The sequence below is a fragment of the Vigna unguiculata genome, chromosome 1 (genome assembly GCF_004118075.2).
Source record: "Vigna unguiculata cultivar IT97K-499-35 chromosome 1, ASM411807v1, whole genome shotgun sequence".
Classification (NCBI taxonomy): Eukaryota; Viridiplantae; Streptophyta; class Magnoliopsida; order Fabales; family Fabaceae; genus Vigna; species Vigna unguiculata.
In genome coordinates this window covers 12254745-12326833 of record NC_040279.1, presented here as the reverse complement: position 1 = coordinate 12326833, position 72089 = coordinate 12254745, and the positions used below count along the sequence as shown (strand labels likewise).

The 72089-nt window shown below is 34.5% G+C and overlaps 2 protein-coding genes, 1 long non-coding RNA gene and 1 pseudogene across 7 annotated transcripts; 3 read left to right on the top strand and 1 right to left on the bottom strand.

The window, feature by feature from the left end:
- The first annotated feature begins 2953 nt into the window (after positions 1-2953).
- On the top strand, positions 2954-16176 carry LOC114186856. 3 transcript variants are annotated; one of them, XR_003605163.1, is made up of 3 exons: positions 2954-3953; positions 4071-4288; positions 15105-16176. It is a non-coding gene; the product is annotated as an uncharacterized LOC114186856 (long non-coding RNA). The 3 variants fall into 3 exon arrangements; XR_003605162.1 differs by lacking the exon at positions 15105-16176 and adding an exon at positions 12603-13829; XR_003605161.1 differs by lacking the exon at positions 15105-16176 and having other exon boundaries at positions 2958-3953; positions 4071-5922.
- Positions 16177-28823: 12647 nt separating this feature from the next.
- Positions 28824-32585, top strand: LOC114178674 (annotated as a pseudogene).
- Positions 32586-34884: 2299 nt separating this feature from the next.
- On the top strand, positions 34885-38474 carry LOC114173341. 3 transcript variants are annotated; one of them, XM_028057680.1, is made up of 4 exons: positions 34885-35084; positions 35218-35274; positions 36996-37431; positions 38173-38474. In XM_028057680.1, the coding sequence occupies exon 3, from the start codon at positions 37020-37022 to the stop codon at positions 37404-37406; it is 387 nt and encodes a 128-aa protein (XP_027913481.1). In that variant the 5' UTR covers positions 34885-35084; positions 35218-35274; positions 36996-37019; the 3' UTR covers positions 37407-37431; positions 38173-38474. The 3 variants fall into 3 exon arrangements, with proteins under 3 accessions (XP_027913481.1, XP_027913474.1, XP_027913465.1); XM_028057673.1 differs by having other exon boundaries at positions 38143-38474; XM_028057664.1 differs by lacking the exon at positions 38173-38474 and having other exon boundaries at positions 36996-37688.
- Positions 38475-55654: 17180 nt separating this feature from the next.
- LOC114178268 (auxin-responsive protein SAUR71-like) lies at positions 55655-56848 on the bottom strand. Its single transcript, XM_028064086.1, has one exon. It carries the CDS (start codon positions 56496-56498, stop codon positions 56088-56090), a length of 411 nt encoding a protein of 136 aa, XP_027919887.1. The 5' UTR covers positions 56499-56848; the 3' UTR covers positions 55655-56087.
- Positions 56849-72089: the final 15241 nt, after the last annotated feature.

The window sequence follows — 72089 nt, the reverse complement described above, 5'->3', positions numbered from 1 at the left end:
ATGTATACTCACATGAAATGATGTTGAAAAAGATTTAGTGGCTTCATAGAAATTTTTTAGAAACTTCACAAAATCTTGGGCATGTTTCTAAACACTAGGAGATAGGGGACCTTCATCACCAAAAAAGCCATATAGCTAGTGATGAGTGCATATTTTTGCCCTCATTTAATGTTTAATTTTGGGTATTTAATTGAATTTTTGTGCTTAAAGATTGATTTAATTGGGATTTCCTATAATTGGGTTTATTGAGCATGAGATACAAAAACATGTTAAAAAAAACTTTTTAGTTGCATAAATGTTCTTTGGGTATTTTGAGGTGTGTTAGTGCAGCTGCAGCTAAGTTGTGCTCATGGAGGTGTGGAAATAAATTGATTAAAGCTTCATGACACCTTAAAGATAAATCCAAGAATAAGAAATTATCAAAAGCACAAAAATCCAAGCCAAGCATTGCATGAAGACGGTAAGAAAAACTTGAAAAAGTGAAGAAGTTTGGCTAAACCAAGAAGAGAGGAACAAAAAAATTGGACCTTGCGGTTTTCTTTATCTTTATAATAGAAGATAATTTGGGAAAAATATATCTTTAGATATTTTATTTGATATTTTTAAATAATTATCTTATTTAATTATATCATAAAATATTAAAAGATAATAACGACCAAATCTTTTTAAATATGATAAGATCTTCTTGAATCTTTTTAGTTCCACAACAAACAAATATATCTTAAAGATATTGGATTATTTAGAAGATAATTTAAGGAGATTGCAAAGGGTTGATTTGAAAAATTAATACAAATACTAATTGATGATAATTTATCATATATCTTTAATTAATTAATTAATTTAATTATATTAGATATTGATATTATCAACCAATTATATTTGTCAAATAGTCTATATCTCTCAAAATATTTTTAAATCTTTATCTTTATCTTTATTTTAAAAGATATTTGAGAGATTTTAGCAATAGAAAAGCCTAGTCCAATTCCTATATAAAGAGACTAAGGGAGAAGCAAAAAGGACAAGCTCGGGACTCCGAAGTTTAGGAACCCTTAGGGGGGCCTAATTTCGTTTCCTTTTTCTCTCTATTCTTCTTTTATTTTTATTTTGCATTCCATGAAAGGCTAAACTTCTTGGGTTGATTCCATTGTAATTTCTTAACTGGATTCTGAGGTTAGATCAATTAATTTGTTTGTTCTTTTGATTCTTGTTGAGATTTATTTTCATCTATGTCTTTTGGTTCTTAATTTAGTAAAAGTAATGATTTCTACATTGTAGCAAGTTAGCATGGTGTTAAATCTACATAACATAAAAATCGTATGAGTCCAAGGGTTTTTAAATTTTAATTGAGAAGTTACTTTGATTAATTTTAGAAACTTTCATATGATTGAATGAGTTTTTGCTAATAATTGAGAAGTTACTTTGATTAAAGGTGAAAACTTAGATTAGAATTAATCAAGAAGTTACTTTGGTTAATTAGCTTTTTACTAGATATAAGAGGTAAAAGAATGGAGATGATTAGGATTAGTAATATTTAATTGAGAAGTTACTTTTGTTAAATTTACTAAGACTAATCTACAAAGTTCTTGTTTTTGATCGAGAAGTTACTTTGGTTGAAAGTAAGGACGCCAACAAATTAATTGAGAAGTTACATTGATTAATTTGAAGTCTTAAACAAGAAATCAACAACAATAATCTTTAGGAAACAAATGATGAATCCTATTTTGAAAAAGCAGTGGAATCGACCTATTTTTCTTTACTATAGTTTCTATCTTATTTTATTTTTTTATCGTTATCTCTCATATTTTTATTATTTTATTTGACTAACTCTTTTGTATAGTTTTTATAAGAACTAATTTGCTAACACCTTCCCTACACGTAACCGACTCCTGGATCCAAAATCTAGTTTTTCGCAGACTTGTCTTATTTTTATGCTTTTCCATAGTTTTCTAGAATAACTATGGTGGCGACTCCCAAATCTCTTGTTAAACCCGTTTTCTTTTTTGGTCTGTCGTCCCATCGTGATCCGCAGTGGAGTCGCCATCTGTCGCAATCGAAATCGCGATGAGACGGCAAACCAAAAAGGAAAATGGGTTTTAAAAGAGATTTGGAGTTGCCACCATAGTTATTTCTAGAAAACTATGGAAAACCATGAAAATAAAATAAGTCTGCGAAAAACTAGATTTTGGATACGGGAGTCGATTACGCGTAGGGAAGGTGTTAGCACCCTACAGCGCCCGCCCAAGGACGGTAACTTTAATTAAAAATGCAAAGTCGATGTGGTTTTTAAAATGTTAATTTTCCCCAAAAATAATAAGACAAAAATACTAAAAAGAAACAAAAATATTTTTTTATTTTTTTTTAGGCCCGACAAGGATTGACCTTGATCCTACGTATTCTCATTCAAAATGAGAAATCAGGGTTACGTAGCTCTTTTAAAGAAATTTGAAAACAATTGAGAAAATGATTTAATTTTTTGAAGGTGAACCTGACAAGAACTGGCCTTGCTCTTACGTATCTCACAATGGAGAATCAAGGATCACGTAGTTCTTAAAAAGCTTTTTTGTTTGAAAATGTTGATGTTTTTATATTTTCAAATTTTATATTTTTTTGGTATTTTTGAATTACTTAAAAATATGTGTCACACAACGCGAGCGGTCAGACAGACACTAAAAGGAAAAAAAATCATTTTTGAATTAATTGGGAAAATGTCATGCGACGCAAGCGGCCAGACAGACACAATAAATGAAAGAGAACCTTTTTTTGGGTTTTTTCTATTATTTGGAATTTTTATAATTTTATAAAAAGATGAAATGTAATTAAAAAAAAAGACAAAAGTGGAATATAAAAAAAGGAGGGTGATTGAGTAATGTAGGAGGTGCATGAAGTAAATGAGGTGTGTTTATTAAAGGTGGGGTGCAACAAGAAAAGTATAAAACAAACCCATAACACAAATGAGTAGTGGAGTTAGTATACCTGGTGGTGCAGCAAGTACTAGAGGTGTGTGAAGTGGAACATGGGCTGCACACAAGTCCAAAACAAAAAATGGGGGTATGGTTCTAGCAAATATCAGGAGTGCGCAAAAAAATACACAAACAGTCCAACTCAAATAAATGGAGGTGCAAATATAAACAAAAAGGTGCGCGGAGAAAAAAACGTTCAGACCCAATTTATTTGAAATAAGAAAAAAAAGGGAACCCTAATTTGAACTATAGCCCCTCTTCTCTTCACTTCACCAACAACACCCTTCCTCCCTTCTCTCGAGCCACCAAGATTCCGACAACAAGTGTCGCTGCCGCAAGTCCCACGGCTGGCAAGACACGCCGCCGTCGACACCAGTCCCTACTGGAAGCATCGCCGGCGAGAACCCAACTCCCTGAATTGTCCCCCTTCTCGTTTTTCTCCCGCGCGCGAGGTAGGCCGAATCCCGGAGTCTTGCCGTTGCACACCACGCCGCTCCGACCTCGCGTTTGCCAGCTCAGACCGCCACGGCCTGGACTGCCGCCACGACGCCATTGCCGCTTGCAGAGTTCCCCTTCCTCTTCTTGTGTCGAAGTGGCTCACTTAAACACGAAATCTTGTGGCCGTTGCCACCAAGACCACCATCATTCAAGACTCCGACTCGCTGGCGGCGATGCTACCGACGATTTTTCTTTCCTTTTTGTTTCGATTGAAAGTCTGTGATTGGGGAAGATAAAATGAGAGTTTTTGGTGCTATTTGGGGCTTCTAGTTCTCTTTGATTTTTGTGCAGGTGAAGGATGAAGATGACGGATGAAGATGAAGGTTGAATATGAAGAAGGAAAGGATAATAAGGCTGGAAAGTGGTCTACGTAGTGGCACGGGGCTGATGTTGATGGTGACGATAGAGATTGAGGGTGATGGGGTGGCAGATGAAATTGGTTTGGCTGTTATGTGTGCACATGTGAACAAGAATGGAGGAGAAAGTGTGTTTCAGGTTGGTTTGGTGCTGGTGAGAATTAATGCCATGTTTTCTATGCAAGTAACCTCCATTCTTGTCATTACTTTTTTTTTCATTAATTTAATTGAATTCTTTTCTGCGACACCCTTTTAGGACTTGTTTCAAGTAAAACCAAGAGAAAGACCATGATGACAAAACGCAGTGAAGTTCATGGATGAAATCGCGTCATTAATGAGCAAAGTCCTCATAGCAAGCAAACAAAACAACATCAATTTCACTATTACAATGAATTATGCTTTCTTATGTGGTCCTAGAGCCCACTTCATTTCTCCATAACATTTGCAAAGGCGTTGCCATACCTTGCCTTAGTGGTGAGTTGATTTCATTCAAACTTTAACTGTCCTGAATCAATCAAGGATTCCACTTTACGCTTGAGTCCCCAACAATTTTCGGTTGAATGACCAATAGCCCCTCCATGATAATCACATCTTGCATCTGCGTCATAAGTTTTGGAGTACGGGGGCTTGGCAGGCTTCGTGGGGCAAATAGAGGCCAAACCTCTTTGGAGAAGACTTGGGAGCAATGCTGCATAGGTCATTGGGATAGGAGTGAAACTCACAAGCCTATTGTCTTGATTAACATTTCCCTGTCCAATGGTTCGGTGGGAAGTTGAGTTGGGGTCGGATATCAAATTTTGTCTGGGAAAGGCTCCGGAATGAGGGTAGGTCAAGGGTATTTGAGCAGTGGGACGTGATTGAGATTTTCCATCTCTCCTCTTCCCAGGTTTAGAACTGGACTCGTTCACACTTGCTACCATGGTAGAAGCATGTGCGGTCTTCCCTGTCATCACACCAATTCCAATTCTTTCTCCAATTATGACAAAGCTTGAGGAAACATTACTCACCATACACTCGTAGAAGGGTGATTATAGAGTGCTTATAAACATAGTTGTCATCTCTTTATTAGGCAAAGGTGGCACCACTTGAGCAGCAATCTCTCTCCACCTTGGAGCATACTCTTTGAATGCCTCGAACTCCTTCTTCGCCATATTTTGTAGATGCAACCTATTAGGCATTGTATCATTATTGTATCCATATTGCCTCAAGAACGCATCAGCCAGATCTTTCCATGAACGAATGTGAGTTGGTTCCAAAAGCGTATACCAATTCAGAGCGATGCCAGTTAAGCTTTCCTGGAACAAGTGAATTAGTAGTTTTCATCATGAGCATAGGCAGTCATTTTCCGACAAAACATGGTTATGTGGTTCTTTGGACAAGTGTTCCCTCGATACTTCTCAAACTCTGGCAACTTGAACTTTGGGAGTATCACCATGTCTTGGACTAAGCATAGTCCAACAACATCACTGAATGCAAAATTTCTCTCCCTTTCTATGGCTCTCAACCTCTTCTCAAGCATTTGTAATTTATTCTCTTCGTCCTTAACGTCCCTAGGTGCGACGATAGACTTCACATCATGTTGCTTTGTCTCTACTATGTTCACGATATTTGGATGAGTGGTTTCCCCAAAACATGTGAAAGTAGCAGCTTCAAGCTTATTTTCTTCTTCAACCACATTGTTTTCAACATTTTGAATGCAAACTTTCCTCGAGTCCACTCCAAGGGGTGGAATGTAATTTGAAGGGAGGCTAGATGGAGGAAAATTTTGGTTTTCCTGAACCTTATGTTGTTGTTGTGATGTCGACGTCTCTCCAGGGTTTTGCATGGCATTCAAGGCCTCCAAGATTTGACTCATCTGACTCTTTAATTGTTGGATATCGGTCTTCATCATCTCTTGGGTTTCTCCTTGGTTTTCCATGATTTTGCGATAGGGTCGCATCCTATAGGGTGTCTTGAAAGTTTAGCCTATTTTACTTTTATTTTAGTTGAATTTTATTGAGTGAAATGGATAAAGAAAGAACAAAAAGGAAATGAAAAGAAATAGAAAATATGACATAATGCAACCAATTCTAGTTAGAAATTATAAAGTTGTGAAAACACCATCATAAGCATAATGGACACTAGCACAAAACGGAGTCAACAATGTGATCCATACGATAAAACATCCATAACATTTAAGTGCACAACATTTGAAACACAGGAAGTCATGATTTAACCATCCTGAGCCCTAGCCATCACATTCTTCATTTCTTCCATCAGTTTCTTGGGGACTCTCTAGCATCGCTACTGGAGTTGCCATCTGTCACAACCGGGATCGCGACGGGACGACGAACCAAAAAAGAAAACGGGTTTGAAAAGAGATTTTGGAGTCGCCACCATAGTTATTCTGGAAAACTATGGAAAACCATAAAGATAAGACAAGTCTGCGAAAAACCAGATTTTGGATCTGGGAGTCGGTTACGAGTAGGGAAGGTGTTAGCACCCTATAGCGTCCGCTCGAGGGCGGTACCTTTAATTAAAAATGAAAAATCGATGTAATTTTCAAAATGTTATTTTCCCCCAAAAATAATAAGACAAAAATGCTAAAAAGAAACAAAAATATTTTTTTTATTTTTTGGGCCCGACAAGGATTGACCTTGGTCCTACGTATTCTCATTCAAAATGAGAAATCAAGGTTACGTAGTTCTTTAAGGAAACTATTTGGAGAATGATTTGATTTTTTGGAGGTGAACCTGACAAGGACTGTCCTTGCTCCTACGTATCTCACGGTGGAGAATCAAGGATCACGTAGTTCTTACAAAAGATGTAGCTGTTTGAAAATATTGACATTTTTTGTATTTTTTGAAATTTTATATATTTTGTTTGGCATTTTTGAATTAGTTGAAAATATGTGTTACACGACGTGAACGGTCGGACAAACACCAAAAGGGAAAGAAAACTATTTTTTGGTATTTTTAGAAAATAAGTGTCACACGGTGCAAGCGACCAGAGAGACACAATAAAATGAAAGAGAAGAATTTTTTGATTTTTTTTTCTATATTTGTAATTTTTATAATTTTCAAATATATATATATATATATATATATATATATATATATAATAAATAAATAAATAAATAAAGGATGAAATTATTTGAGAAGGATAAAAGTGGAAAATAAAATATGGTGGTACATGAGTAATTAGTGGGAGGTGCATTGGCTAACGACACTAAGAAGACACAAAGAAAGCTAAGCGGACGCCAAAGTCCACAGACTCAAAGAACCAGGCTCTAATACCATAAATGTAACATACCATTTAAATAATTACTTTAATTAAATGACATGTCACACAAATAATATAAGAGACAAGGTCCTGGAGTATAACACTACTCCTTACAATATCCAAGGCACACCATGATGCCAATACAAAACAAAGCACAAGGGTCAATAGTAATCAAAGTTAACACTAAACGGTAAGATAATACACGGGCCATAACCCTAATAGAAAGCCCAATCAAACAAAATCCAGCCCAAGCAGGCTATGCAGCGGAGTCACAATTTTCTTGTGGACCACGAGGAGTTCTTGCCTTTACTCACATCAATAAATTGATGATCATTGCAAAAAGAGAAAACCACACACACAGAACATACAACAAGCAAAAAGGGTAAGCTAGAGTAGAAAATGATTTATCATACCAATACATACACTTTCATAATCCAACATACATATATCAATCAATCATGTTATGACTTGCAAACAATACACTAAGACTTAAGATACGATTCATCCAGATACATATAATTAGTCGGATTCAGCGGATGCTTGCACTTTGGTGGCCTTTACTGCTCTACCGAGCTAATTGTTACATGTGTTTCATCCCCCACGCACAAGGTTAGCCCTTAAAGTGTTTCAGGCCTCCTACTACTCTCACCACTTGAGTCAGTACGCTTTATGTGAGACTAACTAACTCTTTAGAGCGTCAAGATGCAATCCTTACATTGAATCATTACTAAATTATATAAATGAGGCACCACCATGAACTCCCACTAATAGAGGTCATGGAATTACGTCCTGACCAACTGAGGCACCACCATGAGATCTCACCTAGAGATTCATGGAATTACATCCTAACTAATGAGGCACCACCATGAAACTATTGTGGAATTACGTCCTAACCACACACAATTCATGTTTCACCAACCAAGTATGTACTTATCATGCATACCAATCTCATGCCAACTTTTATAACCAACCTTCATTCATATTCCATACCAAAGTCATACCAAACTCATCATATTCAACCCATGAACTATTTTATACATGCAACTTCGCTCAAGACATGCTTTAACACAATAATCCAACTAAACATGTGACATTCATCCAAGAACAAAGAAGTAATAGAACAAAATGCATCCTCGCCCAGCTCTTTGCTCAGGCATAAAGGTCTCGCTAATGAAGAGGGTTCTCTCGCTCAGGCGAGCTTCGTTTGCCTAGGCGAGAGCTCGAAAAGGGGAATAATGGCTTCCTGCGATTTCTCGCTTAAGCGAGCCCTCCTCGCTTAAGCGAGATTGCATCTCACTCAAAACGGAGACTCGTTGCTTAAGCAACAGCTCGAGCAGGAAACTTGGGCGAGCCTTTGTTAGTCTCGCCTAGGCGAGATGTACTCGCTTGGGCGAGAAAACCAATGCTCACCACTGTTCTCTCGTGCAACAGGCCGACAAACACAACCCAAACGGCTCAATAAGACATTTCATAAGCTCATAACAGCATACAACCCATACAATCATGAAATATCATCAAAGCAAGCATAAAACTGAAGATCAAGCAGAACCCTAACTTCCCTTACTTGGAAAATGTTAACAGACCACTTCGACACCTAAGCGAATGAGCACGACAGCTCCTGAAGCAGACTCGTGAACTAGAAAATGGTAGAACAGATTCAATACGGTTTACCAATGTGAACCCTAGCTAGAATCATGACCATAGGGCCAAAAACAAAGGAGGTGCGATTAGAGAATTAACTTATGTGACTTAGAGAACGAGACTGAGCTAGCTTGAAGATGGTAGAGGTCCAAACCCTAGTAGAGCTTCTGTTTGGGAAAAGGGAGAGGAGTGAGTACTGTTTTTGCAAAGTGAGGACAAAATGAGAGGGTTTGGCTGTCTTAGGGGCTTTGGACACTCTGTGGGCCAGTCCTTAGGCCCATTAGATTGGGGCAACCCTTAAACATTAAGGCAGAGAATATAAGTGGGCGTTATACATGATTGTTCATTTGTCCTTGTGCAATGCTTTTCAAAGCATGTTTGCCTCTATGTCAACACATTTTCTATAACACTCAACATATTAGGCGCAAACAAGTTTGGAAATTACTTCTTGCATCCCATCATTTTCTTCCTATATTTCATCATTTTCGGAATTTATTTTCCCGATAAGTACTTTTGGAAAATTTGTTTAGGAAGTCAAACATCCCCTCCTTTAATGGAAAGCATTTTTCGAAAGTTTTTGATAGGGTGGTAGAAGAAATTTGATGAGGTGGAGAAAACAATTGCCAACAAATTTCTCTCCAAAAATTATTTTGTAGTATTGACAACACTAAAATGATTATAAAAAGTTAAAAGATGATTTGTTAGACAGTACCATCTTTAGGATATGTGAGTCAATACATATATACGAAGATTAGACAATCTCACAGTTCAAAGTGTTATGTGAAAACAACATGTATAACGTGTCTACTTCACTTGTTCTTGTCGTTTGATCTTTTTGTAGAGTCCATTTTTACTTTATACTTGTAGTATGTCTAGCGCTCTTATTTTCATCTAACGTTTTGCTTGGCTTTGCTAATGCTTTACACTTATATTCTTTTCACACTTCTCTTGACTTTTTCCAATGTTTCATGCTTATCTTTGTATAATGCTTCAAATATGTTCATATAAGCTTTAAGTGGTCATCTAGCTCTTTCCGTAGTTTCATTTAGTGCTTTGGTAAACTTCATTTATGTTTTTCCTAATACACATTTTAGAATTTTAGAGTTAGACTGTCATCTATTCATGTGACATCTCATATGTGCCTTAACACTACTTACTTATTATTTTGTAATTAAGTTGAAATAACTTCTTCATATTATTAATATGTATTAATTTTTTGTATTGAAAATTTTTAAAGAATACTCAAATTAAGTTATGATACACAATAACATACTATTGATCAATAATTTTATTGAATTTAGTTGTTAAAATATAATTTATGATAATGTCCATGAGTATCTTTCTCATTCTTTTCAAAATTTTATGGTTTTTCATGACATTCTTCATCAAATCTCTTGTGCATACACCTAAATAAAAATGGGGAGGCTGAGCACAAGAATGATCATCTTGTTAAAATAACTCGCACAATGTTAATCCATAGTGAGTATTTTTGGGATGATGCTATTCTTAGTGCATGTTATCTCACTAATCGCATGTCATATTTGGTCTTAGATAATAAAGTTCCTCATTCTATTTTATTTCCTCATGAACCTCTCCACCCTTTACCACTTAAATTTTTTGGATCTACATGTTTTGTTCATAATTTTAGTCCTGGTTTTGATAAATTATCCCCTAGGTCACACAAATGTGTCTTTTCGAGATTCATTAGATCATAGAAAGGATATAAATGCTTCTCTACCCTTAATTATTATTTTATTTCAATGTTTGTCACCTTCAATGAATCTTCCCTTTACAATAAGTCTCTTTCTTCTCCTCATATGTATCCATATGCTATAGTCATCATCTTTATTATTTGTGATCCTCTTATGTCTAGTGCACCTTTGGATTCTTCACCTCTACAAAATGACTAATTTCTAGTCAGGGGCGAACCATTGTATTGACAAGGGGGAGCCACGACTCCCCTAACGTTTTTTTTTTATATATTTTTTAAATATATACATATATACATATCTATTATTTTATTTATATTAATTTAGTTTAAAAGATTTTTTTATAATTTAAAAATCACGTTTTATATAATTTCTTCTACTTTTTATTTGATTTCTCTCTTTTTCGTGCTTCCATCTCTTTCTCTCCTCTTATTTCTATCTTAATTTTCACCATCAATTTCTTATTATTTCTAAAATCAATTGCACCACAGAAAAATTAAGGAGTTAAGGATCATTTAGACCGAACAATTTCTTCTTTTGAGTAAGTTTATTTTTTACCTTTTTTTAAGCAATATGTTTTTCTCTTGTATGTGACTTTTCTACACTCTAGGCATCTCTATCTATTAGAGATCATAAAATCATGTTTTAATTGTTGATCAAACTCTTCTTTGTATAGATAGAACTATTTAAGACTTTGAAGTTGTGAAAGGTAAGAGCAAGATTAGGAATCTACTCTAAGGTAAGGGAAGCTAATCATTTAGAAGTTATTAGTTTTCTTAAAATATTGAGTCTTAGTTTTAAAATTTAATTTGGGGTAGTCATAATTTTATCTTTTTCTAGAGAGTTGACAAATTTATATTAGAAAAATTATGGTAAAGAGTAAAAGAATTAGTTATTTTTTTCAAGAGGAAGGCTAGTGATGAAGATGAAAAAAATGCATCTATGTCATCAATGGTGGAACTTAAACAAAAATTACTATAGCTACAATTGAAAGATCTACTGCTACAACTAAAAGATCTTTTCTGTAATGAAAATAATCAAGAACGGGTCGAGAAATAAGATGAAGAATGAATTTTTAGCAAGCACTATGATAATCTATATTGAAAGAGATATTGAAACAAGCTTCAGTTCTGATTCAATTATTGAAGATTTTAAATCATTGAAAGAGCATAGAGGAGCATTTGACTAAAGGTAAGTTTTGCCTTTTTGAATATATTATTGTTGATGATAAATTTTATGTTACACTTTTATATATATTATTATCATATTTGTTGAATTTTATATGAGTGCTTGTTTTGAATAGAGAAAATAATTTGAGGAAATGAAAACCTTTTTTAATTAGAAAAAATAATTTATATATAATAAATATAATTTCCCCCTTAAAATTTTTGTTCAAGTTTCGCCACTGTTTCTAGTGCCAACTACTCTATCTCTTTCGACTTCGACAACCGAGTCTAAACTTCCAATTGTCTTTCGTAAAGGTATACACTCTACGCATAATCCATCAACTCATTACACTACATTGAGTTACCACAATTTATTTTCAACTTTTTGTACCTTCCTTTCGTCTATTTCTTCTGTGTCAATTCTAAAATTTGTAGGTGATGCCTTAGCCCATCTTGGTTAGCATTAAACCATGCTTGATGAAATAAGTGTTCTTTATAATAGTTAAACTTGAGAGTTCATCCAATTACTATCTGGTAAATTTGTTGTTGGTTGTATGTGGACATTTTCTATCAAAGTTGATCTTGATGGTACTATTGATCATTTTAAATCTTGTCTTATGGCCAAAGGTTACACACAAATTTTTAGTTTACATTATGGTGATACTTTTTCTCTAGTGGAAGAAATAGTTTTGTTCACTTATTTATAGCCATGGATGCTCTCAACAATTTCCTTTTTACCAACTAGAAGTAAAAAAATGTTTTTCTCAATGGGGATTTGCAGGAAAAAAAAATCATATGCAACAACCTCTAGGTTTTGTTACTCAAGGGGAGTCTTATGGATTGATATGTCATCCACGCAAAAATTTATATGGTTTGAAATAGTCTCTTAAGGCTTGACTTGAAACAATTTGGTATGACTCATAGTGAGATAATCATTCAGTCTTTTACCATCACTCAAGTGTTGGGTATATCAATTTAATAATATGTTGATGACATTGTTCTTACATGCAGTGACCACCACGTCATCTCCCAAATGAAACAACATCTTTGTCATTACTTTGCGATCTAAGATATTGGCAAACTAAGATATTTTTTGGGGATTGAGGTAGCATAATCCAACAATGATATTGTTATATCTTAAAGAAAATATGCATAAGATATTTTGGAGGAAACTGAATTGATGAACTCAAAATCTGTTGACACACCTATGGATACCAATACTAATCTCCTACCTAATCAAAGTGAGCCTTTCTCAAATCATGTGGAGTACAAAAGATTGTTTGGAAAATTGAACTATCTTATTAGTATTTGTCCTAACATCTTCTTTGTAGTTAGTGTGGTGAGCAAGTTTCTCAATTCCCTATGTGTAGATCATTGAATTGGAATCATTCGTATATAAAAGTACATTAAAGGATCTTCTGAAAAAAGTTTGTTATATGGTCATAATAAACATACTAAAGTTGTTGATTATTTAGATGCTAATTAGGTAAGATTTTCATGTAATAGAAACTCAATTTTTTGATATTGTGTCTCCATTGGTGATAGAGTTATCAAAACGAGCCACTCGGCCCGGCCTGACCCATCACGGGTTGGCCACTTAGTGAGCCAATCGAACCCAACTCACTTATTAACGAGCCAAAAAAATTTGAACTCATCTCGGCCCACCATGGGTTGGTGGGCTAAACGGGTTGGCTCACTAGCTCACCTAATTAAAAAAATAAAATTTATTTTCTTTACTCCCAAAAAACCTAAATTATAGTTGTGATTAAAATCTAAATAAACTTTGATACAATCCAAAACAATCAACTGCAAATGCAAACCAAAATCACAAAAATATTAGGTTTGCATTTGTCAACTCAATATGTTGGCAAAAAAAAAGTGCCCAACCCAACCTAAATACAAAAATATTGTGTGGCCCTTTATCTCCGGGTGGGTTGGTGAGCCTACCCGGCTCACCACGGGTTCAACTTAGGTGAGCCGAGTTCTTGATGGGCTAGATCAAAAATTAACTCGTATTGAAATTTGTAAAACAATTTCAACCCAACCTGGCCCACCACGGGTTCGGGCCGGGTTGGCCCACAAGTTTTGACCCACTTTGATAGCTCTAATTTGTGATAACTTGATCTCTTGGAAGAGTATCAAGAAATAAAGTGTTGTGATAAGATCTAATGCATAAAAAAAGTATAGAACTATGATCTCAACCATTTGTGAATTTATTTGGCTTAAACAATTATTTAAAGAATCACAAAATGAAGATGTCATTCAAATTACACTTATATGTGATAATCAAATTGCTCTTCAATTAGCTTTTATCCTATTTTTTCATGAAAAGGACTAAACACATTAAAGTTAATTATCATTTTGATAACGCTGTCATTGATGCGATCAAATTACCACTACTTAACTTTAGCAACTTCAGTATTGCCAAATTAGTAGTGATTAAACTAGTTAGGGTTAAGATAATCCTGAGTCGTCTCACAACGAATACAAAATTGATTTCAAATATTTTAGTTTTATAAAAATCTATCCTAAATGCAATTAAAACTAGAAACTAAAAAAATATGGGGTTTTGATATGCAAAGAATAAATGACACGCAAATAAGAGATTGTAAACACAATAATAGTAAATAGGTCAATTCCACTACTCTTTCAAAATAGGATTCTTCATCGGTTATCAAGAGATTATTGTTAAATTAATTATTGTTGTTGATTTACAAATCAATCAATGTAAAGTCTCAATTCATTTGTTGGCATTCTCACTTTTAATCAAAGTACAGTCTCAATTAAAAGTGAAAATTTTTAGATTATCCATAGTAAATTCAACCAAAGTACAATTTCAATTAAATTTTACTATGCCTAATCACGTCTATTCCTTTATTTCCTCACCAAATAGAAAACTTAATTAATCAAAGTAAAGTCTTGACTAATTTTAGTTAAAGTAATTACCTCTAATCAAAGTATAGTCTCAATTATTGGTAAAAACTTATTTAATCAAATGAAAGTTTCTAAATAAAATCAAAGTAAAGTCTCAATTGAATTTAAAAACCTTTTCACTCATATGATTAGCATGCGTGTAGATTTAAAATCATTATTTTCTATTCAATTAAGAAGCAAAGGACATAGATAAACAAAAACCACAACAATAATCAAAAGAACAAATAAATTAATTCATCTAACCTCAGAATCTAGTTAAGAAATTACAGTGGAATCAACCCCAAAAGCTTAGCCCTCCATGGCCTTGATGGAATACATGATAATATGATGAAGGAAAGAAAATAAAATGAAAGAAAAAATGAGAGATATGGTGGATGACGGTATTTGCCAAAACCAGAGAGTTGCTAAGTGTCCCTCTTCTGCTCCCTTAGGCCTCTTTATATAGGCTTCAATCGGACTTGCACTTTATCTGTTCGGTTGCTAAAATATTTTATCTTTATTTAATTAATTAGCAACTTAATTTCTGTCCAATTTCCAATTCTGCCTCTCTTATTTGACCATTTTTGCAATTTTGACCAGGATTGACTTTTACATTGACCAGTGTTGACCAGTTTTGACTAGTTGACTGTCCTATGAGATGCTAACACGTGGTGCAGAGACTTTCTCTCCAGAATTAGGGTTTTTGCCTCCTTTCTCCTTCCTCCACCATGGATTGCGGTTGGCGATGGTGCTGCCATGGTTGTTGCTTCGAGGTGCAGGTGTTGCGGTTGGAGGCTAATGGTGACGCGGTGGCTGTAGATGCGGTGGTCATGCTCGTAGTGGCGCTGCATCGGGGTGAAGAGGTTGTTGCGACATGAAGATGTAGTTCGAAGGTTCGAACTGCTGGTGCGTGAATGAAATGATGAAGGTGTGTTGTAGATTCATGAGGAGATGGAGAACGATGCAGATTCACAGCGTGTCTGTGGGTACGTGAAGCTCGTGGTTTGAAGGTGCTGGACTGCTGCTACGTGATGGTGGATTCGAACTCAAGGTGGTGCAGAACCTCAGCGCGGTGGAGATTCTGCTACGTTGGTGATGGCCGTGACTAGTTGCAACGCCTGGTGTAGTGTAGTAGTGATGGATGCGTGAACTCCTGCTGCGACGAAGGCGTGCTCACGGTGTTGTGGTGCAAATTCTGGCAACAAGGCTGCATGGAGGTGGTGCGCTAGTTGTTGAAGCTGGCTCGCGGTGTGCGACAAAGATGGTGGTGGAGAGTTTGCGGCAACTGCTGGCAAGGGTGGCGGCTGCCATGGTGATGGAAGGAGATGATGAAAAATTAGGATTAGGGTTTCATTTTGGGAGATGGTGACGTGACAGTGTATGATTGGTTAGTTTAGTGAGTAGAGGATCGTGATACGTGTATCATGTGGTTGGACAGATTTGGAAGGTGAGGATTGCCAAATGGCATAATCTGGTTGAGAGGAGTTTAAGTGGTAGGAGGGGTGCAACATAGTAAAAACTGGGGATGCAGAACAAGTTTTTGTGGTCCATTTGCAGGAGGAGTGTGTAAATAAAAATTGGGGGTGCATTTAACTTCTGAATTGTTCTTTTCTAGAATTTCTTGATTTTGGACTTATTTTGTAACTTTGAATATTTCAAATCCAAACTTTTAATGACCCAAATTAAATTCCAGTTGTATTAACAAACGTTAGAATATCCAATAATATTTTATGCAACTAAAATCAATTTTTACGCCATTTTTACCTTACGTACTCAATAAATCCAATAATCACAATCCTAATTAAATCAATCCTTAAGCACAAAAATTTTATTAAATCTCCAAATTTAAACATTAAATGAGGGCAAAAATTTGAACTCATCACATTTTATTTGATAAAAGATCGTATATGGAGACATCAAGACTGAATTTGTTAGCCCAGGTGATCAATTAGTAGATCTATCAAATTGGCCTTTCTCATAGGACTTGACCTTGGCCCACATGGTTTGGGGCCAAAAAAGCCCACATGGCCAAAAAATTCCTTATTAAAAAATCTAATAGGGCTAAAATATCCATAAAACCCCATGGGTCAAAGCTAGTCCATGGGCCTTCCTTTTTAGCATGAAAAAAATATAATAATAAACTACAAACCTTGAAATAATACATTTATAGTCTAAACTTCCAATCTTAATAAGGCTCCTACTTTTCTTTCCATGTGACACTCACCTTCTATCCAACTTCCTTTCATTTTTCTTGTCTTACCTCTTGTGAATATGTTTGGGGAAGATCCTCAATAACTCCTTATATTAATCTATTTTAAAAAATGAAATGTTTGACTCAAAGAATTAAACACCAAATATATTGAGATAATGGACTAAGTATATAATAGAATCAAAAAAAGTGTCATTGTTAGTGACTTTCAACATCTTCAAGAAGTTTAGACTCATCAATGATTCCTTCATGACCAAAAATATTTTTAACAACTCCATCTATCACATAACCAATTGAAATACAATCAAATCACAAGTCTAGAGTTAATTATTTAATGTAAAGTGATTTTAAAACTAACAACGGACTTACCACTATGATTTTCAGAAAATCCATGTAACCAATTTTGAGTACAAATAAACATTTGCACATGATTAGGAAGAATGAAGCTTCTATATTTAGACAGTACACACCCACCTTTACTAAAAGCTGACTTTGATGCCATTGTAGTAATGGGAATACTAAACACATCTCGAGCCATTATAGACAATATAGGAAATTTTTTCTCTTTAGTCTTCAATATTTGAGCACATCAAAATCTTCACTGTCTTTATCATCATCTGTTGTTGCTTCATCTAAATAAGCATCTATCGCATTCTTGCCAACGATAGATTTTGATTCATTCTGATACATTTTAAAATCATATAATGCATTGCATATTCATTGTCAAAACGAAACTAAACAAAAAATGAAAACAATGAACACTAGGTATAAAATGCTTATGAAAATAATCCTTGATCTCTTCAACCTTTTCCCTTTGGTATTGGATTGAGACATCGAGATGGATTCAATAGGTGATTAGGAAAGAGAAACACTAGGAATAAACAGATTCTTTATGTTGACATGTGAAGCCAATGTGGTATGCTTCTTGAAGATTTGATGAAGATTTAATGAAGCCCTTTTGAACTATCTTGAAGCCATTACCATTGGAATGAAGCCTAAATTGATGAAGGAAAGAAGATTTAATGATATCCATGTTGATCAAGGCTGGAAAGTGTGCTCTCCACATGGTTACATCATTAAGAAAGTGTATTTGAAGTTTGTAATTCATATTGTAGACCTTGTAGCATTAATTAGATGTATTTGGTCTTTGTTATGTTTTTTAATCTGTTGAATGGTTTTTCAACAAGTTAAAATGTCTCTTTTAATCTGTTGAATGGTTTTTTAATAGGTTAAAAGGTTTACTGTAGTAGTCTTAAACTGCAACAAATTTCATCCGTTGATTTATTTTTTAATCGACTGATTTCACTTAAGTCAAGTGAAATCAACCGATTGATTTGAAAATCAACCTGTTGAATTTTGTAATAGTTTGACTATATAAGCTGTGATTTTTGAAAGAGAGCTCTATTGATCATTTTTTAGCGCAAAATTGTTCTTGAAACTTATGGAAACTCTCTCTTTCGTGATCATATAGTTTGTAGTAGTTGAATATTAATCTTGGATCAATTCTTGGAGCCTTTGGCTTGGTTTGAAGCTTGGAGAAAGTGGTTTATGGTAGGCTGGGTTGTGCTACCACTCAGGTTTGATCTTTCTTAGGGTTTGTGTGTGTGACTGGTGGTTTTCAAGGTCTGCAAGAGGGTTCTTGCTGTGTTGGTATGACTCTTGTGTGATTCAAGAGTCTTTTGTGTGGTTTTTGCATATTTTGAAAGTGTAAGGGTGGATACTTTGTAAATCTTTTGAAATAGTCTAAAGTCAAGCTTAGGTTGTCTTGACAAACTGGATGTAGCTTAAGTTTGATTGAACCAGTATAAAAATCTCGTGGTCTCCTTTCTTTATTAACCTTTCTCTCTTGCATATTCATTTTAAAGTTTAAAGAACTTGTGCTTTAATAATCTTTTTCATGTTCTTGCATGTTTTCATGACATCTGCAGCATTGAACATGTTTGCATAATCATTTAGAACCTGTCTTGATCATTCTTGTGCATTGTTCCTGGTTTAAAACTCAAATATGCATTTCTACATTTACCTAGTATTTCAGTCGACTATTTTTCTGTTTCAATCGATTGATTATACTAGAACTGAATTTGTTTAGTAAAATCAATCTGTTAACTTTGTTTTTGATCGACTGAAAGTATATTGTCCAGCACCTTTTGCATCCTAACTTGGTGACCTAATTGATTCAATTGAAGGTGGTTTTTAGCTTTCAAAGATAGCCTAAATTTTTAACTAGCGAATTCAACCCCTCCCCCTTATTGGCATTTCAACCATTTCAAAACTAACACTTTACATATTCCTTAAAAACCTCTTGAACTTCTCTAACACTTTCTTTGTTTTCTCTCCGTACGTTAAAGGATCCAATTTTTTATAACAATACATTATAAAATCAACCTTTACTCGTGGGTCAAGAATAGCTCCAAAAGCTAACTAATATTATACTCCTTCCAATATTTTTGAAACTTATCTTTCATATTCAAAGCCATTTCCTTTAAGGTGACATCTTCATTCAAGAAATTCTCTCCAATAAGATGAATTTTCCAAATTTGCATAAAATACAAGTTTGAAGTGGGATAAGATGAACCAGACATCATGTTTATAATCTCATAAAATGGTTCTAAGAATTGACACATTTTCTCTCCCCTATTCCATTCCTTAGAAGATGGCCAATTTTTATAATTTCTATCAACCACTTTGAGAATTTCAAAAGCTTTCTTATATTTGATTGCACTTTCAAGCGTCAAATAAGTCAAATTCCACCTTGTAGTTACATCTAATCTCAAACAAATGCTCATATTTATGCCAACATCACTAGAACATTCTTTGAATTTTAGAGTTCTTCCATCTAATGATTTAACATACTTAACACTCTCTCTAATATTATGAAGTGCTTTGTCAAACGACCTTTCAACTATCTTGAACTATCAAATTAAGGATGTGAACAAACATTGTACATGGAAAAACTCACCATCACATAATAAATTTCTATGAACACATAGATGGCTTTTTAAAAATGTCTTGCAAGATATTATTAGCATAATCATTGTCTAAGGTAATTGAGATAATTTTCTTATCAATACCCCATTGCTTTAGGCAATCAAATACAACATTGTCTAGTTCAACACCCGTGTGTGGTGGTTTCATTCGACAAAAAGTTAAGAATCTTGTCAATTTCCAGTTTTTATCAACAAAGTGCGCAGTTAGGCAAATATAGCCCTCATAAGTAATTACAGTCCAAACATCAAAGGTTAAACAAATTCTATAAGGAAACCTAGACATGCTTTGCTTAACTTTATCCATCTCTTCCATGTATTCCTTTTCCACATTTAAAACAGTAGTGTTCCTTCATTTCATGTCAACATTAGGATTAATGTATTTTATCCACTCTTTACTTCTTTCATATTCAACAAAGTTATAAGGAAGACCATGTTTAATTATGGCTCTCACAAGTGACTTACGTTGAATCTTTGTGTCCCAAACTTTCTTTCTTGATAAAGATTCAGATCCACATTTAAGTTTTGAATACTTTTACACACATTGACATACTGACTTAAGGGTGAAGTCGCATAATTGTTTTTAGCAATAGGGGTTTTTCCAACGTTGTAGTTATTGTCACAATACTTACAAGCCTCCTTTTCAATACCATCCTTGTCTTTTCCTATTTTTATGAAAAATTTCCAAACATTTGAGACTCATTTTTTATTTATGGTTGCACTTTCAAATGGACCAGGAGTTTCAGATACAAGATCATCAACCAAAATTAAAGAGCTACTCTTAGAATGGCCCATATTTAAAAGTTATTGCACACAACTACATACATAAATGAACAATAATTTTAATAGGTCTTTCTTCTATAGATCATCAATCAAAGCATTATCCATTTGCAATTTAAGGAGCAATCAAGGAGAAAAAAGTCCAGGATACGAGTTTTCTTTTCAAACCACAACAATTCTTTTCTATATATAAACTTAAAAATACTTATTTAAACTCAAAATTGTTAGAGAAAATAAGAACTCTTCAACCTACTATCTAAAACTCGAATAAAAATTGAAACGTGAGATCACACAAGAAATGTAACAAGTAGGTAAGCATTTGAAAGAATAAATAAATTATCTTTACTTTAGTATCTATTAACCAACCAAGGACAAAAGGAATAAATAAATAAATCTACAATAGTAATGTGCATGAAGCAAAACAAAATAATTTACTGCCACGAAAATAAAAGAATAATTATGTGGTAAAAATATGCTTCAAAATTTTCAGCATACCTTAAAATATGCTTGCTCACATGACCTTTTGTCCTCAAATTTTATCACAATGAGTACATATAAGGGGTGGTTAATTACATGAAAACAAAAAGAGACCATTCATTTTCCAATTATAGAGTAGGTTTTTATCTAGAAACTAAGAAACAAATCAATCGTCATCTGACCAAACCTCTACTCATTTTCCCTTAAATTGGATGTTTCAAATTGGATTTTATCAACTTTGGCCTTTAATAGCAAATGGCAGACCTAGAGAAAAGCATAAGGCAAATCATATGAGAAACCTAACATAGTTATAGTATAGGGATTAATGTTCAGGTGGGTCTCAAATTGTACTTGATGTTATCAACTTTCTAACAACTTATAAATTGTGTTAGCAGCTGAATGTTACCTAGTTAAACTATCTCTCTTTGGAACTGTTACTGAACTAGTTTAATTGCTTCTTGACAAAGGAGGTGAATAACCTAGCCATTTTCATCTCACCCTGTTCAATACCAGCTCCTTTCAAAAATGAAGATAACATAAGGCCTCATCCTCATTCATTTTTCTTTTCTAGAAAAGAAAAGAATTAAAAAAGGAAAAAAATTATTGCCCCATTCCTCCCATCTTTCCACAATAATTCCATTTCAATCAATGTATATATGACTTTCCCAATAAGTAAAGAAGGAAATTAACAGAGGAAAATAATGTGTTTCAAGTCCATCATTTACACACTTGTGCATCACTGAAAGTAATGCGTTTATGATACAAGCCACTAAGAACACGCCAAATTACTGGAGTGTACTTCTTGGTGGAGAGAAGCAACACCCTAAAAAACTTTGTCATTGTGCTAAATTGGTCTAGACTATTCAAGTTGATTCGCTTGAAAACCTTGGTAAGTGTTCTTAAATGAAAGCCTTCAAATTCTTAGCAGCCAAATGTCCATTGTACTCCACCAAATAACCTATTTCATTCTCCTTCTAACAAAATACAAAAATCCTAGGAGCTTTTTGTGGATATATGTCAAGCTCTTTACACAATGATACTTCCTTATAACAGTTCATGCTTCCAACCTATCACACAAAATAGATATATAAGCGATGCTAACTTAAAAAAAATCAATAAAATAGGATCATGGCTAAACGTGACTTTAGACACACTTTGATGTCATATCTAAATAAGTTATCTGAAAATTACTACTAACTTAACACGTGTATATAGGGGTGTCAAGCCAACATTGTCAAGTGATTCTAATCATTTTCAAAAGGTCTAAAAATTAATGAGGAACATAAATAACAAAATATTTCTTAAACTATAACCAAACATATTTATGTCTGCAGGTACCAAAAATATATCTAAGCCAATTAGAAGTTAAGTAAGAACCTTCACAACTCCCTATAATGTATTAGCAACTTCTTCTATAGTGGACTCAAAGTATTGGATATTCTATGATGCACTTAAAGGTCTATAGGACAACAAAATCCAAGCAACTTTTCACCTCCACCTAATCATAAAAAGAAGAAAAATTACAAGAACATATACCATTATTCCACTATTGATTTGCAGTCAAAGTTATAGTTCCCCTCAGTCAACACCCCCAAGAAGAAAATTCATCAAACAACAATTGCATATTGTAATAATAAAAGTCTAAATTTGATAAGAAAAAGTAAGAAGAGATTTTGCATACTGATAAAAAGAAACAAGATGGGGTAGAATTTGACGAACCCGTTTAGGCAAGGATCATATGAATTGAGGCAATAGGTTAAGGAGAAAACATCATTAAGGTCAACCTTGCACTTTTTGGAAGCATAGTCACTACTCGGAGATGATGGAGAAAAGAAGAAAAAGGAGTCCTAAACACTCAAAGATGATGGAGGAGGTGAGCCCCTTCATGCCGTCGTGGAAGAGAGAATGACAAAATTTAGACGAGTGAAACGAAAGAGAGAGAACAAATTAATTTAGTTTTAGGGCCAACCCCACCTTAACCCTGTCCCAACCCACTTTACATGGGGTTTAAAAATATAGGGTTTAGTTTCGGAGGGGGTCAAGGCCAACATGTGGGTGAAGGGCTCAAATGACACACGTATTGTAACGTCCTAGCCGAAAATTACTATTTTTAAATAAAAAGTAAATAAAATGATGACAAAACCTCATTTCAAATTCAATTACTTTCCCCAAAACGCGTGAAATTTAAAATCCAAAGCCAAAGCGCCAATAATAAATAAACTACGACGTTCAATAATTACAATTATAATTGTTTCTCAAACCATTACAAAATAGTTCTTATTAAAACTAGTAAACAGACCCATAGTTGATCCCCACTCCATCTCTACGTATCTTCATGCTCACCTGCATCAACCTCTGCTCCCATGTAACAAGTTACATGATCATCACCAAAACACACACAGATAGGGTGAACTCATATAAAACAATTAAACACAACATAATTAAATTAAAGATAAATATCAAAACTCTAACACATGTTATTATTTTCCCCTTTTCTTAGTTCCTTAGCTTTCAACCCATAATTTAGACGTCTATTATTTCTACACCCTTAGATGACTTCACTGATCCATCTTTGCTGCACGAGTGTCTACTCGCCCCTCCGACCACAGGCCACCACCTAATAGTCCACATGCGGGAATAAAATTGCCACAACCTCTCACGCGACACCAAGTGGAGTTCCCCAAAACGAACAGAAGTCCATAGTTGTTCCCAGACTACCAAAACTCTATCAGATGCACTGAAGAGGGCAATCATCCGAAACCTCGCCGTACAAGCCACAATCTCGCACACTCCACTAGACTTCCTAAACCACCAGGCTACAACCTAGAGTGGCCACGTGTTACCCCAATACAAGATACACTTGTAACTGGGCCCCCAGCCAAAGCATCACTTCATGAACATCACCTAAAGTTGTGTAGAAATCCTTCCTCGCGCACCACCTTTGCACCAAAACCGCCTGGAGCGCCTCTCGCGTCGTTAGGCGGAACCTGGTTACAGACCGCCTGGCGGACATCTCACACCGTTAGGCGCCAAGCGCCTCCCAGAAGGCTCACTGCTTTGTCACCGCCTGGCAGACCCAACCCTGCTGCCAGGCGCCTCGCGTAGACAGTGGCCACTACCACTGTTCTGGAACTCTATCGCCTGGCGACTCGCCCCGCGCCGCTAGGTGCTATACCAATAACGCAATGCTACTGATTTTTTGGCACTTTCCTCAGGTCTTAAGAGACCCCAAACATGCAATGAATCATTCACATATCAATCATAGTATTCAAAACATAACACCATGACTAAAACTCAATATATACAAATAACTCATGCCCAAATCAAGTATTATCATGCCCTAACATGCCTTACTTTATTCTCTACTGGAAAAAGCCACAAAATTGTCAATATGGTACACACCATTTGCCACACACAGTTATACAGTTTACAGTACCCTATCCAAATTATAGCAACACACCCAAATCATGCTAATTCGATTTTATCATGCACACATACACTTAATCAATTATTACCTTAAACCTGCCACATAAACTCAATATACTCCAAGTCCTATAATCGTATAGTTTAATATTCATATAACTCATGCCACCACGATTTGATCTGTGTTGCACATATACTTGAATAACAAAACTACCACTACAATAACCAATATATATGAAACACCTAATCCATCTATCTCACACATATTAATCTCAGAATTATTACTAAATGATATACATACTAAATCATAGTCTATCACATACCACAACACGTTTTAAAGACAACCTAAATAATCGCCCCCATAGACAAAGATCATGGTTATTCATTTTCAAACCCAACATGAACCCTAATTTTCCAATTTCCTGCAACACTATTACATTCAACATATACATATTATCTGCAGTCGAACACATCCATAAAATTCATACTCAAGCATAAAGATCATCACGAGTACATCCCAGATAACATAAAAAATCCAAAGCAACCAAAACTGGCATCCCAGTTTGCGTTGACTGGCGGATCATTCTCTGCCACCAGGTGGTTCATGAAGAAAACCTAGAAACCAGCAATCCTTATGCTCTCCAAAACACTTCAGACTATGCCCTTAGAATGCCCTCTGTTTTTCACCTTATGACCAAAGGCTGTTTTCCAGCCCCTCCCTTGGCCAGCTAGGGTAACATTAACAAAAAGAACTTAATTTAGCTCTACCAAGGTTTGAACCCATGACTATTCACTCACAAAGCAATTGCACAACCAATTCAACCAATTCTTGTTTTGTGGTGACCTTTATAAATCTAGAATTTTATACTTTCTTACCACCCCTAAACATATCATAAGAAAAGAATAAAAATTAAATAACATACAAATGACATACATAGGACTTGAACTCAAGTCCTTTCACACATCAAGTACTCTCAACCATTTGAGCTAGTACTTTTCCACATCATAAAGGTTAACATTAATTGCCATAAAGATTTCCTCTACCCATATTTATTAAATAATTATTAATTATTTAAATTTAGTGGGTCTTACACGTATCAATTAGCATATATTTTTATTAAGTCTTTATGAAGATCTAAAATTAATTATATTTGTAACAAACTTGATACATATCATTTATATGGATCAACTTGAGGGTGAATGTTAGACATAGTTAATATATCATTAGATATTATTAGTTACAATATTATGCATTTGTTTTGAATGTAATCTACTTAGGCCTAATTTTTTTTTTATTTCTTAGTTATAAATGCATAATCCTATATTCTTAACAACATTATGGATTCATCCTATGTTTTTTTTTCTTCTAACATAATGTATTGATTTTAAATTATAGGCTTAAATACTTATTTGATCCTCAATTTCGTAGTGTTTATTGTCAATGGTCCTACTTTTTTTCAAATGTTTAAAATGGTCCTCATTTTTGGGATTTGTGTTTAATTTGGTCCTTTTGTGTCACTGCAACACCCCATTTAAATTAACAGCCTTAATTAAAAGAGGCGTCACACAAAATAACATAATAACGCGGTTTAGGAGTGTAAACATTACTCCCTACAGTCGTCCAAAGAAAACAGGAAAGAAACTTGACACACCACGATGCCAATAACAAAGCACAATAAAGTACGACAATATTCTAAAATAAAGCCCAATGGCCAGACAATACATGGGCCATGGCCCTAACAGAAAAACCCAACATAAAAACCAGTCCAAACAGCTATGCAGCGGAATTACGCACTAACATGAACCAATCATGCTCAAACAATCAGGTAACATTTATCATACACATACCTCATGCCACCCTTTTCAACCAATCCTCATTCATATCCAAATATTGAATCCATACCAACTCAGCATTTGTATTTCATATCAATATCATGCCTCTTTGATACCAACCATCTCATTTAAGTTACATGCCAAGTTCATACCAAACCCATCATTCACCATCCATGAATCACATCACTCATACACAACCATTCATCACATTTTTTTACCACAACAATTATATCCAAGCAAGTGCCAACCATCCAAGAACAAGAAACAACCAAACACCACACTGCCCTCGCCCAGCTCCTCGCTCAGGCTGAAGGGTCTCGCTCAGGCGAGCCCCCTTCGCCTAGACGAGGGCTCGAAAAGGGGAACAATAACCTTATGCGGGATCTCGCTTAGGCGAGACCCCTCTCGCCTGAGCGAGACGTTCACTCGCTCAAAACAACGTAGGTCGCCTGAGCGACTACGCGAGTAAGGTAACTTGGGCGAGCCTCTATTGATCTCGCCTAGGTGAGCCATGCTCGCTTGGGCGAGAAAACCAGTGCCCACCACTATTCTCTCGTGCAACAGTCCAACAATACAACCAAACTAACGAAATAAACATCTCATAAGCTTACAGCAGCATGCCATCCAAACAAATATGCAATATCATCAAGCAATCACAAAAAAACCATAGATTTAGCAAAAACCCTAACTTCCCTTACCTAGAAAGGGGCTAATATCGGGCTTCGACTCTTAAACCAACGGGACCAACAACTCCAAGAGCAGATCTAAGAACTGGAACCAGTAGCACAGAACAGGAACGGGTTACTAAAGTGGACCTCTAGCAAAAAAATACAAAAGAACTTTGAAAGGAACCAGTAGGGGTTGAGGTTTAACTTACGTGAAGACGAGTTAAACGTAGAGCTAGCTTGACCAAGAGGCGTGAGTAACCCTAGTAGAGCGTTCTGAAAGGAAGAGAGGCAACATTTTAGGTACTGTTTGCAAGAATGAGGCTAAATGGGAGACCCTAGCAGCTTTAGGGGCCTTAGCACCCTATTGGCCAGCCCTTAGGCCCAACAAATTAAGGCCAACCCTTAAACATTAGGGCATAAAAGAAAATTGGGCCTTACAGTCATGACTTTTAAATGAGTAACGGAGCACCGTACATGTGGCACTGTTTGTATTACGTCTTCTATTTTGTTTATTACGTGTATAGTGAGGTGGAGAAATTAGTTTTGAAATTAGGGATTAAGGATTTGGGGAAACCCTGTAATTAGGAATTTGGGATTGAAACCATGTCTCTCTCGCCCCTTCCTTCTTCTTCCTCACCTTCTTCTTCTTCCTCTTCAATCTTCAACCCTCTTTCTCCCAAAATCAATTCTCATCCTTGAACATCTTAAACTCTCCATGGCAATCATCTCAAAACAGAACCCTTTTCTCTCCCAACAAAAACTTCATTGTAGGCTTCTCTGTCGTGTAAAACCCCAACAACCTCTTCATCTTTTCCATTTGGTATTCCAAAGTCCCTAAAATTGCTAACAATCTTACAGATTGACATGGACACAATAGAGAACAACCTTACTATATATAGGCTTTGATCTATTACGAATTTTTCCATGTCTCTTCATTAGACAATGCTAATTCAATGTTATACCCAAATACATGGATGAAAATTTTCCTTCCATATTAACCAGTGTCTTCATCTTTCCTACAGTCAAATACATCCTCTACATTTTCCGAGGAGCTAGCACCATCACTTGATCGAACATTCAAGTTGTTACCAACATGCAGAAGTAGCAACCATGAAGAGAATTTGTTCCTCTTCTACTCCCAAAATCCCTAATTATAGGGTTTTACCCAAATCCTTAATTATAAAACTCATTTATCCACTTCACTCTGTTCACAAACAGTCCACGTAACTAGAAAATGGTAGATGTAATGCAAACAATGTCACTTGTACAATGCTCCGTTACTAATTTAAATGACATCACATAAAAGAACCAAATTAATAACAAATTGCAAAAATGAGAACTATTTTAAACATTCCAAAATATGAGGATCTACCGTAACAAACTATGTGAAAATGAGGACCAAAGAGATATTTAAGCCTAAATTATAATATGAAAAATATAAAAGAATGTCTATTAAAGAATATCTAATAAAAAGAATGTTTATTAAAAAATATCTAATAAAAAGAATGTCTATTAAAGAATATCTAATAATGTTAAGTTTAATTAGACCTTCCGGTGTCTAGAATATGTAAAGTACTTTTGTCTTAATCAATTTAGTAATATTTTGTTATTCATTTTCATTAGTTCTGTATATAGAGAATATACCAAATCCTATGTTATATATATTTCAATTGTTTTCTTTCATTTTTATTCTAATGTTTTTCATACCAATCCAACCACTAACACGATCTATGAATAAAACAAGAGAAAAAAAAGTGCAAGACTTAAAAACATGACTTAGGGAGATGAATTTCTCTTAATTATAATTTCTCTCTTATTTTAGATTAGTATTTGGTGATTTAGTTTAATTATCAATAAGAAAAACATCATATATATATCCTACTCTAATTTAGTTAGAATTTAAAAGGAGAGAATGGAGGAACGAGGCCAAGTTAATAAAATGCGGAAAATAGAATTAAACCTAAAGAGAGCAGCCTAGGTGGGACAAAGGGGAAGCAACCTAGTGACGAAGGCAGAACACAACGAGGATTGAGTTTTGCCACAACACAATGGCTTTTACTTCTTGTTCCATTGCTTCTCGGTTTCTCCCTCCCAGAAAACACTCCGCAATCCCTTTTCACTTAACAAAATGCACAACTTTGGCATTTCCCACTGTTCTCACTCCACGACACCCACCGTTTTCACTTTCTTCAAACTCCGGAACGTGCTCGGCAACGCCAAACTCAAACAACAACGCTACTTCCAATTCCATCAAAAACCAAGAGAAAGAGAAGGAAGTGGAAGTAGAAGTGGAGGAGGAGCTGCCCTGGATTCAGGAGAAGGCTTTGGACCTCGTCGAGTTCACCGCCTCCGTCACCCAAGCCATTCCCGGGCCCAGAGTGGGTCCCACCTCGTCAAGACTGTCAAAAAGTTTTCTTCTCCCAAAGCAAAACGCCGCAGAATGGTCTCTCATACTCGTTATTCCCTCCAATCCACCGTTTTTTCTGTCTCACCTTTGCGCCTTGTACTAACTTTTTATGTTCCCCTTCATTTCCAGGTCAGTAAAACGCCACCTTGTGCAAGTCGTTGGATGATTTATTTCAGAACGGAAGAGACCAAGTTACGCATGAAGCTATCGTCCAAATTCAGGACAAGGTGTGGTGCATCATTCTTATCTTCTACTGTCACTTTTACTCCTTCAATTTTATCATTTCATACCGGGATTGCATTGGAAACATTAGAGACATTCTGTTTTCTCTCATGTCTTAAACGTGCATGGTTGAGATGTCTCTTTAATGACTGTTTTCTGTTATAGGTTTTGGTTTTTTTGTGCATGCCTTATCATCTGCCCGGAGTCCATTTTTCATTAGTTGGTATTATATTTTAGTTTACAAAATTAATGTGAGCAATGATCCATCTGGTTGACGGTAAATGCTGTTCTTGTAATGTAAAATAATGACAAACTTTTAATTTATCCTGATAATATTGTTTATACTTCACAGACTAACTAATTACATTTTTCCTTGTATGACCCTAGAAAAAATAAATTATTGGTGCTTGTTTCATTCCTAAGCATGATACATTCGAAGGTGAAATTCTTTGGAGTTTTCCAATGTGAAGGATCTTACTATCAGTCTTGGTCAGGAAATATTTCCTTGCCTTCCATTTGCTTGCTGGGGAAAATCTCATGGGAAAAAACAGTTTCTTTTTACTTGCCCTGATAAATTTTGTGTGCTTGTGCATATGTGTCATATGATTTTAAGTAACAGCTGTATATCACATGCAGACAGGTTTTGGTTTGGAAGAAATTTTGCGCAAATATATCTATGCTCTAAATGAGAAACCATTCAATCCTCACATGGTAGCTGATTTAATTCAGCTAAGAAGAGCTTCTATGTTAAGTGATTCACACGTTGCTGAGATTCTGAATGAAATTTCACGACGAATTTTCACGACGAATTGTGCGAGACAAAGGTAATGTATTTTTAACATTGGGCTTCATGTTTAGTTGATCACTCTTGGTGAATGGTTGTATGTTTTGGATAAAATCTAGGAGAAGTAATCAAATTCTCATACTCTGTCAAACAATTTATTTTTCTCTTTGTTATGTATATTCAGAAGGGTTACTATCCCAGTATATGGTGTCAAGTTAAACTTCACACAGTGGTGGCATGTTAATTTGAACCTGTGACCTCCGGCTTCTATAAACCAATCCACACGCACTAGCTTAGTTAATGGATTTCAAAGAGGAGATAACCAATTTGAAAGAGCATCAGTTTTGATAGTTGGAGAGTTTGCTCAATGATAGGGTTTTTTTAATTTCCCACAGTTGTATCTCATTCTTTCTACTGGACGAGATCCTTCTTAGAAAGTCTCAGAGCAGTAATGCAGATCCTCATGCATTCTTTTTCTTTATTCATCCTTACTTAGCTTTACCAGTACCTTGCAGCTTGCCTTAGTATACCAATATTTGTGGTAATTTGTTTTATTTGATTTAGCATCGTATTTTTCTGCATGATCTTTTCTTATATATTTATTCTCTAATTCTTGAAGCTTGAATCAGAGTTCAAATTTGAAAAAGCTGCTCTTATTGTGAAGTTGCAAAACTTTTAGAAAGTGCTGTTTCTAGGATAGCAGCTATTTTGAGCCTAACATGCTTTTAAATAATAGTAACTTGAGAGATAGAAAGATCAGGTATTGACTATGACAGAGTAGAGAACTGATCTTTCCCCATTCAAATTTTTTCATTCAGTCTGAGAAATATATTTCCTTACAAATGTAATTAAATGAATCTGTTTAAATTTCTGGACCCATTATTTCTATTCTGACTGCGATAACATTTGAATTTTTAGGCCCTATTGTGATGGATAAGTCAGGTTATACTGAAAAGGGTTTCAAGAGAAAAATAGCTGTCCAGGCCCTTTTTGGAAAGGTCTTCTATCTGTCCGACGTAAGTGACCGAACTGTCAATTTGATAGAAATTCTGTTTGTCTACTTGTTTATCTAACATAAAATAAGCACTCTTAAATGTCTTTGGTACCATTGGATATGGTTAGTTTTTTTTTGGTTCTAGGATTTCTTAAACAAATATTTGGAAACCATAACACTGAAATTAAGTGTTGTATTTTTACAGGAATTTTTTTTTTGTTTTTTTTTTTAATTTAAAATGTGTTCAGGAAATTCCTTAAAGGTTGCACCTAGTTTAATTATGGTTTCAGGGAGAAATCTGGTATGTAATTATTGGGTATATATTAGCTTAATATTGGGGTAAGTAATTGCTTCCTGCTCTGAAAGTTTGAGATTATATTTTTCAATGTTTTAATGTAAAGAGGCTCGTGACAGGTTCAATCTTGGCACAATGTTAAGTCTGTTGCCTTGTGACTTTGAATACATTTTTTGTCTTTCAATTTCTTAATGAAAAGGCTCACGAGAGTGAGTCTTGGTACAAGGTAGGATTGTTTCCTTATGACCTTGAAGCCATGTGTTAGAGTCTTAGAAATGGCCTCTACACTGGTGGAAGTAAGGCTGCATCTATCATACCCAAGCCCCATATGTGGATAATCTTGTGCATTTAAAAGGCATTTAATGACCATACTTGTAATTATGTCTGTTATGAGTTTAATGTATGACCTGATTAATTTTTTCTCCTACTAATCTGTTTCCAGCTGCCAGAGTTTTGTTCAAGAGATAGCTCCTTGGTTGTAAAGGAAATCTTCGGTGTTACAGAGTATGTTCTATATGCTTGCTTTTATGGTCGTTTCAATCAATATTTAGAATCTTGTTTCTTACCACTCTTTCGCTTGAAGTTTATTGACATACTTGATAACTCTATCAGCATGCTAGAAATCCATTTGAACATTTTTTTATTTTATTTTATGAACAAACTGCCTCTGTCATCAAAATAAGAACATAGGAAGTAATGACAAACCATTGTATATGCTAAGGGAGAATGTTTTGTTTTGTTTTCTCAGTGAAGATGCTGGCAAACTCAGAATCCACACGGTCTCTGAAGCTGGGAGTCTTGATGCACTTGAGAAGATGGTTGATGGTTCAGATTCAGAGGATGCTAGTGATGACGCTTAATCCGAGGCCTCTTAGTGCAATCATATTGCAGTGTTTAGCATTGGAAATGGCTAAAGAATTACTTGATGCTGAAAATTAATTGTACAAAATCAACGGCCTCCATCCAAAAGATAAAACTTCAGAGGAAATGCAGTGATTGTCATTACTTTGGACTCTACTTTTTGTACTTTTCAGTGCAACTGTTTACAAACTTCCAAGATCTATCATATTTGCATGATATTTTTGTTATAACTTTTATAACTCTTATAGGCCAGTCTTTGCGGCATATTGATGTTTTAGACTGGACTCTCAAGGGAAATTGGCTAACAAAATTCTTAGAGATATATTTGGGTATAGATATAGAATCATACATGTTCCTTTAGTATCACACTTTGACACAGCCAATTTCGTGTGCTGATTTCAGTTTCAAATGGTGTGGTTCAGCCCCGCTTTCTTTGATTAGTCACCTCTTCGTTGGACATGGAACTGTCTTATATAGTGTGATATGGCTGAGCTATTTTTCCTTGGATGGTTATCGAAGTTATTCTCAATGGAGTAGAGTCTTTCTTTTAACCTTCTAAACCTTAATGAATGAGTGAGAAATGGCCTTTCGTTTTGAAGGAGAATTTTTTATTTTCTGGGGAGTTGCAAATTATGAAATCCAAAATAGATTTTAGATTTGAAAATAATTTTTGAATTGTACGATCTGATCTGAAAATTATATTTTGTATAAAATAACTTTTGAATAATGAAAGAAAAGAATTCTATGGAACTTATCATTTGACACAAATTTAATCCATAGAATTATACAAATGTTGAAGTTTGCTTCTAAAAAGAAGAAAATGGATATATACTTGCTACAAAACATGGTGGACGTTATGAAAAGAAAAGAATGAAAGAAAGAGATTTGAGTTGACGGAAGAAGTTTTGAAAAAAATCCATTGATATTATCCAAGATAAGCTCAAGAAAGAAGATCACTCTTCTTTCAAAGAACTTCAGAAATACTTTAAAAATCTCACTCAACTCTCATATATTTCGAAGTTCTTTTAAAAGTAAAATTAAATGCTACTTATAGCAATCTTCTTAATCTAGATGAAATGTAAATATATAATATCTTTATTTTTAAATAGTTATATTTTATCTTTATTTCAAACATAAGTATTACAAATTATACTTAAATCCATTTGAACATATGTGGTTTATCTGATAATGTTTGAACATCAAAAACTAAAAGTTCACAAAAAGAAAATAAAAAAGTTCTAAAAATTCTAAAATAGTAAAAAAAGTTTATTAAAATTATTTGGAAAAGGATAATAAAAAATACTTTTATATTAATCCTTTCTTATTTGTATTTTATTAACATTTGATTTATTTTAATTCTGTTTTGTTCTCTTTCCTTTATTTTTTATACTTTTATTATTTACTTTATCTACAATTATTTGTATGTTATTTAATTTATTTTTTGTTACACACTAGTTTTATTTATTGTTTTCTTATTTTTAATTTTTATCTTATTTTAGATTAGTTTATTTTCTATATTTTTTATGATTCAAAGAAGTTCATATAATATAATAATAAAAAATTAATAGAGGTAAATATTTTTCTAATAAAAAGAACTTGAATTAAAAAAAAATCGCTTTTATTTAATTTTTTTTTTGGAATTGTGTGCATAAATTATTAGTTGAGAAAGATATGACATTATTGTCATCATGCTATGAGTGTCTTTTAATACATTTTTATTTACTTTTTTTAAACTACTCTTAATATGTATTTAAATATGTAATAATTTCATTTTGCAATACTTAAAATAAATTTTTCATATAATATTTTTTATTTTATTTTAATAATATATAAATATTATTTTATATCTTCATTATATATATACTAGCGTAACACAGGCGCTATCGCGCCTGTGTGTATATTTTTTAAATATACGTAATATTTTATTAGCAGTGATAATATTATAATGTTATTAAATAAATATATATATATTAAAATTATATTTATTAAAAATAAAGTGAAATATATCAGAACAACAAAGGCATCTGATTTTATAAAAAGTTTATAAAGTAACGGTCAATTTTTAAAAATTTAATAAATTATTATATTTAAAGGGTAAAATCGGTATTTTGAAAAGTGGACACAAAAAGGGGAATCCCCTTTATATATTGTTATAGATGAATCTTAATTTATCTTAATTGTCAAGTCACAAAAAAAAAACATATATTCATCCTATATTTTACTGTTTATAGTTTTATTTTCTAAATTTTTAAGCCAAACATATTTAATTAGTTAACTGCAACATTCAACATTTTAAAATAAAATAAAAAATTATAATTAAAAGTTAAATGAATAAAATTATGAGAAATAATAATAATAATAATAAGCAGAAATTAAGAATTTCACAAACATAATGAAAAAAAGAGAAAGAATATGTACATGAAAACTTGCTTTTCTTTAATCAGGATAATGATTCAGATGTTAATCTCCATGTAGGCTAATAAAGGGAGGAGGGTTTCGTTGTATCAAGAAGTAGGGTTTGTGTTGCAGAGGGTATGAAAGAGACGGGAAGGGAAAGAGAGGCATCAAGGCATCAAAGGTAGCATACACAGTGGAGTAACTTGTGGCCTTCAATCCATACAATCTCGATATTCTTCCATACAGGTTCCTTCTCCCTCTGTTTTCTCTATGTCCAATTCGCTTCTTGTTTCACTTTTTCCTAAATCCAAGCAAGACCAGCATTTCCAGCAATGCACGTCTATGTCAATGCCGAATAACATTTTCTTTCTCTTGCTAGGGTTCATCGCAAATATACAGCCTGGATACCAATCTCCGCCTTCTTCGCCTTTAGCAGGTATTTATCATCTTTTCATCTCAATGAAACTTCTTAATTGATTAATTGTGAGTTGCCAGTGATAGTTTGATTATCGATTGCTGCATATTGGTCAAAGTGTGGTTATTCGTTTCCGTGTTGGTTGTGACTGTTGTTTTGAGACTGACTGCGAGCAATTGGTTGCATTTCTTTTGGCGTATCTATCTGCAATGAACACCTTAAAATGGTTTCTGAGCTCGAGATTGTAATTATCACTGTTGTTTAGCCTAATCCACTTTCTGCCGGCAACATACTTATACTAAAACAGCACATGCTTCAGTTCCCTTTGATGTATTGACCAACTAGTTTTATAAATTAGACATTAGTAGGGTCAATTTTAATTTGTCTGAAAGCATGGAGGGTATATAATCTGGACGCCAAGTAATTAAGTGATGACATCAATTATAAAAGGCACTGATACGTGGTGTTTTCTATACCCAATAATAAACTTGAAATTAATAATTTAGATGTTTTTTGGGTGTTCTAAAGCACTGAAAATTGTATTTTATGATGTTGAGAAAAGTTGGAAAGGAGAAAGAAGTGGCCAAGGAAAAGGTTCAAAAGTGTGATGTAAAAATTAGATTAGATTTTGTCATGTGGACAAATATAATATGATTATACTTATGCATGTCAATAACATAATTTGTTGTTGGGAGAGTTATAACAGTACACTTGTGGCCTTGTTTTTGGGGCTTTGTTTATGAACTTTTGTTGCAAGGTTAGAGGTGATGTGTTAATGGTAAGTACTAGAGAGAAACAAAAGGGAAAGAGTGAATGATCCAAAACATGTTTGGTTGAACTAACATTAAAATAATGACGGAACCAAGCCACACTAAAATGGGGCTCTGCTGAAATAGAGTGAAGAGAGAGGGATTTCATAATTAAGATGCCACACAACCTGGGGTGGACATAACAATAGAATATATACATATATATATATATATATATATATATATATATATATATATATATATATATATATATATATATATATATATATATATATATATATATATATATATATATATATATATATATATATGAAGCTACAATTGAAACAATTGGAACAAAAAATGATACTGGCTATAGAAATATGGAGGGTGAAATGTAGGAGAGAGGAGAGCTGAATCACTTAAGGTCAACATAACAAAAGAGGGCAACAACTCCAGGTGAGTTGTTCGCAGCCAATGGCTGTTCTGTTTTGCCCCTCTGATCCAGTATATGCAATTAACGTTACTAGCTTTAGTTAATTACCGTTAACTGGTGGTGATATCTGGCCAGCTGTACATGACACCATTATCAATGAGATACATGTTAATCCGGGCTCACCCTCCCATAACCATTTTGTTCCACTTAATTGGAAAACAGATTGAGTAATAATTGAAGTATAAACTGTAAAGTCATACAAGTACATATTAACAGAATAGACTACACACAGACCTGGACATCTTAATTTCTTTTTTCTCTATAACTATTGAAAAGAGAAAAGGAAGCGGAAGGGAGAGAAATAACTTATTTCAACTCAATCTAGTATGCTTGATGTTTTATCTCTAGAATTTTTTTTTTCTCTCGTTATACATGTTTATTTTCAGAGAATAAGCTATATGAATGTAGTATGTAATCATTTGGTCTAAAATAGAAAACATGTTTGCCAAGAAGTTGTTTGTAAATTTGCTTGATTGAGTGGCTGTTGTCATGTGTAGAGCAAAAGAGTTTGTTGCTACGTTATGGCGGGCAAGGGTGTTGGTTCGGTGGTAAAGGCAGTTGCAGAATATCAATATCCTTGGCGTGAGAAGTTAGTGAAATACAAGGATGAACTTGCTAAGGGAGTATGGGGATACTGGGACCTGGGGGCATGGAAGCCATTGAGTATCAGTGCTCGACGACGTGCCCGACTGCGAAAGGAAGTGCTCCTTGCTGGGGAAGATTGGCCCTATGATCCTGAAAGAAAGGAGATGAAGACCAGGAGGAAAGGACACAAATGTGATAGGATATCTGCTGAGAAGCGGGAGAACACTGCAAAGTTGATGGAGAAGATGCCCCAGATGTTGCAGGATTACAAGAAGAGAAGGTGGCAGAAGAAGATGAAGGAAGAAGACAAGGGAAAACTTTGATTTTGCTCCTCTCTAATTTGGGAAGGTTTGTTACAAACTATCTTTAAGAGATGGTGCATTATGTTACACCTGTTATGTGTTTCAATTCATAATTGCCCCTTCTAAGAATATGTCTGAGTGATTGTCACGGGAAAATGTTTTGTACCCTGAAGATTAGTTTTTTCTTTCTAATTAAAGTTTAGAATTGATTTCATATCAGTGTAAAATTCAGTCTAACTTGCATTCCGATGGGAGTTATGGAAATTTTGTCATAAGATTCATGGCATTAGATTTTTTTTTTCTTGACCTTGCTTCAAATTTTAAACCATCAAAATGACTAATAGATTGGCTTGAAGAGAAAGTGAAACCTATTTATGTTTGGATTTGGAAGCCCGGTGAGTTTCTATGCTCTGATGAATTGCTAAATGTAACTTTTCCAAGTAACATTTGTTAGAAATAGATATACATGTATCAGACTAGATGGCTTGTTCCATACCATTGTGTTACGAGTGGCGGCAAGTGCTTTCCTTGTGCTGATGCTATTATAGCCATATCTAGAGTTACTCTACCTATCCCTTGACCTAAAGTAGGTAGCGGGTTTGGTTCTGTTTCTTGTTGAATTTTTTTTCATAGATCGAAAGAGGATTTGATAATATCCAATGACTTTTTTTTGGTCCTTTTTAGCAGAATACAGTTAACCATGTTAAAATCAATTATGATAAATAAGACAAGATTTTTGTGATATTTTCTTCTGCAGTATCGGATTTGGTGATTTTTCCTTCTGCAGGATCTCACCATGACACGGGCGTGAAAGAATAATCGCTTTGATCTCTAATTTTGTTTGCAAAGCTGTCTCCGGGAAGGGAAGTTAAGAGATGACATTTTCTAACTCAGTAAGAAAATGATTGCTCAAGAAGTGGAAATAAAGGCTCTTCGATTTCACCATGAAACCCCCGAAGATACATGAAACTACCAAAGATCAATATTGTTACTGAAACCAGCCATTATTCATAATTGGCCATTTCACTTTAACTCATTGATGAAAAATCAAGATTTAAGTGTTTTTATGAAGTATCAATTCACTATCCATTATCATAGACTCAGACTCATCTTATTTGCTGAAATTTAAAGAATATTTTTGATGGATCAAAGCATGTTATGGAGAGTAGAAGTACCCGCAATAAACTAGGAATTATTCCTACATGGAGGGCGAGGAATACCTCCATACTTAACAAACTTGACATAAGTTGGTAATGCATTAAACATATTGCTTTAAAGAAGCTAATTGATTTGCTAAATCATAGAAGCATTGAATATCATATGCAAATATATCTTGGGCTTTTTTCCAAAAGGTATTACAAGTTTTGGAAGTCCTTAGTGTATTTAAAATATTGGCCTCTATCGATTGGCAAAGTAGAGCAAAAAGCTGAAAATCAGTTTTTTTTCTATTGTTGAATTTGATCATGTGGCATTGAGCTCTCGTCTCCTTCCAAATGATCATGAAACCCTTGGTCAAGGAACTAAAGTTCCACAGATGCAGATTAAGAAAAGTAATTTTTTCAATCTAATTTTTGGAAGTTATGGAAGCAGAGCAGTGCTCGAAAAAGATGGTACAATCCTTAAAGACATGATAAGTGGGAGTAGCAAGTGGACTATTTGAAAAGCAATAGAGAAGATAAAAACAAAAATCACCAAGGGTTCAAGAGAGAAAATTATGGTTTTATGAGGAAAAACCCTAAGAGACCCACCAAAAGACTGTGAAACCAAAAATGAAGGACAAATATGGACTCATAGAGCTCTAGTGAGCCAAACGAAGGTGGTCTAGAGGAGATCCAACAACTGGATGGTGGCGTGTGAGACTCACGCACCTAGGGTAGCAACGACGACGAATGACGTGTGGCGGCGTGTGTGACAGAGAACGGAGGCATAACCACGTGGGTCAGATTGCGATCCTCGAGGCAACTCAAACCCAGGTGCTGGATGTCAAAAATCCAACGGACTACGGCGGCAGACGACAAAAGATGGACAAAAGATGGTGGCAAACGACAGAAGACAGCAGCAGATGACAGAAGACGGCGGGAGACAATAATTGACAGAAGAATAATGAGATTTTACAAAGACAGGCAGAGTGGTATCGATCCGCTTTGATACCAACTTGAGATTAAAGTGAAGAAGATTTAGAGTGAGTTTGAGAGAGAGAGTGATTAAACCCCTCTCAAGACTTTCATATTTATAATATCTTATATACCATCATATACAATGAACATAAGATAATTCTAGAAGACATTTCTAGGAACTAGGATCAACACAAAGTACAAAGCACCTAACAATAAACCCTATTAAAGGTTATGAGAATAAAGAAAATAGGGTTTGAGATTAATCTCCCTTGTGTATAAATCACACACAGGATAATCTATTTATAATAGAGAGAGGTACAATTAAAAAGAGTAACTGAAAATAAATAGAGTAAATAGAAGATATTGTTTGATATTGTGATTAACAATATCTTAATAATATCAAACAATATCTAACACTCCCCCTCAAGCTGGAGCATACAAATCGTATGTGCCAAGCTTGTTACAAATATAATCAATTATAGGCCCCCGTAAAGACTTAGTAAAAATATCTGCTAATTGATCACTTGAGTTAACAAACTCAGTCTTGATGTCTCCAGACATGATCTTTTCTCGAATGAAATGACAATCAATCTCAATGTGTTTGGTCCTCTCATGAAAGACATGATTAGAGCTAATATGAAGAGCAGTCTGATTGTCACACATAAGTGTCATTTGAGTAACATCTCCAAATTGTAACTCTCTAAGCAATTGCTTGAGCCAAACAAGTTCACAGGCAGCTGAGGCCATATCTCTATATTCTGCTTCTGCTTTGGATCTTGCTACAACACTTTGTTTCTTTCTTTTCTACAAGATCAAGTTAGCACCAATGGAGACCCAATACCTAAATTTAGATCTTCTATCAGAAGGAGATCCTACCCAATCAACATTTGAATAGCAAACAACTCTTGTATGGTTATTAAAACCATATAATAATCCTTTTCCAAGGGATCTTTTAATATACTTCAAGATACGAATGACTGCATTCCAATGATCTTCACATGGGGAATTAAGAAATTGGCTTACCACACTGACTGCAAAGGAAATGTCAGGACGAGTAACTCCCCTTAAGTAACAAACCCAGGAGGTTGCTCCATATAGATTTCTTCTTGCAAATCACCATTGAGGAAATCATTTTTAACATCCAATTGATAAAGAGACCATTGTTGAAGAGTAGCCATTGCTATAAATAAACGAACAAAAGTCATCTTTGCCACGGGGAAAAAGGTATCTCCATAATCCAACCCAAAAATTTGAGTATAACCTTTGGGCACAAGACGAGCTTTGAGGCGATTAATAGTACCATCAAGTCCAACTTTGATAGCAAACACCCACAATAGATTTCCCAAACGGTAATGGGACTAGTTCCCAAGTTCCACTGTTATGAAGAGCACTTAGTTCATCTGTCATGGCCTGACGCGAACTAGGATGGGCTAAAGCATCACAGACAGTTTTTGGAATGGTCACAGAAGAAAGAGATGAAAGACATGTATAAAAAGGTAATCACAATCGATGATAACTCAAAGCAATATAATGGGGAGAGGGATTACGGGTAGAACGCATACCTTTTCGGAGGGCAATGGGAAGGTCAAACTCAGGTGTTAGAGCCGGAGGAGACAGACTAGTTGGCACTTAAGTGGAGTCACATGGTGGTGATTGGGATCTGTTTCGCCGACTATAGACCTGAAGAGGTGGTGGAGGAGAAGCTGACCATGGAGCAGGAACCGAGGGTGAAGAAGACACAGTAAGAGGGTCACAAACAATAGGAACATTAAAGGTACTAGGAGAGTTGTCAGGATTTGATGGAGTCAGAGGTGAAGATTGACTCTTAAAATAAAAGGAGAACTCAACAAAGATGACATCTGCAAACACAAAATAACGGTTAAGAAAAGGAGAAAAACATTTGTATCCTTTTTGTGATCTTGTAAACCCTAAGAAAACACACTTATGTGATCTAGGAGAAAACTTGTCAAGACCAGGACTAAAATTATTCTAAACCAGACAGTTGAAAGGTGTTAGACGACTAGTGCGCTAGACAACTAGATGCATTAGATGACATTTGAGTTAGACGGGCAATCATCTAATAGGCTGTGGGATACACTTCCATTAGACAATTGGTTGAGGTCGTCCACTAGTACATGGAGGTACTAGACAACCCTAAGTTTATGTAGTTTGAGCTCAATCTAATCATGGAAAAGAGGGTGTATCCTTTCCTACTTTACACTTCGCTTTGAAAGGCCAAGTTAGAGGGAGTGGAAAGTGAAGGTTGAATAGAGTTGTGGCTAGAAGCCAAAATATATAGAGGATATAGTGTTACATATTTATGTGTAGACTGAGAGAGTTGATAAAGCCTGGGTGATGAAGTTTCAGTTTAGGACCAATCACATCAGCAAGTGCACTAGTTCGACTATAGTACCAAGTGTCGTATCCATAGGGATTTGATCAACTTCTTATAAAAAAACTCATGAGATGATTAAGATTTGCGAAAATAGATGTTTTATTGTAAAGTGATTGTGATCCAGAACTCTGAATAAGAATACAAGTGTGATTCAGATATGATAAAGTGTGTTAGGATTACATTTCGCTACTCTATTCTTATGCACAAATACTATTTCATTGGATTATCAACATTCATTTATTATTCCTGGAAGTACACTAATGTAATCCTAGGCCCATGTCTAGGTCACTAAGACCTAAAGATATTCAAACTTAATGTGATGTCTCACTCTTATGAATGAACTCATTGTATTAATGATTAAGACTCTTTACACTAGCTAAGTCATATAGGGACATCTTTTCCTCCTAATAGCCTTAGATGGCTCAATTGGATCTAATGATGAATTAGCTTCCGCCTAAATCAAGTTATATATACAACAAATGATTGATTAGTTCATCACATATGAAATGCAAATTGAATCACCAACACATGAAAGGACAATTGAATAAAACAACAATACTAGTACATAAGTTCAAAATAACTACATCCAATCCCAACACATAAAAGTTTGGCAACTCATAATGATTCTAACAATTGATCCTAGGAGAAGTTGCACCTCCCTCATGTTTCCTCGAACTTAAGATATTACAAGTAAAGTGAGAGTGGGAGACTCTAGAGAGAGAGAGTAGAATTTACAACAAAATTATGGATACAAAACAGGGGGCTTTCCTTAATTTATAGAAAATCGTGGGTTATTTATAACTCCAAACATGATGGCTAAACTAGTGAGTTTTCCTTTCGTGGAGGGTTTCCTTTTAGCTTGAACCCTTTTCACTCTGTTCAATCGGAATGCTTTATTCAATGGTGGGTTTCCTCCATGGTTGAGCTCCAAATTTTGGTGCTTAAGATTGCTTCATGGCGAAGTTTTCTTCATGTGGCCTAGGCATGATATCCTTTGCTTGAGTTGTGGAACAAAAATTCAAATCTTCTTGAAATTGCCTAATAGTTGCTAAAGTTGTGATTCTGTAACTCAAGCCATCATGCTCTTTTCCTTCTAAATTTCCATAAATTCATCAAAAGTACATTAATTTGACACACATGATCATATCTAAACGCTTTTAGTTAATTCTAGATAAAAGGGAGAAAAATCCTAAGATATGCAACATATTTAATCAAGATAATTACTAAAATGCATGTGAATTATATGTAAAATGAGCACTTACCATAGGCCCCTCTTTTTATATCTTTGTTGTCCTCAATAAAGGAAATGAATTTTACAAAATATCAAGTACTGCAATTGGTTGGACTTAGAATTGTGATTTCACCTAAAAGAAATTAAGGGAGATGTAGTCACAGTACAAGAGGATATAACCCTTAAAATTTCAACTCAAGATACTAAGTATTTCAATTGCACAACTTAGATTAACACAGGCTCCCTAGTGTTTAAATCAGATTTCAGTTTGCCTTCCCATTTTGAAGTGTTTCACTCTAAGCAACCTTTTGAAAGCAATTCACATAACTTTGTATTTCATGTTAAATCAATGATTGCACAAAACATGGTGAGGATCATTAAGGACTTTTCATAGCCTGTAATGTGGCTGGGTTGTCAAGGGAAAATTGGTTTTTCAAGGTGATCAATATTCAGAAAAAAGAAATGATGTCATGACATGCATGTATAGTTGGTGATTTAGATATCGAAATTCTTTTTTTTTTTTCAATTCTCACTGGTTGGGTTCTCATCCTATGTCAATGTTTAGTTGTGCAATGTGTATACAAAGCATATGTTTTAATCATGTTAGATTATTCATCCTTCCTTCCTTACGCTCCTAACTTTTAAAAACATGTTTAGACCAAGAGTGTTTCGTCCTACTTCTTTTTCCAACCAATTTAAAAAATGTTCATGTTTTTCCTAAATGATATGTACAAATAACTTAATAGCTACCAAAACTATGCAATCGTCACAAAATATATACTAATAAACTTAACATTAAGATAAACTTAAAATGGTAACTATTTTTGTTCTCATAGCACTTTATTGAACAATTTTAAAAATCACTATTCTGCATAGCTTATTGAATTTTTGATTGACCATTTACATTTCTTTGCACAACTATATTAGACTTAGTTAACCACATTTGATTTTCTATTCATTTGCTATTAGCATTTACATTACTGTCGCAATTTAAATCCCGACGGGATGATGAACCAAAAAGAAATGGGTTTTTAAATAGAGATTTGGAGTCACCACCATAGTTTATTGTGGAAAACTATGAAAAACCATAAAATAAAACATAGTTTGCGCAGGAAAGGTATTAACACCCTACAACGTCCGCTCATAGGCGGTACCGTTAATTAAATTTGCCAAAAGAGATGTGTTTATTTTAAAATATTTACTTTTCCCAAAACTAAGAAATCATTGAACAAATATATTTTTTGAGTGAAAAGGACTCGACAAGGGTTAATCTTGGTCCTACATATTATCATTAAAAATGAGAAATTAAAGTTACGTAGTACTTTGTAAAAAATTTGATTGGAATGTTGATTTGATTTTGTTAATTTTTGAATGTTTTCTTTTATATTTCTACGAGTGTCATGCAATGCATACGACCGAGTGACACCTCAAGGTATCCACTTTAAAGGTATTTCATCCTCAACTCTCGAGTACAAGATGAGGATTGCTTGAAAAAGACACTTTGATGCTAAAGTTAGTCTGAGATATATACTTCGTAAAATGTGCCTTTTATAGTAGTTCCTGGGCCTTACCTAGTTAGGCATGGATTTATTACTCTTAATTACTTGTTAATCATGATTAACAAGTAATTTGGGGTTATGTCCCCTTGAGATGATTGGACTGACTTGGTTACTTAGCGAGTCTGAGTACATGTCATCCTATTGGGCCAACATGTGCCCAGCCAGACCGTGTACTTGGATGATCTTTTTTGACATATAAGCTGGAAAAATGAGCTTCGGTGTCTCTCTTGAGTTTTAATGTCCCAGGAAGGGCAAAGACAATAGTCCTTTGTGCAGGTTAAGGGGCGAGGACAAGTAGTCCATTCATCAAATTAACCGAAAGAACAAACAACCCACTTCATCATATCTCATCACAAACATGTAATTCACACAATAAAATAAAACTAAAAGCCAATCTCATAGATGAAAAACAATACAACTAGCTTCCCTTATCTGGATTTGAGTTTTGTCTCTACCATGTTCCACAAACTCAAACTCTCATAGGATGTTCTATCTAAACAAAGAAAATCTTAGATAAACAAATTAGTGATCATTGATTTGCAGATATTATCTTGAACTCGAAAGAACCACATGCAAACAAGTTTCCCCCACATCCAAGCATATCATCGGACTAACCAAAGAAAAGGTACAAGATGAAATTACTCTAATTAGACTTTGATTAGATATGACGATTATCCTTGACACCGAATCTTAAATGGTTCACTCTGATTTTCAAATGAATGAATGAATTGATTAGAAAGCTAGAAAGAATATAGATAAAGTGATGAATCCAGCCCAAGCCCATTACATGACCAATACTCAATTCAACGCCTAAGCCCATTACATGGCCCATACTCAATTCAAGGCCCAAGCCCATCCAAAGGCCTAATTACTAGGAGTATTATGAGAAAGATACAAGAGGGCATATACCAACAAGATGCCAATAAGCTTAATGGGTTTCACATGCTATTCTCTTGGGCTAAAGAAGATATCAAAATATGATAGGTTTCATGTAAAATCAGTAGCATAGTCTTTTCTTTTGGGCCAAAAGTTAGGCCTTGTTTTACAAAATAATTTGCTAAAGTACATTGATTCTAGCTTTCAACTTGGGCCAATTCAAGCCCACTTTGTAAGCTTGGGCGAAAAGCTTCTTAGAGCATTTTTTTTCTCATTTTGCACATGGTAAAAGCATGGAAGTCATTATTTTCCACTTGGCACTTGATCCATGACTCACGAATCTAGAAGGCATGGCTCTTGCCCAAGCTAAGCGGTTTCATTTAATTTCCACACCCATTTGCATTGCATTTGAGGAAGGTTTCTCTACTATAAATAAGAGTCTCCTAAACTTGTGTAAAGGTTACTCTTAATTTGAATGCTAAATGTCTTGATGTTAAGACCACTCCACACATTTGCCTTATTCAGAGTCATGCTAGCTAGGAATCTCCTTAGATCTCCTCTAGCCTTCTTCCTCCAGGATAACTTCTCCTTCCTAGAACATCATCTCCACCATACCATTTCATTGCTCAAGAGTATTCAACCTGACTCGATTAATTAATTTTCTATTTTTAACTCAAACTTTATATAAATAAAATAATTGAATTTTACACGTATCATACACTCATATGATCTACTCCTACTCTAAATATTGTTTAGGTCATTACAATTGATATAAATAATTACAATGAAACTTAATATATATATATATATATATATATATATATATATATATATATAAATATTTTTATTCACTCCTATTTTAAACGATTGTTAATATTTTTTATTTAAAATTCAAACAAAATAATTAGATATTACTAATTTTGACACTATTTTGTTTAAAAAAGTTAAATTAAATTTATATATGTAACGTCCCATTTTAATAGATAAATCTATTAAAATAAAACTTCGTACATATTATCATATCCAAGGGTACAAGACTTAAAGTATAAGGATTTCGCAGCCATCCAAGTATTCGATAAAGAAAAAACTAAGGCACACCATTGTACCCTTAACGAAATAGAAAGGTTCAACAAATGACAAAAAACATACTCATAAGCAAGGGAATACATTATAATAATAACTCTTCAACGTGGCTTAATGGTGACCAATACTAAACCATGTCCAACTAAGTTGCAGCATCCCCATCGCCACTACGATCACCAAGAGTTCCCACATTTGCTCACATCAATAAATTGATGATCATCGCAAAAGGAGAAAACCACACACGAGACACACAAACAAACAGAAAGGGTAAATTAGAGTAAAAAGGTTTTATCATACAATTGAGCATATGAATTTAAAGGCCGAGAACACATAAATCACTCAACCATATGATAACAACCAACACGACTCTAAGACTCATTTATCCGGATACATATAATCAGTCAGATTCACTGGATGCTTGCACTTGTGGTGACCTCTACTACTCTACAGAGCCATTATCAATGGGTTTCACCCTACCACGCACAAGGTTAGCCTTCAAACATCTTAGGCGATTATTCTGCCAAAGACTAGGACCTCCTGGTACTCTCACCACTTGAGTCAGTATGCTCTATGTGAGACTAATTGACTCCTTAGAGTTTTAGGATGCAATCCTTACTTGAATCCTTACTAAATTATATAATGAGGCACTACCACGAAACCTCCGTGGAATTACGTCCTAACAATGAGGCAACACCATGAGCTCCCACTAAAAAGGGTCATGGAATGACGTCCTGACCATGAGGCACCACCACGAAACCTTCGTGAAATTATGTCCTGACCATGAGGCACCACCATGAGATCTCACCTAAAGATTCATGGAATGACGTCCTAAACCATACCAAAATCATATCTCACTAACCAACATAAAATTATCATGCATACCAATCTCATGCCAATATATAACCAACCATCCAATCATGTTCCATACGAAAGATCATACCAAACTCATCAATTCCGGCCCATGAACTATTTAAATATATGCATAATCACTCATTTCATGATTCAAAGTAAAACATGTTAGTTATCACTTCGCATCACCTTGTTCTTTCCTTTAAGCATCACTCCACTAACTTGAGCACTCTTGAGTTCTGGCCTACTGTCCCACCTTCAACACTCTCAGCCATTTTTAGGGATACTCATACATCTTGCTTCCTTTGCTTGCTTCAACCAAGGAAACAAGGTTCACTACCAAGTTGTTCCATTTCCAAGTTAAAACTTTCAACTGTTTCCGTCACCATATCGTTTTGGCATCCTATCTTCATCTTTGATCCCTTAACTTATAACCATCATTCCACAAAACCTCAGGACCATAACTTTCACTGATTTCAAATTTCTAGTTTGGTTTGTACTAAGCAACTCTACGATACACCATCAAACTAAGATTGCCCGATTTGGCTTCTTCCCAACCTTTTTGAGAAACTTAGTCATCCTAGTCAAATGACTAGACCAATGAAATCTCCTCACATCTTCTCCTTCCAACTCAGACACTTACTTCTCTACCAACTCCTCACTCTTACCTCGTCAAACCAAGATCTCGAATCCCTTCCTCTAGCGAAGAATCTTGTCGCTAAACCTTGATGATACTGTCAACCTGTTTGAAATTTCTTACCTTCATCATGTTTCCACTCTTTAAAACCATAGGCTTGAAGAGCCAATCCTCCCTCATCCAACAATTACCCTTGAACAGTCTATCCTACCACTCTCTCCTCTAAGATCTACCAAACTTACAGATATTCAGGTTATCCTACTAAGTCCATACCACTACATCCCTAACAACCCTTCACCTACTTCTTTTACTTCGCGCTCTAAGCATGAATATCCAATTGGGAATATTGGCATTGGTTCTGCCTCAAACACCGACGCATTAGTGAACACCACCCCTTCCTTGGTGGAAATTCCAGTACCTGTTTCGAAACCATATTTAGAAACTTTTCCATAGCTGAGATCCTTCGTGCCCAATCTTCCCTTGCCTTTGTTAAAATCCTCTAACTCGCGTGATACTATGCCTCCACCCTTCAACTTGTCCCTCTCTTGATATGGAACCACTGACTTGTCTCCTTGAACCGAAGGACATCACTTCATAGGGCATCATATCCGATAGGAATGAGATTTGGGAAAATTACCAATTCATTTTTTATATTATATCCCACCCTTACTGATAACGCTGTCAATTACGCGATCAGATTAATACTACTAAACCATAGCAACTTCAGTATTGCTAAGATAGTAGTTAAGGAAATAGAAAGGGTAAAGTTAACCCTAAGTCGTCTCCCAACAAACACGGAATTGATTTTTAACAAATTAGTTCTTATAAAAACTATACAAAAGAGTTAGTCAAATAAAATAATAAAAATATGAAAGGATTAAGATAAACAAAGAAAGAAGTAGAAAAGATAAAAAGAGATAAAAATAATAGTAAACAAAATAGATCGATTCCATTGCTTTTTCAAAATAGATTCATCATCGGTTATCTAAAGATTATTGCTCAATTAATTATTGTTGTAGATTTGCAAATTAATCAATGTAAAGTCTCAATTAATTTGTTGGTGTTCTCACTTTTAACCAAAGTACAATCTCAATTAAAAGTGAGAACTTTTAGATTATCCACAATAAATTCACCCAAAGTATAGTCTTAATCAAATTTTACTATGCCTAATCATGTCTATTCTTTTATCTCCTCACCAAATAAAAATCTTAATTAATCAAAGTAAAGTCTCAATTAATTTTCGTTAGAGTAAATACCTTTAATCAAAGCAAAGTCTCAATTATTGATAAAAACTCATTTAATCACATGAAAGTTTCTAAATAAAATCAAAGTAAAGTCTCAATTAAATTTACAAACCCTTGGACTCATATGATCAACATGCATATAGATTTAAAATCATTACTTCTTACATGATTCAAAGGTAAAAGACATAGATGAATTAAAACCTCAACAATAATAAAAAGAACAAAGAAATTATTTTATTCTAACATCAGAATCCATAATGAAATTACAATGGAATCAACCCAAGAAGTTTAGCAATCCATAGAATGCAAAAGTAAAATAAAAATAGAAAAAAGAATAGAGAGAAAAAGGAAACGAAATTAGGCCCCCCTAAGGGTTCCAAAACTCTGAAGTCCCGACTTTTTTTTTTCTGCATCTCCCTTGGTCTCTTTATATAGGACTTGGATTGAGCTTTTTGGTTGCTAAAACCTCTCAAATATATTTTAAAATAAAGATAAATATTATTTATCTTTATAGTTATTTTAAAAATATTTGGAGAGATATAGACTATTTGACAAATATAGTTGGTTAATAATATCAATATCTAATATAATTAAATTAATTAATTAAAGATATATGATAAATTATCACCAATTAATATTTGTATTAATTTTCCAAATCAACCATTTGCAATCTCCTCAAATTATCTTCTAAATAGTCCAGTATCTTCAAGATATATTTGTTTGTTGTGGATCTAAAAATATTCAAGAAGATCTTGTCATATTTAAAAAGATTTGGTAGTCATTATCTTTTAATATTTTATGATATAATTAAATAAGATAATTATTTAAAAATATCAAATAAAATATCTAAAGATATATTTTTCCCAAATTATCTTCTATCATAAAGATAAAGAAAACCGTAAGGTCCAATTTTTTTGTTGCTCTCTTTTTGGTTTAGTCAAACTTCTTCACTTTTTTCAAGCTTTTCTTGTCGTCTTCATGCAATGCTTGGCTTGGATTTTTGTGATTTTGATAATTTCTTATTCTTGGATTTATCTTTAAGGTGTCATGAAGCTTTAAGCAATTTATTTCCACACTTCCATGAGCTCAACTTAGCTACAACTGCACTAACACACCTCAAAATATCCAAAGAACATTTATGCAACTAAAAAGCTATTTTTAACATGTTTTTGTATCTCATGCTCAATAAACCCAATTATAGGAAATCCCAATTAAATCAATCTTTAAGCACACAAATTCAATTAAATACCCATAATTAAACATTAAATGAGGGTAAAAATATGCACTCATCACTTACCAAGGGAACAATTCAAATCGACTTGAATTTGAATCCTCTGATCATCACAGGACAAACCACAGACTTGAGCAATCTTCACTTGATTATAGTTGTTTTGAAACCACCATCTTAGTTCTTACTCATGCTTGCATATGACCCTAACTCGTCCACCATACTGGCGACACCAAGAGGTATACAATCCCAAGAAAACTGACCCTTAGCCCAAGCATCACCTTCGTTATCTGCATCTTTGAATGAGATCATCTATGCTAACCACCTTAGCATCACCCATCATAGACACCATGTCAATAACTCAAAACCTTTCTTTTCATTTCCTCCATCATTCTGTTCTGACATCAATTGGGTTGTCCTTCCATACAAGAACAACCTTTAAAGGTGTGCCTCCCTTCTGGTACGCGTAACCTCCCACCTTATATCTCAGGTCAATTGTTCTGCTCATGGAAACTACTTTTCCTTGAAACATCCTACTAACAATTTTGAAAAGACCATTCATCATCTTCTGACTATTGAACTTAGTATGAAACCTTTATGCCACTTCTTTTCTATCCATAAATTGTTTCCCCCCTACTTAGGAGGCATCATCTTATCTAGCTGATTTCGTCAACTCTTATCCATCTCTGCCTTCCACTAGAGGTTTGTCGTCTTTTTACACTTCACGGTCTTCTCCTTTCTTAGTCTTCTCACTGTTAAGCAATCCCACCACTTTCGGCAACCTGGGATTTGCCAATTTTGCCTCTTCCACCAATCCAAGAAAGCGCTAGATATGACCACATTGTTATATCTTATGACACTTCTCCTAACACTGTGTATCCACAAAGCTTTGAACCTCAACATTGTTGGGATATAGAATCAAGTTGATTTCCTCAACGATGTTACACTTGCATGCACTTATACCTTTCATTATTCTAATCTTTGGATTCGACTCCTTTTAGAAAACTTGTAGTATCTGTTTCCAAGAACCTATTCTTGAAACTCCCTCTGACCAAACATTGTTTTATGAATTCTAACATCTTCTCCGGTTCATTAACCCAAACTTAGCTTTCCTTGCTCAACAATATCCATCATACGACAACCTCCTATCTCTAAGGCAAGAAGTTGTCACGGAGACCTCATCCAACACTTGTAAAGGTAAGCCGGCCAAACTGACATTGAATCTGCATTCCTTTATCCCTGTAGACACCTGACACAAAACACAAAGGTGTAACAAGACAAACTAGAACATACAAAGCAACACTCCATCATCTACAGACAACCAACTTTTATTTATCACCCTTCTTTCCCCAAACTATTAGAATTAAGAAACGAAAACAACCTTTGATCTAGTCATGAGTGTGCACCCTCATTACTTTATAAAGACGTTTTCTGTTCTTAAAACTTTTGGTTTCATTGACAAACTCGACTAGACTTGACTACTTACACCCACGAGACATGACAAACCCACAACCCTCAGGTCATCCTAAGGACGAACTGCTATGATACCATAAATGTAACGTCCCATTTTAATAGATAAATCTATTAAAATAAAACTTCATACATATTATCATATCCAAGGGTACGAGACTTAAAGTATAAGGATTTCGCAGCCATCCAAGTATTCGATAAAGAAAAAACTAAGGCACACCATTGTACCCTTAACAAAATAGAAAGAATCAATAGATGACCAAAAGCTTACTCATAAGGCAGAGATTACATTATAATAATAACTCCTCAACGTGGCTCAACGACGGTCCAACACTAAACCATGTCCAACTAAGTTGCAGCATCCCCGTTGCCACTGCGATCACCAAGAGTTCACACATCTGCTCACATCAATAAATTCATGATCATCGCAAAAGGACAAAATCACACACGGGACACACAAGCAAACAGAAAGGGTAAGCTTGAGTAAAAAGGTTTTATCATACAATTGAACACATGAACTTAAAGGCCGAGAACACATAAATCACTCAACCATATGATAGCAACCAACACGACTCTAAGACTCATTTATCTGGATACATATAATCAGTCGGATCCACTAAATGCTTGCACTTGTGGTGGCCTCTACTACTCTGCAGAGCCATTGCCAATGAGTTTCACCCTACCACGCACAAGGTTAGCCTTCAAACATCTAAGGTCATTATTCTGCCAAAGACTAGGGCCTCCTACTACTCTCACCACTTGAGTCAGTACGCTCTACGCGAGACTAATTGACGCTTTAAAGTTTCAGGATGCAATCCTTACTTGAATCCTTACTAAATTATATAATGAGGCACCACCACGAAACCTTCGTGGAATTACGTCCTAACAATGAGGCACCACCATGAGCTCCCACCAAAAAAGGTTATGGAATTACATCCTGACCATGAGGCACGACTACAGAACCTTCATGGAATTACGTCCTGACCATGAGGCATCACCACGAAACTTTCGTGGAATTACATCCTTACCATGAGGCACCACCATAAGATGTCACCTAGAGACTCATGGAATGACGTCCTAAACCATACCAAAATCATGTCTCACCAACCAACATAAAATTATCATGCATACCAATCTCATGCCAATATATAACCAATCATCGAATCATGTTCCATAGGAAAGATCATACCAAACTCATTATATCCAGCCCATGAAATATTTAAATACATGCATAATCACTCATTTCGTGCTTCAACATAACAATCCAATCAAGCATGCGACCATCAACCAAGAATAGAGGAGAAAACAGCACCTAAGCACGTTCTCGCCCAATTCTCGCTCAGGCAAGAGGGTTCTCTCGCTCAAGCAAGCTCCTTTCGCTTATGCGAAAGCTCGAAAAGTGGAACAATGGTGCTTTCGCGTTTTCTTGCTTAGGCGAGACCTCATCGCCTAAACGAGATGGCTTTTCACTCAAAATTGGAGCTTGTCACCTAAGCGACAGCTCGCGTAGGCACCTGAGAGGGTTTCTGATACTCTCGCTTAGGCGAGACCTACTCGCTTAGGCGAGAATATCAGATTTCCTCCATTGTTCTCGCAAGCCAACACAAAGATTCATCTAGAGCAATGCACAGTACATGTTCATATCATTTTAAACACCATACAATCACCAAAATCACGAAACAAAGTTGAAACACATGCAATATACATTAAAACGCAAAACCCTAGCTTCTCATACCTTGAAAATGCTAGCGGAAAGCACACGCACTCAATAGAAGGTTTACTATAGCTCTAGGAACAAAGTTGCGAGTTAGGAATATTGACACCAGAACCCAAAAACGAAATTACTACATGAACTCTAGTTGGAACCACGAAGAATAAGCTGGAGAATAAAGAGTATGAGTCAAGAACTAACTTACGTGGATTAGAAATGAAGTTTGCTAACTTGACGCGGAAAGGGGTCAAACCCTAGCAGAGCTCGTTGCTCTTGTTCTATGTGGGAAGGGGGAAAATGTTTTCTGAAAAGTGGCAGAAATGAGAGTGTTAGAGCTGGTTTAGAGGTTTTGGACACCCTATGGGCCAACCTTAGGTCCAACTAATTAAAACAGACCCTTAAATATAAGGAGCGTAAAAAGTGGGTCTTAAAATATAAAAGTATAATATTAGCAAAGTAAATTTAAATAATATTTTGAATTTTATAAAATAATTAATTCAAAATTAATTATCATTTAATTCTAATTTATATTTAATTTTATTAAAATTAAATTAAAGATATTTTATAAATTATTATATTATTCAAACTTTTTTCCTGTTATTTCAATAAAATATAGTGCATGCAGTGTCTCTTGGGTCCAAACAAATTATAGAAATACTTAAAGTCTTGAAATTGGAATTTTTTTGACTTAATAGGTGAAGAGTGGAACCATATGGCAGACTTTTTTTCCAAGCGGAAGACTGGCATGCCATTGTTGATTTATGCAGAGAGAGTACACACTGCCAAATGACGAAAACACCTCAAAGCAGACACAAAACAACGTAATTGACCTAACCTTAGTGGATCCGATTAAGATTCTCAAACACACCGAATATCACGGCTATTACATTGCTGACCTGCCACTACTGCCAACGCCCAAACATTCAATCATCACTTTAATGCATCCAAACAAACCTTACCATTTTTCAACTCTAAACATGCTCTTTATTTTCTCTTACTTTCCAGTGACACACGTTTTATTATTACGAAAAATAAAATAAACTTTTTTGGCATAATATTAGAAAAATTACTGGAGATAAATTTTATAAATTAATTTATGCACAAATTAATTTTAATTAATAAAAATGTAACTTTGTTATTCTAAATTTTTTTATGAAAAAATATCTCCAAATAAAGGTTTCTTTCAACTATTAGAAAATCCAATAGATTTGTGGAATGTTACAGATCATTCATGTAATAAATTATGTTTGATCCTAATCTATATAGAAACTCGTAGAACCATTTAAAATCACATCAATGTATTTTTTTTCAATAAGGATTAGTCTTTATTCTATTGATGAGAGAAAACTTATTACCAGAAGAAATAAAAAACTTAATTTTTTTGTAAACAGACTCACCTTTCAATCATGGCTTGGCTGCCAATTTGATTAATTTAATAAATCCAATCTTGCTGAGATCCTCGTTTAACTTTTAAAATCGTTGCTAGTTTGGATTTATACTCTTTAATTATACTTTTAAAATCGTTAACTTTCATCATCTCCTGCCAATAATTTGGCCTCGATCTGATGGCATCAACTACAGTTATTAGGAGGTATAATGCAGAATTTGTGAAAGATAATCGTAATATGGGTTAAACATGTTTAGGCTTTTGTAGTTATAATTTAGTTATTTTAATGTTTAATAAAACTGTTTTATTGTATATTCGCCAAAGTTTTATTCTTTATTTATTAAAAAAGACTACTCAAAGATAAAAGACACGACAATGCGTATTTTCCCTTTGGTAATAACAGTAGAACATAACTGCAGTTCAAGGTCCCAATTCGGTCCAGGAATATTTTCCTTCCAATTCCCACTCGCGCAACACTATCATTAAACTGCAATTAAATTAAACTGAAATTTAATTAATTTCACTTTCAAATTTACTTACAAAGAAACTAAAACCGCTGCAGAAAGAACGGAGCGGTTAACATCCCCGAACGGTTAAAAAAAAAAGTCACAGGTTTTCTTTTTCGGTCTGTTTACTGAGAAAGTGACCGAGAAAGAAAGTAACGGAAATGACAAAAAAGTGATGATTCTCATTCTCCGGTCGCAAACAACGGCGTTAAAAATATCTTCGCCTTTACAGTGACAGAACAACAACAACCTGAAGAAACCGAACCCAAGGAAAAACAATTACAAACCCTAAATTTCTGTGCCTCTTTTTTCTCAAGTTCCTAATGTGTATATACAGCGCAACAAAACCAGCAAAAGATCCAGCCAAATCACGAGCAGCGTATTCTTTTTTTTTTTTTTCATTTACTTCTCAGGATAATTCTTCCGGCAAGAAGCTAAGGAGCTCGGAGACGTCAGGCGCGTAGAGGCCAAGGCGGAGCGCGTGGAGCACGCGCTCGAAGTCGAAGACGCGGCATGGCAACCGGAGCACGCCTTTCTGCTCGTAGCCGTATTCCTGCGCGGATTCGTTGAGTAGTTTCACGAAGACAGGGTGGTTGAGGAGCTCAGCGCACACCACAAACCTCTCCATCTCGTCGCCGACGTAGATCGGCACGTGCCCCTCCGGAACCACCGCAGAGGAGCGGCGGATCTTGGAGGCGCGGAACGACTCGGACCGGTGGCGGCGGCGGCAGCCCCGAGACGAGGAGTAAGAGTCCGAGCGGAGGAGCGTGTAATTTGAGGAGTCAGCGACGCGCGAGAGGCGACGGATGAGCTGCTTCATCTGAGAAATAGAGAAATAGTGTGAGTGAGAGTGAGAGTGAGAGGAGCAGAGGCAGATGTTGGTTGTTGAGGATTGAGTGTTGAGGTTTGTGGTTGTGGTTGGAGTGGTTAAAGATGAAGAGAAGAGTGTTATATTATATTATATGGGTGAAGGGTGGGATTGGGATTCTAATAAGAGGGTGTACGCAAATGAAAAGGTGATGATGCGAGAAGACTGGGAGGTACAGGTAAGCGTACTTGGCAGGTACAATTGGTGAGAGAGAAAGAAATGAAAAGAGTAAATAAATTTAATTAAATAGTTTGTGTGGTTTGTTTATTAAATGTTATCAAAGAAAATGAATGTGGTGTGGTTGGATTTATTTATTTATTTATTTAATATGGTGCCCATGAATTTATTGTTCGGTTTTTGCCTTGGCTTTTGTCAAGCTGTGTGTGCAGTGGGTGTTCAATTACGCTTTTTATTTGACCCGTATACTTTTATTTTTATTTGAATGCATACTTGAGATAATATTTACATAGATATTATCTTTTTTTTTCAAGTTAGAATTTTATTTTCTGAAAACCAAATTGTAACCTTTAATTGGTGAGTTAAGTATTAGAAAATCCGTTTCGGAAAATTAAATTCTGAACTTTATTTTTTATTTTTCTATTTTTTTAAAAAGAAAGAAGGAAAAAAAGCTAAAAATGATTTAAATAATATTTGATAAATATTTTTTTAATTAAAATTGACAAATATATACATATTTAGTAATAATAATTTATTTAAAGATAAGTTAGGCGTAGAAAATGAGAAAATAATTAATTTAGATAATTAATAATTTAAGAAGTAAATAATTAGAAAATATAACTAGTGTTATTTTCAAATTGATGAAAAGATTGGTTGTATTGGATTAACATTGTTCTTTGGTTGTCACATTATAAATTGATTTGATTCGTCTAACATTTGTATGAGTTTAATGTCTTGTGTTATCACATTGAATAGTGTGTTCAATGATCTCATTAATTGAGTCTAGCTGAGTCTGCACACTAAAATGCATCTGATGACTTTTGTGACTCTCCTATCTTTGCACTTTTGTCTTGAACTTGTCTAAAATTCACTTTCATTGTGTTTGCTTTAGACTTCAGGCATTATGTTTCTTTTGTCACTTATGCTTTCTTAGTGCTTTTACTCCCACTCATTGAACAAACATTAGCCTAACAATTATATATGTTCACAGTAAAAAACATTGTTTCCTAATGGTTGTTTATGAGTGCCTAATAAGGTCTTTGACCTAGTTATCCTTTCCTATGTTCAATGCTAATTTGGATATTAATCTTAATTATTCTTAGATATTTTGGAACAATGTTATACTAACTTTTCTTCCTTATTCCTTATAGATTTTGTTATCAGCAAAGCCTATTAGCTATCAGGTTCGTATAATGAGGTTTTTCAACGTCTAATGCTAACAATAGTATATGGTTTAAGTGTGGTGTATGATGTATTTTATAGGATTAAAGTTGTGTTGTTTGAGGTTGACAAGTGCATGTGGATGTTAGGGTGCCATGTGACTTCTGTGTAGCATGCCTTTCCATTAAAGTTGATAAATCTTGTCCACATTGCAAGGTGCATTATGAATTGTTGACATGTGTCTTAAGCCATCCCATCCATCCAATGCATGCTAGGGTAATATCACATCCAAGGTTACCTTTGTGTGGCATGCCTTCCCATTAAAGTTGATAAGTCTTGTCCACATGATAAGGTGATTGCTGAATAGTTGTCATGTTTCCTAAGCCACCATATCTGTAAGATCCGCAAAATTTAATTAATTAAATAAATAATTAATTAATAAATGTAGGTAGCGGAAGCCTTTATGGCATTTAATACTGACAGGTATGATGTGGAACAGTACTAGCTCAAATGGTTGAGAGTACTTGATTGTGTGAGGGGACTTGTATGCCATTTGTGTGTTATTTAATTTCTTATTATTTTAATAATGTGTTGGATCATGATGAGTGATAATATAATCCTAGAATTTTATAAATTTTCATAAAACATGAATTACTTGAATGGTTGTGCATTGATTTGACATTAACATGGTTATGGGTTCAAACCTTGGTAGATACAAACTAAGCTTTCTTTTTGCTAAAATTAGTTTTGGCATGAATGTGAAAGGGCAGAGTAACCTTAGTTGATAATGGGCAGCCAAGAGGGGCTGGAAAAACAGCCACTAATGAACTTTGAATGACAATTAAGTTCAGCCTTAATACACAATTTTGTTTTTGTCCATTCATTGCTAATTAAGATAAAAATTTAGTGAGAATTAAGGGAGGGAGAGTGGATTTTTGCTAAGGCTGTCATTGGTGCATATTGAGGGAGTGAATAACAGTGCGAAGAGGGAGAGGTGAGAGTTGAGAAGGAGTTTTTAAGGAGGAATCACAAGCTAAGGCTAATTGGAATCAAGGACTCAAAGATTAATGCACTTTTTGTAGCAAGGAACCCAGGTTAGGGGAGCTGGAACCGTTCTTTCAATTCATATTACTATCTTTCTCCATATAACCAACCAAAACCCTAGGTAGAAAGTGCAACCACTATGCCGCCACCACGAAGAAACTCCATTGAAGCCAGTTTGTTCACCATTGCAGCCTCACCTGCAAGAATGAAGCAACCACGAACACCACCGCACAACCTCCATTACAACATCATGAATCCACCACGCATCCCAAAACCTTGAAGATGCACCTGCACCAAAACGTGAACATTGAAACTCTAATTATGGAGAGAGATGGAATGCCAACTGGAAAACCCTAATTGGAAATCAACTATGGTCAAAGTCTGGTCAAAGGTTGGTCCAACAAGAGGGATTAAATTGCAAATATTAATATATTTGCACTTCTCAGCAAATTTGTTCTGCGTAATTACAAGGACTGAAATGGAAAATTGGGCAAAATTCAGGTGATGAAAATTTATTAGTTATAATTAATTTAATTATATTAGTAATTATCAACTGACAATATTTGTCAAATATTTTAAAATATGTCAAGATTTTCTTAAATCTTTTTATATTTCCACAACAAACAAATATATCTTTAATACAAATATTAGTAGGTGATAATTTATCAAATATCGGTAAATAATTAATTTATTATATCTAAAATTATCAACCAACTATATTTGTCAAATAGTCTATATTTGTCCAAATATTTTTAGATATTCATAACAACTTTAAAGATAAATTATATTTATCTTTATCTTTATTTTAAAAACATATATGAGAGATTTTAGCAACAAAATATCTGAGTCAAAGTCCCATATAAAGAGACCAAAGAGAAGTAGAAAAAACAAGTCCTATATATAATGAGGATGTAAGACCCGAGAAAATTAATTAATTAAATAATTAATTAATTAATAAATGCGGGTAGAAGGTGTCTTTATGATATTTATTGTTGTTTAAGGTGACGTGGAAAAGTGTTAGCTCAAATAGTTGAGAGTACTTTGATTGTGTGAGAGGACTTGGGTTTGAGTTCTATGTATGCCAATTATGTGTTGTTATTTTATTATTGCCTTTTTATAATATGTATGAGTATGGGATTGATGAGGTAAACTGTTTTGATGGGAGGGTATCATCAAATGTGATTTGGTATAGTGGTTGTGCTTTGGCCTTATAAGTGGAAGGTCATGGGTTCAAACCTTGGTGGGTAAAGCATAAGTTTTATTTTTGCTAATTATTAGTTGTGGCATGAATGTGAAGGGGTAAAGAAAACCTAGCAGAAAGGCACTTGGGTAACTGCTATAGAGAGAGTTTGAGTGTGCAAGGGCTGGACCAAGCGGGGATTGCGAATCAAGGCTTCTAGATTGTTGTCAAGTCCTTTATGTGTAGCAAGTGTTGGATGGGGGTTTTGGGGTATTGTGTGGTTCTCTTGGGTAATTTTCGAATTGAGGTATCTCCAATGGGTACAAAGCATGTTATACGAGTTTAAGTGTTAAATTAGAGTGAATGGGAATGTTATACATTGTTTTGGAGTGCTTGTACTGTGTTTTGGTATGTTTGTGCATTATTAGAGTGAACTGTGCACGTGATCAGACTCGAAACCCTGCAAGTCTCGCTCAAACGGGTCTATCTCGCCTAAGCGAGAGTTGCAGAGTCGCACCTAGAGTTCTGGTTCATGATTCTCGTCTAGGCGACCAAGGAGAGGTTTGAGCGACGTGGTCTCTCGCTCAGGCGAGAGGCACTCACCTAAGCGAGGTCGCGAGGAGACCTAGAGGTTTGAGCGCGATAACTCACCCAGGCGAGAGGCTTTGGAGTTTTGAGCGACTAACACTCTCGCCTAGGCGAGAGTGGTTCGCCTAAGCGAGTTCTCGAAGTGTGTTCATGTTGGTTTTGTCGAATGCTCGTCTAAGCGAGGTTTGTTGTTGTTTGGGCGAAAGTGTGACTCGTCCAGGCGAGAGGATCTCGCCTAAGTGAGATGACGTGTTGATGTTGAGAAATTTTGGGTTAGAGTGTGCTTGTGCGTGATGTTTTGGTTGTTTATTCCTAAGCATAGGATGTGTATGCATGTGGTGTGGTGTTTGGGGCTTGAAGGACTAAGTCCAATAGGGGTCTGGGATGTGCTCGGTGGTTGGACACATGATGGGCATGGAACTGGTTGAGTTCCTGTCGGCTACTAATGGGCGAGGAGTCCTTAGTATGGTGATTGCATGTGTCGGGCGCACGATGGGCAAGGAACTGTGTTGTTCCCGTCGGCTACTATCGAGCGAGGAGTCCATAGTATGGTGATTGCGTGTGTGCCAGGGTCTAAGTATTGAGACTTGGATGTTTTACTACAGACGAGGAGTCTGTAGGGCAGGACTATGAGCGAGATAGGCTCATAGGGTTGGACCACGAATGAGTTAGTTTCGTGGGAGCACAAGGAAGTCCCAAGACTTAGTTCATGCATATGACTCATGAAGGACTATGAGGTCATGGTTTGGGTGATTTGGAAATTATAAAGTTAGTTGTGTTATTTTAGGTTGGGAAACATATTTATATCATGTTTTGTTTATATATGTTGTGCATAGCTCACCCTTTCTGTGTGTGTATGGTGATGATCGGATAATTTATTATCCGGTAGCAGATGATGTGATAGGTGAGCCAGGAGCTACTTAGAGACGGAGAGCATGGGCTACGTGGGATTTGAAAGAAACTTTGTTGTTTTGATTTTGATGTAAATATTTTTATGATGAATTTTAATAATATTTTTATTTAACGATATTGTACATTCGGACTATGTATGGTACTAATTATGGTTTTAAATTTTCCGCATTTTTGGGAAATAGTTATAATCAATGCGGTATTTTTTTAATTGGAATTTTATTTATAAAAAAAATAGTAATATTCCTTAGGGATGTTACAGAGGACACTGACAAATTAATTGAGAAGTTACATTAATTAATTTTGAAATCTAAGACAAGAAATCAATAACAATAATTTGTACAAAACCAATGATGAATCCTAATTTGAAAAAGTAGTGGAATCAATCTATTTTCTTTATCATTGTTTTTCTATCTTTTTATCTTTCACCAATTTTATTTCTTTATTTCTTATTTTATTTGACTAACCCTTTTATATAGTTTTTATAAGAACTAATTTGTCAAGAATCAATTATGTGTTCATTGGGAGTTGACTTTGGGTTACCGTACCTTTTCTATTTTGTTGACTGCTCTCTTAACAATACTGAAGTTGTTATAGATAAGTAGTATTAATTTGACAGCATAAACGACAACATTACCAAATTTGGTGTTGTTGTCGAGGAACGTGGTTAGAACTTTTATTACTTTAGTTTTTTTTTCTTGTTATAATTTCATTTTTGTTTATCACTAACATCTTTTTCTCAATTTTTTTCTAACTTTAATTTTATTTTCTTTAGTTATTTTAATTTTTTTAATCATAATTTTTGGTTGAAGAATTTTGTTGAGAAATTTGTGAGACTAGTAGGTAACACTTTGGCTAAGGAAAGATAACTTAAGTTGTCCATTGAGATACACCTCTCTTTTCTAAAAGTCTACTCAACAAGGTTTCAAATTATTTCTTTTCAGAAAACCTCTTTCAAAAATGGAAAATCATTTTTATACGAAAATTATCAACAATGTAGTTTATAGATGGATTACAATTACTATCCACAACAACCATATGTTCCACATAGTTTTCCGTAATAATATCTATCACCACAACAAGTTGAAGCAACCAATGAACCATCCTACAAGGAAGTTGTAACATCCTTGCCGGAAATTACTTATTAAAATAAATAAGAATATAAATAAAATAACAAGCTCATTTATTTATCATCAATTCCCAAAAAAAAAAAACGCGGGAAAAATTTAAATCTCGATGTTCAACGCGCCAATATAAATAAAATAAGTCGTATCAATACGAAATACAATTAAAATTGTCTGTATAATTATTACAATAAAACCATAATCCAACATGAAAACTAGTGGTAACAAAAAACCCCTGAGATATCCCCACTTCGTCTCTAAGCGTCTGTCTGCTCACCTGCATCAACATCTGCTCCCATGTAACAAGTTACATGATCATCGCCACACACACACAGATAGGGTGAGCTCATTTAAATAAGGTTAAATCATTCCATAGGTCCCCATTTTTGTAGCGAAATCTCAAGTAGGTCCCCCCATTTTTATTTGACTCAATTGAGTCCCTATTTTCGAAAATTCGTTGCAATTGGTTCCTTTCCGTTAGTTGACCAGTAACAGTGCTAATTATGTGCCACGTGTCAGCACGTGGTTTTTTTGACTTTTTTTAATTTTTTTTTAATTTTTTTTTTGTAATTTTTATTTTTTTTTAATTTTTTTAAAAAAATTAAAATTGCCACGTGTCAATCTTACATTGTGCCACGTGGTAGAGAGAGTGTCATGTGGCAGTGACAGTGCCACGTGTCACTATTAGATGTGAAAAGTCTCAATGTAGTCCCTATATTTGTTATTTTGTCTCAATTTTGTCCCAATTTTGTTAAAACTGAATCAATTTCATCTTGTATCAAATTTAAATTTTATATAAATTTTACAATGGTATTTTTATTATAGTTGATATTTTTAACAAAATTAAATTTATTTAAATGTATTTTGCACTAATATTTATTTAAATTTTATTTTAAATATTTATATATCCATAATTTATAGATAAATGTTAGAGTTGCTTTAAAAATAAAAACTTTATAAATTCAAATATAAAATTAAAAAAAAAATTATAACAATTCTAAAATTTGTCAATAAATTATTGATATATAAATATTTGAAACAATATTTAAATAAAGTTCAATACAAAATAGTCATTTAAATAAACTTAATTTTATTAAAAATATCAATTATAATAAAAAATACCATTGTAAATTTATATAAAAATTAAATCTGATATAGGGATAAAATTGATTCAGTTTTAAAAAAATTGGGATCAAATTGAGACAAAATAATAAATACAGGGACTACATTGAGACTTTTCACATCCAATATTGACACGTGGCACTGCCACTGCCACATTACACTGTCTCTGCCACGTGGCACAATGTCAGATTGATACGTGGCAATTTTAATTTTTTTTAAAAAAATTATAAAAAAAATTAAAAATTAAAAAAAATAAATAAATAAAAAAAAACCACGTGCTGACATGTGGCACATAATTAGCATCGTTACTGGTCAACTAACAGAAAGAAACCAATTGCAACGAATTTTCGAAAATACGGACTCAATTGAGTCAAATAAAAATATCACATTAAATACCATATTAACAAAAGTAAACCCGGGTTAGTACACTTTCCACTTTTTGTTTTACTATTTCACTTCCAACACTTGCCTTTAGACGTCTATCATTTCTATACCATGTAAGTGAGAACAATGATCGATCTTCGCTCCACGAGTGTCTACTCGCCCCTCCGACTACAGGCCACCACCTGATAGTCCACACGTGGGAATAACCTTGCCACAACATCTCACCGTGACACCAAGTGGACTTCCTCAAAACAAACCTAAGTTTGTAGTTGTTTCCAGACTACCAAATCTCTATCAGAATCCACTAAAGAGGGCAATCATCCGAAACCTCGCCGTACGAGCCACAACCCACACACTCCACTCGACTTCCTAAACCACTAGGCTACAACCTGAAGTGGTCACATGTTACCCCAATACAAGATGCACTCGTAACTGGGCCCCCAGCCAAAGCCTCACATCATGAACATCACCTAAAGTTGTGTAGAAACCTCTCCTCGAGCACTATCACTGAACCAAAACCGCCTGGCGCGCATCACACACTGCTAGGCGGAACTTAGCTCCAGATTGCCTAGCGAGTATCACACACCGTCAAGCGCCACGCGCCTGCAGAATCACCGCTGCACCATCACCGCCTGGTGAACTCCGCCCTGCCGCTAGGCGCCACTCGTCGCCACCGCTTGGCGCACCCGTCTCGCGCCGTCAGGCGCCGGTCTCCTTCCAGCCTCTCTGTTGTTCCAGTCCCCCTGGCGGAACCCTCCCTACCGCCAAGCGCCACGCGTCAACTGTGGCCACTGCCACTGATTTGTGTTCCGTCCGCCTGACGGCTCTCACACACCGTCAGGCGCTATACCAGTAGCGCACTGCTACTGGTTTATTGGCACTTTAACAGATTCCCCTAAAGAATCCAAATCACACCACATACCGACTTGTAGTACAATTATTGCACTCCATTCACAATTCTATACTAAATTACAAAACATTCAATCCATCCAATTACAATACGCTTATGGCACTTTAGGTTTGATTCTATAACTAGCTTACCAAATTCACAAGAGTCAAACAACAAAATTTGCAATGTATCTTATACCTTAGAGGACTCAAATAGTGTACATGCAATCCAAACCACACCAATATCAATTTCAGACATCTAACCATGTTTTCCACAATTGAATGTCACATTCTATTTCATGCTCATCATTTTTACCTTTTTAACCAAACCCAAAGCCATCAATTTCATAATACAATGTCCTGTTTACAATTCACATTTTACAATTGAAGATGATCCCCGTACTCGAGCACGACCAAGCAACCCCATGTCCAGTACATGCCATCATGTTGGAGTAACACCATTATACTCATCATACAGAAATTAACTGCATTCATTTAAACATTTTTCATATATTCCCTATGACCATAAATTCATCAATTTGATGCTTACTCACCCCCAACACTAACATAATCCGAAGTTCTCCATTTTCATCCAAGAATTCAGCAATTCATCACGCAGACAATAATATTCATCATAGTCATCAATCAAACTGAACTCCATCCAGTCCCCAACATAAACCTTAACCCTTAATTCATATAGAATGGACGCATTCAACATAACCATAGCTACACAACCAAATAGAATTATCAAGATATGCATTCCAATATGAGATCATCACGACAAAAATCACAATTATCACAAAATACTCAAAACATCGAAAAATCCCGAAATTGTGCTCGCGTCGCCTGGCGGTTCATCCTCTGCCGCCAGGCGGTTCATGAAGAAAAACCCAAAAACTAGGTCTACAGCTTGTGTCGCCTGGCGGTCACGCGCAACCCGCCAGGCGGTTTCTGGAAAATTTCCAGAAACCCGATTCCATCTCTGATTTTTCATGTAAGTGTAATCCCAACCCCACATACATCACGATTCAATCAATGGTAAATAAGTTAACATCAAACAAAGCAATAGGAACTCCCCTAACCTGAATTTCCTTAGCTTAGCCTTGACTCTTGCAAGCTCTCCCTTGATCACTAATGCCTTTCTTTTCCATTCTCTCAAGACAGCTCTCAAGCTTCACCCAAAACTCTCCAATTCGTGCTCTCTACTGCACCCACATAGATAACCTCACCAAACCCTCTCTCCTTCTCCTAATTAGCTTTTTATTGGGTTCTTAAAATGGTTAAATTGCCTTAAAACGAATTTTGCCATTAATCTCTCATTAACCTCCCTTAATGACCTATTACCTTCTGTTTTCCAGCCACCCCTTGCTGCCATAAATCCTAGGGTTTACGTGCCTCTTCATGTGCATACTAGAGTAAATTTTAGCAAAAAGAAAGTACTTAGTTCAAACCAAGGTTCGAACCCATCACCACACAATTCCACTTTAAATGTACAACCAATTCAACCAAGTCATATTACACGATAATATTCATATGTCAAATATTATATCCTTACTTATCACACCCAAGCATCTCTAAAAAAAATACTAAGAATTAAATAACACACAACTGGCATACATAGGACTCAAACCCAAGTCCTCTCACACAATCAAAGTACTCTCAACCACCTGAGCTAGTACTATTCCACATCAAGAAGGTTAATATTTAATGCCATAAAGGTTTCTCTTACCCGCATTTATAAAATAATTATTTATTTAATTATTTAAATTTTGTGGGTCTCACAAAAGTTATGATACAAATGGGTCAAGTTATAAAGAAATTTGAGGCCATGGATGAAAAGTTGCAAATTGATCAATGAGGCAAAAATATTGAGCAAGAGTGGTATGAAAATAAGAAAATACTTTGTGATATGTTGAAGGATGCAAGTAAGAACAATTTTATAGAAGTACTTGTAACTATGAATACCACCCGCTTATCCCACTAGAGATTTCCTTATACTCTAGAATTTAAAACACGTTGTCATGAAATAGAAGATATGCTTCTAAGTTGACCATTAGAGCTGACCAAATGTCTGAAGATTTAAGTCAGCTAATGAATGATATAGTAGAAAGGTCACTTTTGAAATTTTGATGAATTTGCTAACAAAAATGATGAAGATAAATCAGATAGATGAGCAAGAGATCAATGAAATGAAATAGTGGATGGATACAGTAGAATCACATCACAATGAGATATTTGCTAATATGTATGATGATGTTCATAGTAATATGTCCACTGATGGACATACTAATTATACTAAAGATGTTGTTGAATATGTTGATGAAGAAATTGAAGATTCTCACACTAGCATATCTGTTGATTGATATGATGCTGCTTAATGTGAATATAAAGCTTTATCTACAAATGATGATATGAGTACAAATGATATTTGTCAAGAGCTAAGTTGTGATAATAATACAATGAAGGAACCAAGTGCAATTGAAGAACCAATTGTAAGGTGCATCTGAAGCATCTATTATTGCAATTGATTTGGTTGATGATGAAGCAGTAGAGTCAACTACTTCATGTTCAAAATTTTTCTCACAAGATGAGATTATGAGGATTATTGATGATCTTGTTAACTACCCTAATGCACATAATGATATTGAAATCAAATTAAAACCACACGTTCCACACATCAAGTTTGTTGATGTGAATGATGCAAATAAGTTTTTAGTGGTTATCTTTGTTGACATGGCTACAAAGAAAGAAGAAAGGTTATTAAAGCAGGAAAAGAGGTTAGATTCAAATTCACTTGATAACATTGTTGATAAAAAAATTAAGAAATTTATGCATATTTATTTTCTATTTTTAGCATAAGTAGGAAAAAAATTAGAATATTTTCATAAATATGTGTTTTTGTTTTTAGTTTATGAAAATAAAATGTCAAAATTAAAAAATTGTACAAGCTGACTTGAACTTAGAAAGATTAAAGAAAAATAAATTTTGACATATGGCCAGATTGAGCCAACAATCACAAAATTTTCCGCCTCCTCCCCAAAATAAGTCCATCAAGGACAATTTGTCAAATAAGTGTAAGGGAGACAAAACCATAGTTAGGATTTTTTTTCTGTTGTTTTTTTTATTTAAAAAAACTGTGATTTCTTTTTGAGAAAATTGTAAAAGTATTAATTTTTTACTTAGTGAAACTTTTAAACAATATGTCTCATAAGAAATCTACAAAAAATATTTCCCTATTTTCAATAAAACATATTGACATTGGATTTTTAGGATTTGATTCAATAACTGGATGATCATAATTATGAAAAAATAAAAGCATATGCTTTGAGTGGATTGTTTCTAAGATTTGCTAATTGAGTTGATTTGAGAATTACTTGATTAAATGTTTTGTGAAAGAATTTGACCTAGTGAGTTTTGAGCCTTAATGAAAAGGATGGATCACCATGTGCCATTCCTATTTTTTTCTAAATGACTTGCTCATGTTTTTTTATACTCAAATATCTAACTTGATTCTTTTGTTTTGCATCATAGGTGAATATGAATGATTTGATATGACTAAGGCATTTCTTGTTTTAAGCTACTTGCCAAATAAGCCCACCTTGATATTAATCCATTAGTAGCCCCGTTGAGCTTTAAACTTTTTTCTCGTTTAAGCCCATTGCAAAATCTTGAGAAGAAAAAGACCATATTTTTCCTTACCTTAGGAAGAAAGAAGGAGTTAGTGGATTATTTAATATTGGTTGAGGAATAAAGTGTGGGGATGTGTATCTCACCCACAAAATAATGAAAATGGCAAAAAGTGAGAAAAAAAGTGATGAAAGAGTTTTGAAAAAAAAATCTAGAAAAATAATTGCTTCCTCAATGAAACGTCACAAACCCAGATGTCACAACATAGATCGAACCATGGCGCCATCAAATCTGACAAGATCTACATCGTGTTACCATTGACGAAGAACACCACCGCGAAGTACAGATCACCCATCGCGCCTGAACGTAGCTTCATCATCCAAAGCTGCGCAAAACCACCATTGATGGAGCTCCATCATGTTTCCAACTCGCACAACCACCTCGTGCCACCACTGAAACAAGAAAACACAACCCAGAAGCCCTCGTGAACCCTGAAATATGTTGTTAGCAACTGGACCTTGATGTAAAGCACTTGCATTGTGGATCGTCCATCGCAGCAGCGCGAACTACGAAACCTACAACAACCATGATGGAGAAACCCTAATTTTGGAGAGAGAAAGCAGATGCCACGTGCTAGATAGGGATGACAACGGGATGAGGTGGGGAAAGGTTTCGCTATCCCATACTCATCCCCATAGAAAAATTCATCCTCATCCCCATATCCAAATCCAACGGGTATCAAACTTTTGTCTCATCCCCATCCCCATCGGGTAACGGGTATAACTCGTATCCATACCCGTATTTGTTTTCTTACTACTTCAATTTTAATTTTAATTAAGTTTTATAAAGTAATAAAAAAATATGGTAAAGGAAACATAATATTATCAAATATTCAATATTAGGAGGATGGTTGTTTCTTCGATATCAAATACTTTGAAATAAATTAAACATTTATTAAATTTGCAAACATTAATGAAACTTAGTTGATAAATTTTAAAAATATTTCAAAAAAAAAATATATAAAAGGAAAACAAAAATTCAAATTAAAATATATTTTAAATGTTTGTTTACTTTAATATTTTAAATTCTAATGAATATCTTTTTTATATACTAACAAAAGTTATAATACATCACTTGATCAAAATGACGCAAAGAACAAATAATAAACATAATAATAAAATTTTAACATAGATCTTGTATCTTTTGAACTCCAATATATCTTGGATGGTGATAAAAAATATTCATGACAATTACATTAAATTTTTATGTTGTAGTAAATAAACGTTATTTATACAATTATAGTGAAAAAATTACAATATGATTGATAATGAAATAGAAAATAAAAAGTAATTAAATAAAATATATCAAAATAGTATTCTACGAGATGAAAATAAACAAAAAATAAAAATATAAAAAAATTAACAAATGTGTGTCTTATAAACAATTTGAGAGACTATTGAAAGAAATCACATAAACGAAAACACAATGTATAATTAAGGATATGATAAGATGAAAAATACCTTAGATATCTAAGAAAACTTTTAAAATATCAACATATATATTCAATGGTTGAGAAATAACAAAAATTGTTTAGCGAAACAAAAAAGTTTTTCAAATCAAACAAAAATTAATAATAATAAGTAAAGAATTTTTTTATATTACCTAGTAAATGAAAGGTTTATGCTATTAAACACTTAAATCGAGAGTATTAAACATTCTCATGTGAAAGAAAAATATACAATAAAAGAAATTAAAATATAATAGAAATATTCAAATGTGAGACAAAAAAATTTAATTGACATACATCATTTTAACATAATTACATAAAGGTTATGATAAGATGAAAAATATATTGGAGATGCGAATGAGTTTCATGACAAACCAAATAATTAAAAGAAATAAAAAATAGAGATTATATATATATATATATATATATATATATATATATATATATATATATATATAGGGTTACTTAATTAATTGTGAATATTTTAATAATTTAAAATTGGACGGAGATATGGCGGGAACGAGTATTATGACAAGGATATGTACATTCCCTTACCCATTCCCACACCCAATTGAAAAACTCGGGGATTCCCTATACCAATCAATGCGGGGATTCTCCATCAAAACGGAGACGGGTTTAGGCAATACTCACGGGAGCGGGTTTATTTGTCATCTCTAGTGTCAGACTCTCATTGCACAATCAACAATTGGTCAAACCTGGTGAAAGTCTGGTCAAAATATTCAAGGTTGGTCAAATGAGAGGGCTTTAAGTGCAAATATTCATTTTTTTGGATTTCTCTACAAATTTGGACTACAAGATTGCATGGGCTGAATTGGAATTTTGGGGAAGATTAAGTTTTTGCTAATTTTTTAGATATTTTTAGATAATTAATCAAATAATATCAACTGATAATATCTTCCAAATATTTTCAAAACTGTTAAAATTTGTTAATTATTTGAAACATATTATATCAAGAGATAAAATATTTTAGCAATAAGAAAAGATAAAGTCTAAGTCCAATCAAGGCCTATATAAAGACACCAAAGGGGAAGCAAAAGAGAGGAAAGTTTCAAACTTCGAAGTTTAGGAACCCTTTAGAGGGCCTAATTTCGTTTTGTCTCTCCATTCTTCTCCTATTTTTATTTTATTTTGATTTCATGGAGTGCTAAGCTTCAAGGGTTGGTTCCACTATAATTTGATTATGAATTTTGAGGTTAGAATATAATAATTGATTTGTTCATTTGATTATTGTTGTGATTTATATTTTTCTGTCTTTTATATATGAATAAAGTAAAAGTAATAATTTTTACATTGTTGCAAGTTAGCACAATGTTAAATCTACATAACATATCAAACATATGAGTTCAAGGGTTTTTAATTTTAATTGAGAATGTAATTTGATTAAATTTAGAAACTTTCATGTGATTGAATGAGTTTTTGCCAATGATCGAGAATGTACTTTGATTAGAGGTGAAAACTTTAACTATAATTAATCAAGAATGTACTCTGATTAAATTATCTTTTTGCTTGATATTAGAGGTAAAAGAATAAACATGATTAGGCATAATAATATTTAATTGAGAATGTACTTTAGTTAAATTTACGATGATTAATCTACAAATTGTTTGCTTTTAATTGAGAATGTACTTTGGTTAATAGTGAGAACGCTAACAAATTAATTGAGAATTTACATTGATTAATTTGAAAATCTACAACAATAACTAATTGAGCAATAATCTTTATATAACCGATTATGGATCTACTTTGAAAAAGCAATAAAATCAATCTATTTTCTTTATAATTGTTTTTATATCTTTTAATCTTTTTCCAAT

What these genes read in the sequence shown, in the direction of transcription:
- LOC114173341 (XM_028057680.1), top strand. Translation starts at nt 37,020, where the DNA reads ATGGCGGGCAAGGGTGTTGGTTCGGTGGTAAAGGCAGTTGCAGAATAT.
- LOC114178268 (XM_028064086.1), bottom strand. Translation starts at nt 56,498, where the DNA reads ATGAAGCAGCTCATCCGTCGCCTCTCGCGCGTCGCTGACTCCTCAAAT.